The sequence below is a fragment of the Homo sapiens genome, chromosome 15 (genome assembly GCF_000001405.40).
Source record: "Homo sapiens chromosome 15, GRCh38.p14 Primary Assembly".
NCBI lineage: Eukaryota > Metazoa > Chordata > Mammalia > Primates > Hominidae > Homo > Homo sapiens.
This window is the reverse complement of record NC_000015.10, coordinates 22,231,329-22,303,417: the sequence shown is the minus strand read 5'-3', so window position 1 is coordinate 22,303,417 and position 72,089 is coordinate 22,231,329. Positions and strand designations below refer to the sequence as shown.

The 72,089-nt window shown below is 44.4% G+C and overlaps 2 long non-coding RNA genes and 1 pseudogene across 3 annotated transcripts, besides 2 other annotated features; 2 read left to right on the top strand and 1 right to left on the bottom strand.

Moving 5' to 3' along the window:
- Positions 1-20,537: 20,537 nt before the first annotated feature.
- REREP3 (arginine-glutamic acid dipeptide repeats pseudogene 3) lies at positions 20,538-44,804 on the bottom strand (annotated as a pseudogene). The gene is made up of 3 exons (NR_033735.1): positions 44,540-44,804; positions 24,144-24,600; positions 20,538-20,619 (listed from the first exon to the last, which is right to left on the bottom strand). The product of NR_033735.1 is annotated as an arginine-glutamic acid dipeptide repeats pseudogene 3 (transcript).
- Positions 44,805-45,784: 980 nt separating this feature from the next.
- On the top strand, positions 45,785-50,532 carry LOC124903445 (uncharacterized). Its single transcript, XR_007064503.1, has 4 exons — positions 45,785-46,989; positions 48,566-48,719; positions 48,836-49,805; positions 50,193-50,532. It is a non-coding gene; the product is annotated as an uncharacterized LOC124903445 (long non-coding RNA).
- Positions 48,608-48,677: a silencer, noted in NCBI's record as "silent region_6256". NCBI's record gives its function as "represses an Ori minimal core promoter by ATAC-STARR-seq in GM12878 lymphoblastoid cells {active_cell/tissue: GM12878}" and the evidence as "EXISTENCE:reporter gene assay evidence [ECO:0000049][PMID:35858748]".
- Positions 52,305-52,806: an enhancer, noted in NCBI's record as "H3K4me1 hESC enhancer chr15:22538563-22539064 (GRCh37/hg19 assembly coordinates)". NCBI's record gives its function as "activates a minimal SCP1, AML or CMV promoter by ChIP-STARR-seq in naive H9 embryonic stem cells {active_cell/tissue: H9 hESC(naive)}" and the evidence as "EXISTENCE:reporter gene assay evidence [ECO:0000049][PMID:30033119]".
- On the top strand, positions 52,807-65,789 carry LOC101928039 (uncharacterized). The gene is made up of 3 exons (XR_008485582.1): positions 52,807-52,947; positions 63,690-63,822; positions 64,824-65,789. It is a non-coding gene; the product is annotated as an uncharacterized LOC101928039 (long non-coding RNA).
- Positions 65,790-72,089: the final 6,300 nt, after the last annotated feature.

Genomic DNA, 72,089 nt, shown 5'->3' with positions numbered 1-72,089 from the left:
TATCCCATGGCTTGGGTTTGGGTTCTTGCTCCACTGGGGGATACAGTGTGCTCCAGGGTCATGAAGAAAATATGTGGGTGCAACTACACACTCAGGCTGACCTTCCAGGGCTGCACTATGCACCTGCTCCTACAGGGCAGCTAGGCATGGACCCTGGGAAGGGCTGGTAGGCAGAAGGGCTTGCAGAGTAGATGCACCCCAGTCGTGCAGGAAAGCTGGCCCAACTCTCTCCTGGCTTGGAGGTCAGTAGGGGTCCATGCCTCCCAGAGGAGAATGGAAATCCCTGGGGAATGGGCATCTATGGCTGCTCTTGCCTGCAGCAGTCCAGCACACAAAAGCTCCTGGGCTCTGTGCTGTCCAAAGTCTGTCTCTGCCTGCTCCCCAGGGAGATCCCCCTGCCAGCTCACACATCCATGGTCGCGTAAGGTCCCTTGTAGCTAGAAAATCAAATGCTCATGGCAAGAGTGAACCATCCCTCAGTTCCTTCATTCAGTCCTTTACTGGAATTGTTTGGGGCCAGGAATTAGCCCTGGCATTTGGGTAGCTAAGTCAGGGTTTCCACCTTCCTGCCTCTTCAGTCTTGGCTTCGACCTTGCCTCTCCATCCACTTTCAGCATTTTCTCCTTGAATACCTGTTCAAATTATGGTGGTTTACCTAATAATTTGGCCTCTCTTGAGAGGAGTGGCACTTCCTGGCTGTGTCTAGTCGGCCATCTTGTTCGTCTCCTCTATCTTAAAATGGAGTCAACCAATCCACTACAAATAATGTGATTTGAGGAAGTCCAAAGCTCTAATTCAGGTTTTTATTTGTTTGTTTTGTATGCTTTCCGGGTTTTTTTTTGTTGTTAAAAACTATCTCAACAATTTTATTCTCTCCAATAAATGTACATCTCATCTAAATTTTGGTATTGAGCTTTTTTATACATCCTATTTCCAACCAAAAAGACTTGTTTTTAAATAAATGCAACTTAATCATCCTATTTCTATTATTTAGATACTATCATTCCTTCTATCTGGAGGTCTCTGTAATGGCTGTATTAACAGTACTCAAAAGTAATGTGGATAATAATTGTGGATTTTGTTCTTGTTTTTAAATCTGTCTTTAATCATTTCATGTAAAGTTGTAAGCCTTTGAAGCATTTGAGAATTTCATACAAAACATTTCTGAAAGATAAATTTTCTCATATTTTCTTGGACACGCTGATTGATCATTTTAGTTAGTCTCTGAAGAAATCCATGAAAAAGTACTTGTTACTATTTTTACCCACAGCAGCATAATTTAAATTTGAGTTAAATAGGCTTATAAACAAATTTGTATAACCATGATGAAAAATCATCTTCCCAATAGTATAGCTAAACTAATAAAGTAACTGTGGTAGGGATGAGCAATTATAGTCCAAGCAATGTAAACTCAATTCATACGTGGAAAACCACAGGGGCAAGGGGAATACAGTATATAGACAGTGTCAGAACAAGAGACTGCTAGGAGTTCTGGGTTTTATCCTCCTCTACAGATACACATTGTCTACCCAGCTTCCCAAGAGACCACCATGTAAATGTCTTCTTTCAACTCGTCATGATTAAAGGTTAATAATATTTTACACAAAAATAATGTGTTCTTTTAAAAGGTAGTAAAATTTTCTGGGACAGAGATTGAGGATGTTCTTCAGCAATCTTACAAATGATTTATTGGTTTATTTACATAAAATCAAATCAGTGTATATTCTATCTTACATTAGCTGAACTACAGTAGCTTCCACAATAAGTCAAGCACAAATTTTAATCCATTTAACAATCTTTAGCAAACATTTATTTAAGGACTCTAATGTTTCAGGGATAGTAATGGTTACTAGGTATACAAAGCAAATCAATCTCAGTTCGTGCCTAAAAAGTACATAATCTTTAATAAGTTTCAAGATCATAGAGCCATATAATCTAATAAAATAAATAAATTCATCTGTTTTATTGAGCAATTATTTGGTACCGACTATGTGCAAGCTATTGTGTATATTTTGGTATGTGCTAAAAGTCTATGATTCTGTATATGTTTTTCATGTACCTATTTTTAATAAATTTGTATTTTTTCTTAATACTATGACACAATTTGCATTTTTAATCTTTAAAGCCTTTCACTATTATTCAGTTTTTGTCACTATTCTCTCACAAAGTTCTTGTGGTATGTCTTAGCTTTTTTCTGAATGCACTTTTATCATATTCATATGTATTATGAATCTTTCAAGACACAGTTCAGTAGTCACCTCCTCCACCCCACCATGATACTTATAGACATATACACCACCCAAATGAGAATAATATTTTCCTCTTGTAAATGCTCATTTTTCTCTGTGTCCCGAGGAATTTGCCTTTTGTTACAGTGCATTGTGTATATGCCTCCTCACTTCAGTACATTGTGTTTCTGTAGAATAGAGTTCATATCTGTTCATTTTTATTTTCTTGGAATTTAGGGACAGTTTCTGGTGTATAATGGATCCTATTACGTGCTTTTTATGTAAATTTTATGTATATTTAATTTGAAATTTATAATACCTTTCAAAATTCTTGACCATTCTATATTTAATAACAAAATTAAAATAAATGAATTAAAAATGTATCATTCTGATTATCCTTCCAGAAAATTGTATCTCAGTTTCTTTCAGAGAGAAAATATTTGACAATCAACAAGGAGACTTCTCTAATATGACATATCTGAACCAAAACAACAAGCATTAAATGGGTGACTAGTCATTACATAATACTATAAAAATTTATAGAAATCTCTTAGTCAGAACATTTATGAGAAATGTCATAAATTTAAAGTTAATGTGAATTGCTTTTATATTAGTGTATCGTTTGTAAGCCGTCTACCCATAATATTAATTAGCATGGATATAGTACATTGAAACAGAGCTACAATCTGTACTAATATTTATTCTTTGTATAATTCTACTTAAATTATTGGTTGGAAAAAGTTATTTCCAATACAAACATTGAAACATAACCTAGAAGGCCGTCTATGTAGTACATTCTTGCTCTGGTTTTGAAAAAAAGCGTTATCAGGTTGTTTACTAATGGAATAAAATGACAGATGAAGTAATGAACATCCTAGACGAACCCAGGCATCTCTACATGCATAGTTAAATGTTATTTTAATATCCGGCCGGATGGCAAGTAAAACTGTAGAATTTAATGTCTATCTAACCATACCAAACTTTCCAAATATTGTTGCAATGTTTCTTCTTAAAAATAAAAATATAAATTTTACTTAGAAGTCAAATTGAAAAATAAATATTGGCAAGAAATACATGAAATTTTACAAAGAACATGTTCATATATATATATTTATGATTGATCACATTTTATTAATTGGAGAGTTAAACATACTTTTATCATGTTTTCTACCCTAGAAAATATGGAAGATAAAGCTCTGTTGTCCTCTTCATTTTCCTAACTAAGCAAGTATTTTATAAAGCACTGAGGTGTAATTCTCTTTACAAAGTGATAAATCCTTTACACAAAATTGTTCCTACTGAAGATAATAATTCTCCAATTACAAAAGCATCATCCTTTTTTTTTTTTTTTTTTTTTTTTTTTTTTTTTTTTTTTGAGACGGAGTCTCGCTCTGTCGCCCAGGCTGGAGTGCAGTGGCGCGATCTCGGCTCACTGCAAGCTCCGCCTCCCGGGTTCACGCCATTCTCCTGCCTCAGCCTCCCGAGTAGCTGGGACTACAGGCGCCCGCTACCACGCCCGGCTAATTTTTTGTATTTTTAGTAGAGACGGGGTTTCACCGTGTTAGCCAGAATGGTCTCGATCTCCTGACCTCGTGATCCGCCCGCCTCGGCCTCCCAAAGTGCTGGGATTACAGGCGTGAGCCACCGCGCCTGGCCAAGCATCATCCTTTTATAGTCAGTTTTGACCTTCTAATTCCAGCCATTTACTTGAAAACAATTGGGACACAATTTCCAAGTTGGCTTGCAGTAGCCACCCGATTATGATAAAATAATATCTTTAATATAGTGTATTTTATGTAAATAAACAATTTCTTTTAGGTATAGTTTTATTACAAACATATTTTTAAAGTTTTTCAAACATGCAACTTAATATATTCATTTAGATCATAAACTTTATAATTTACACTGAAATTGGGAAAATTAATTTTACTGAAAGTCTTGTTTTCTTTTCTAGGGAATTTTGGTAACACAAAAAATACAAAATTTACCAGTTTCCTAATTGATGTAAGGTTATTTATTATTTAGGACTCTATCACAGCCTTTGAAATAATTTGATTTATGTAATCTCCTTTGCTATAGAAATTTTACCTAGCATAAAATCTCCACTTTTATTTTTAATAACATTTGCTTGATACTTAACACAAATGTCTTTCAAGCTGAGAAGGTCACATGCTATCACTGCTTGACATATGTAGAGATTCATCACTCTAAATAATTCGTGTGTGTAATATTGACTAATTATTTCATGATAAAATATAGGTGATTGATCGTAAAATCAGCTTTTACTTTGCATGGTCATACTGAACTTCTCAAAAAAATAAAAATAAACTAGCTGCAAGAACAAAACTAACAAAGAAATATTCAGAAATTCCATTTTTTGAAAGATATTTTAGTAGCAATAAAGTTCATATATTTCAGTGTGTAAGTAATATCTAGCTTGTGACATACAATTATAAGAAGATCTATAATTCGTTTTTTAGCTATTTTCTCTGTATGGACAACAAAATATATATAACATGACTGTAGTAAACATGCCATCTTTATAAATTTTTCTCTCAGTTCTATCTGTTTTCTAAATGTATTTGTTTAGTCCCTACCTCCTACTACGTATTATTTAGTTTTATTTTCTGTAGTTTACATTTTAACGAAGGTAAGATTTTGCTTATCAAATTATTTAAGAAAATCTATTTTGAGACACCCTAAACAAATATTTATGATGCATATTTTTAGCTTGCAAGAAATAAATGGATTCTCCAGACAGCTGAAGATAATTATAAGCAGAAACTAGAGTGAGAAGTAAGGATATACGAAATTAGGGAATTAGACTGAAAACAACTGCCTATATCAGCATAATGATCTGGGAATTCAGCCTTTAGATGTCCATAAGCTAGGGTAGCTAATTTACTGAAAATCCAGGTTCAATTAATCTAGGTACACTAAAAAAGAGTAAAATTTGGGACTTCTTCTTATGAGTTATAGCCAATTTAGGCTTCAAGGATTTTGACACATCAAGAAAGGGAGACCTTATATTTAAATTTATATTAAATATTATTTAAAGTAGGCAAACTATTTTCAAAAAATAAGATAAAAGCAAACAAAATAAATTAAAATGACCAATAGTTTTAGATAACCAAAAGCCACCAGTTTTGAATTAGAAACTGATTAAAATCATTATTAAAATATTTAAAGAAATAAAATATAAATATATGAGAAAGCAAAAAGGTTATTGAAAATTTAAAAATTGATTCAAAAAATGCCACATATAAATTTAAAACTGAGAAAATAAATAAATCATGTGCCCATATATTTTGTAATATAAATGAAATAGGTCAATTCTTTCAAAGATCCAAGCTACCAAAACTCACACACAAAAAATAGATAATTTGGATATATTATCTATTTGGATATACATATATATAATTGAATAATTAAGAATATTCCAAAAAGAAAGCCTGAGACCCACATAATTTCACTGGTGAATTCTACCTAATATTTAAGAAAGAAATAATATCAATTTTCCACAATTTATTCCAGCATATGGAAACAGGGAAGATTTTTCCTAATTCTCTGAGTCAATCATTATCCAATACTAAAACTCATATAAAGCCCTTGCAATACATAAAATGTACAAACCTTTTTTGCCTGTGCTTTGGGGATTGTATCCAAATACTTTTTCAAGAATAATGTCAAGAAGCTTTTCGTATGTTCTCTTCTAGTAATTTTATCTTTTTATTAATGTTTATTTTACCCATTTTAAGTTGATTTTTGTATATGGGGTGAAATTAAGGATTCATGTGGATAGCCAGTTTTTCTAACATCATTTATTGAAGAGACTGCCGTTTCCCCATTGCAGGTTATTGGCACCTTTGTCAAAGATCAATTGGCTGAAGACACGTTACCTTATTTCTTGGATCTCTGTTTTGTGCCATTGATCCATATGCCTGTTTTGTGCCAATTCCATACTCTTCTGAATTGGAAATATTCGTAGCAAATTTTGAGATCAGGTTGTGTGATGTCTCCAACTTTGCTCCTTTTGCTTGGAATTGCTTTGGATATTTGAGTCTTTTGTGGCTCCATGCAAATCCTAGAATTACTTTTTTTTCTTTCCATTTTTGTGAGAAATGTCTTGAGAATTTTAATAGAGATTGCACTGAATCTGCAGATATCTTTAGGTATTATGGGCATTTTAATAATACTAATTCTTCCAACCCATAAACACATGATATCTTTCCATTTATTTGTATCTTCTTTAATTTGTGTCATTAATATTTTCAATAGTTTTTCAATGTACAGATCTTGCCACTCCTTGTTTTTCATATTTTTGATGCAATCATGTTTTTTTCTTCTTTCTTTTTCAGATATTTCACTGTTAGTAAATAGAAACACTACTGATTATTGAATGCTTATTTTGTATCCTGCAACCTTATTAAATTCATTTATTAATTTTAACAGTTTTTTTGGTGGAGTCTTTAGAGTTTTTATATATAAGATCATATCATATGCAGAGACAATTTAACTTCTTCCTTTCTGATTTGGATGCATGTAATTTCTTGCTTATGCCTAATGCCTGTCACTAGGACCTCCTGTAGACACTTCTCAAAACAGAAGGCATACAAATAGGCAATAGGAATGTTTAAAAATGCCCAATCATCAGGGAAATGCAAATTATAACCACAATGAGATATCACCTCGCAGCTGCTCAAGCAGCTTTTATCAAAAAGGCAAAAGCTAACAAGTGTTGGTGAGGGTGTGGATAAAAGGGAACCACTGTACATTGTTGGTAGGAAGGTAAATTAGTACAGGCATTTTGGAAAATATTATGGAGTTTTCTCTAAAATCTAAAAATATAGAACTCCCATATAATTCAGTAATTCAATTTCTGGGTATATATCAAATAAAATGAAATCAGCATGTTGAAGAGGTATCTGCATTCCCATGTTCACTGCAGTGTTGTTCACAATGGCCAAGATATGGAATCAACCTAAGTGTCCATCAACAGAAGAATGAGTAAAAATAATGTGGTATATATACACAATGAAATACTATTCAGCCTTGAAAAATAAGTAAATCTATAGATGAATCTGGAGGACATTATGACAAATAAAATAAGCCAGGCACAGAAGGATAAATACAGCATGTTCCCACATATATGTGGAATCTAAAATAGTCAAACTTACAGAAAAAAAAGCAGAATGGTAGTTAAAAGGGATTGGGGGAGATGGGAAGATATTGGTTAAAGGGTATAAAGTTTCAGATAGGAAGAATAAATTCTGGAGACATATTGTACAGCATAGTGACTGTAGTTAACAATAACGTATGGTATGTTTGAAAACTGCTAAGAGAGCAGATTTTAAATGTTCTCACCACAAAAAAATAAGTATGCGAGGTGACAGATATTGATTTAATAATTTCACAATGTATACATATCGGAAAACATCACTTTGTACCCACATATGTATACAATTATTATTTGTCGATTAAAAATAAACTAAAAAGGAAAAACTAATATATCTGAAGAACACAAATGCAAAATTCCTCAACAAAATGTTAGCAAACAGAATTCAATAGTATATAAAGAGAATTATAACCATAACAAAACAGAATTTATTCAAATATTCAAAAATGACTGAACACACAAACCAATCAATGTAATTTACCATTTCAACAGGCTAAAAAAAAAAGAAAAATTATGTGATTATATCAATAGATGCAGCAAAACCTTTTGGCAAAAATTCATCAATTCATTGACCAAACAAACAAAAATATCTCATAAACTAGGAATAAATGGGAGCTTTCTCAACTTGATAAAGTACACTCATAAAACCTAAAGCTAACATCATACATAATGGTCAGAGGCTGAATGTTATATCTTTAAAATAGGGAAAGGCAATTATAACTTCTGTTGCCACACTTTTGAACATCTCACTGGAAATTCTACCTAATTCAATAAGACAAAAAAGGTACTCTTATTGGAAAGAAAAATACCTGTCTTTATTTGCCAATTATATGATAGTCTATATGTAAAATCCTCAAAAACCTACAAGGAAAAATCTTCTGGAGTGTATAAGCAGCACAGCAAATCTTCAGGGCACAAAGTTCATGTACAAAACTCAATTCTTTTTCTACATACCAACAATGAAATTTTGGTATTTGAAATTTAGAAAGCAATATTATTTTCAATAGTAGCAGAAAATAAAACATATATGTATAAATTTAACAAAATATGTGCAGATCTGTAAGCAAAGTTAAGACACAGATGGAACATGTTAAAGATCTAATTATATGGAAAACATTCTATGCCATTGACTGAAAATCCCAACATTATTGACACTCTTTTCTCCCAAATTGATCTACAGATTTCATTCAATCTCAATTAAAATTCCATCAAACTACTTTGTAGATATAGACAAACTTATTCTAAAGTTTAAATAGAAAGGCAAAAGATAGCCAAAAAAAAAGTACAATGTGGAGACACAAACTACCCAACTTCAGAACTTACAGTATAGCTATAATAATCAAGATTATATGATACAGTTAAAAGATACACATAAATCAAGGAAAGAGAACACAGACATAGAACAAAACAAATATGATTAACTGATTTTTAACAAGGACTAGCCTGGCCAACATGGTGAAACCCTGTCTCTACTAAAAATACAAAAATTAGCCAGGCATGGTGGTGGACGCCTGTAATCCCAGCTACTCCAGAGGCTGAGGCAGGAGAATCGCTTGAACCCAGGAGGCAGAGGTGCAATGAGCCGAGACTGTGCCACTTCACTCCAGTCTGGGCGACAGAGCAAGACTCCATCTCAAATAAATAAATAAATAAATAAATAAATAAATAAATAAATAAATAAATGAATAAAGAATGACCAGAATTTGTATAATTCGAGTCTTACAGGATAATAGACAATGCTTAATGTATGCTTGCTATATGCTAAGTATGGTGCTAAGAAATTTAATGAATTATTTTATTTAATTTTTGCAACAAGTCTTTGTCATAGATAGTAGTATTATTATACCCATACTACAAGTGAGAAAACTAAGAGTTAGAAAGGTTAATTAACATATCCTATGTTACCAAGAAACATGTCAAAAGAAAAAAAGTTCCCTAAAGGAAAATGCACAACAAAAATAATGATTAAAAAAAAATACACCGGGTGTGGTGGCTCACACCTGTAATCCCAAAACTTTGAGAGGCCTAGGTGGGTGGATCATGAGGTCAGGAGGTCAAGATCATACTGGCTAACACAGTGAAACCCCATCTCTACTAAAAATACAAAAAAAATTAGCCGGGTGTGGTGGAATGCACCTGTAGTCCCAGCTACTTGGGAAGCTGAGGCAGGAGAATTGCTTGAACCCGGGAGGCAGAGGTTGCAGTGAGCTGAGATCATGCCACTGCACTCCAGCCTGGGTGACAGAGCAAGACTCTGTCTCAAAAAACAACAACAACAAAACATACACAGCCAGGTACAGTGGCTCACGCCTGTAATCCCAACACTTTGGGAAGCCAAGTTGAGAGGATCACTTGAGGTCAGGAGTTCAAGACCAGCCTGGCCAATAAGGCAAAACACTCTCTCTACTAAAAATACAAAAACTAGCCAGGTGTGGTAGCCCACACCTGTAATCCCAGCTACTCAGGAGGCTGAGGCAGGAGAATCGCTTAAACCCAAGAGATGGAGGTTGCAGTGAGCCAAGATCATGCCACTGCACTCCAGCCTGCACAACACAGTGAGACTCTGTCTCAAAACAAAAACAACAACAAAAAAAAACACTACTCAAAACAGTTCAAACCACCCCTATAATACTGTCCTATTATGTGTGTTAACCACTCAAAAGAAGTCAAACACACAAAAAGATATGGCTAAAAGAATTAAAATGCTAACTAACTAATATCCTCTTTAGTCCTTGATCTTCTAGTGAAGAAGAGGATAGGTGCCAACGTGAGTCCTCTCCTGCAGAGCCACACCCTTGACAATGGAGATAAATGTGCACGTATGTCCCCTTGAAAGGTTGCACCTTTCCTGCTTTGGCTAGAGCCTCTGCCATGGTGCCACCTGGTTTCTATGTAAATCAGCTGACGGGTAGAATCATTTCTGACCAGTTTAGGGAGGTTCTGGGCAATGTTATCTTTGCCTTCCTACCTCCCTCACTACTCCCTCCCCACCACTGAACACAGTAATTTTTACTAGAAAACATCCAAGCTAACAGATTCTCAGTACAAGTAAAAATGTTGCCTCTCCAGCAGATAGAAAAATGAACAGATAAGTTAAAACTTACAAAATTAAATCTGATGAGTTTATTCCATCATTAGTGTAGAAACACAGATCACATATACCTGAATATGCAAAGAAAGTTAAATTATGATGCAATCAATGCTATCCTATAAAAACCAAATTAACAAAAATAGTCTATTAGGGAAGACATCTGGTGTATCATGGTAAGAAATGTTAATGATATTGTCTGCAACCCTGTAATCAATTTTTTCTCCCAGCAGCTATCTCATTACTCTGTATTAGATCTGTGTGCCTGCAGGATTTATAAGAGCTCCACATATGGGGAAGCTTCGCCAACTGGATCTGATTCAGATCCAGCTCAAATGACTTTGGCAGCACAAAGCATCATTAAAGAACAATCAATACAGTTAGCTTTATGTACCATCATCTTGACTGAAAGAAGATTTATCCTCTCACTACAGAATCTCTCACATCTACATATAATGTACCAAGTGCTCCACCAGTCATGAACTTATTTAAATCATCAGTAGACACAAATATTTTTATTGCTAAAAAATAAATACTAGTCATCATTAATTGTAATATAAAAAGTTTACAAAAAAAATTAATGTTATTATGGGGAAGACTTAAAATCCATTCAGCAAATCCTGTTGAGTATTACAGTAAATAAAAGTATTAATAATAGCATCCACATTGATTAAGAAAATATCAGCCTGAAAGTAAAACCCACTTTTTAGATATATGTGGAAATAAGACATATCGGTAAATAAGACATATTGGTCATTGGTAAAGGCTGAAGCTTTAAAAGTAGGTAGTCACATTGGGAATCTACTAATTTGTCCCATAAGACATCAGTCTTTCTCTGGGAATTAAAATTAGACTTTTATCTATACTACACTGGGTTCTGTCTTCCACCGTAAGACAGAGAATTCCAAGGTTTCCATAATGTGAAATCCCCACCCCTTTTTATGGTATGACCCTTGAGTAATTACATCAGCAAATATGTAAACGTGTTATGCTGTTCCAACAATTACTCCTGATTTGGTTACAATTATCAATATATCATCTCTACTGTCTTGGTCCTCTTCATCTTACCCATGAATGGCGGCCCTAGCCTCCTACTTGGAACTTTCACCATCTTTCCCGTTCCACACTGCAAACTGCTACAGTCAATCTTCTTAAGCAGTGGTCTGCAAGGTGGCTCGTCTCGAATAAAAAAGCTTACAAAAGCTCTCTACTGCCTATTACACAAAATCTTAACTTTGCTAACTTTGAAGATTCTCTATAATCTAGACCCATTTTATATCTCCACATCTGCCTCCCAAAATCCACTAACCTGTGCTCTTCAGTGACGTCCTGCGGGTCTTCTTCTCACGACTCCCAGACTCGTCAGCCTCACTGCCTGTGTTGCTTATAAGGACAGGCTGCCATGTACACCTGCAAGGCTCCTATACTCTGCCTATCCACTTCTTATTGATGTGTGAAAAACATACCCAGCTCCTCAAAACCTACCCACCTTCACAGAACTTCCCCAAGTGCCACATGGCATCTGGAGCACTTTCTTTTCTTCACCCCAAGATATTAATATTCTACACTGCAACTGAACAACTCACCGTATATTGACAGTATCCCGCATTGTGTGTGTCTAAGTGTGAGAGAGCTTGCTATCCTCTTGTATTATTTGCTAATTCAGTATGAACTGGGGTGCCACAGTCACTTCTTCACACTGACGTCAATGCTTAACTGAAACCACACTTCTTTCATATTAACCCAGTAGTCACTCAGAAGAATAAATACTCGACTTTCAGAAACCATTACCATTAAATCCTCCATTAAGTCCTACCATTACAGGAAAAAAAAGGAAGACAAGTGTGAACTTTCCTAAAAAGGGAGATGCACTACACGATAATAACCCCTATGATCACCCACACGGGTCCCTGTGCTTTAAGGGATAAAGCACTACAGATACTTCATCCTGCTGCCTCTTACACATCCCTCAGGACCACCACTAGTAACAGAGGAGTAACCAAGGGATAGCCGTTAAGAAGTATAGCTACAGCCCGACCCAAGCCTCGTGAAGGGCTTATTCTGCATCTAGCACTGGAGAAAAGCCTCGCTATTTCTGAGCAATACCCTACAAAATGTCACCCAAGAGGACAACACCCAAAATAGTTTAGATTGGTGGGTCATGAGTCCCAATGAGCCTGGGGAAACTCACATTCCACACTTGAACTCAAACTTACCCCCTTTTTTCCCCATTTCAGTTGCCAACAGCCATATAAATTGGCCTTTATATTTGGCCATTATATTGGCCACAAGATGAGTTTTCTGCATTGAAAACAATTTCACATATAGTTAACAATTTTAGTAAATAACATTTTCAGAAATATAGTTTATGGAAATACATATAATTAAACAAAACTTTTTCAATAGTTTCTTAGAGTCCCTTGACCCAAGTAAATTAGAAGAAAATGAATTACCCAACCTCACAATAGTAGTTAAACACTAAAACTTAAAATCCCAAGTGCCCTACCCTGACTGGCAGCCACGAGTGAAGACAAATTGCTGGGAAGCTCAGAAAATGGGGCCAATAAAATGCTGGGATTATTTATTCCCAAGGCCTCATTTTGATTTCCACTTATGTTAATACCACCCTGTCCATTTAGAGGTTGACATCAATATCATGCAAAAAGGATGTGGTCGTTCAAAAAACTTTCAACACCATTACTCTATAATTGTGGTGGGAGGGGAGTATAGATATACAACCTCCTCTGACTGAGTCCACCAAACTCAGGGCTAAAGAATTCCATCTTGCTTGATGCAGTGGCTCATGCCTGTAATCCTGACACTTTGGGAGGTCAAGGCAGGTGGATCACGAGGTCAGGAGTTCAAGACCAGCCTGGCCAACATAGTGAAACCCCGTCTCTACTAAGAATACAAAAACATAGCTGGGGGTGGTGGCAGGTGCCCGTAATTCCAGCTACTTGGGAGGCTGAGGCAGGAGAATCACTTGAACCCAGAGGCGGAGGTTGGAAAGAGCTGAGATCACGCCATTGAACTCCAGCCTGGGTGACAAGAGGGAAACTCTGTCTCCAAAAAAGAATTCCATCCTGCCTCTTGCCTCGTTAAAGAATTAAACAAAATTAGAAATCACAAATTTATATATGAAAAGGCCACTTGGTCCTTGGATATAATAGCTGAAAATACTTGATAATGAACTTTAATGTAAAGTTTTTACTTCATTATCCAACACTACACAACAAGTCACAAAGGCGTAACTGGGTGATACTGACCTTTTTGTATGGTACAAGCCAAGAAAGTAAAGAGAAGAAGGAGCTATAGAAAGAAATACTCAATTTTGCAAGCCTACCTTGAAGGACTGTCAAAAACAAAAACAGAAACAACTGATGTGTCACACAGAAACAAATCATCATAGCGTAAGGCATTTTTCATAACAGTTGGCCTTTTCTGGGAGGTTCACACGTATACTAGGCCCTCATTTATCTTTGCTGAAAGTCAGTCATATGGAAAACCCAAAACAATATAATGATGCCTAAAAAATGTTATGACTTAGGCTACATTCATTCAAATTCGTGAAGAAAAGAAGAAACTGAATTTTCTTCAAGTATTTTAAAATAAATAAAGTTTTATTATTTCTATACATTACGCACTGCAGGCTAACCAAAAGTAAGTGAGTAGACTTCTTTGGCTTGTTTAAGAGAATGTTAATTTGTGTTGATGTATGCACTGTATCAAACAACTACTACTAAAGTTTTTTAAAAATACTTATCCAGTGAATTGATTCCACTTAAATGTTACTTCATTCAGTATTCAATAAATACTTACTGTGGACAATACAGCCAGCCAATGTGATAAGCACACAATATATACATCAGTGAATAAAAAGCATAAACCTAAGGTACCAACTAAACATCAACATCACAATCAGTGTCACTCTATGGGGCACTGGACACTTTGTAAGTTTGACCTTTTAATCTAAAAACAATCTACTTGGCAAGGTTGGTACTTTATATCCCAACTTCACAGGTAACTAAAGAAAGTTAAGAGGGTTAAGTGTATTTCCCAAGGTCAGGAAAGATGGCAACTGATGGACGGAGTACGTGAACTCAGACAACCTGATGTCGAAGTCCGAGCTCTGAACCTGGGCAATCTACCATCCCTCATCTCAATCCCAGAATAACAGATCCTAAATTCTGAATTAGCCATGTTCAAATTATGTGGACCTTCCTGCCCACCCCCCGCAACCAAAAAAGGGCTCCAATGCAAGATTTACCTCCTTTTAAACGAATGCCCATTCCATGAATGTCCATACACTACACCTTCTGTGCTAAGTGGTAACAGCCAAGCTGGGATTAAAGAAATGCGGTAGATAATGCGTAAGTCTGATAATTAAGTCACTGTGTGTACACTTGAATGTGTGCACAAAAGGTATGGGTAATTAAGTCGCTATCTGATATCTCCCAGCATCATCTATGGTTCTAATAAGAAAAGAAGACATAATTACTCATCCTCAGTAAGTTTTTATTACAAAGGAGGAGAAATAGCTTCTTGTTACTTTTAATCCATTTTTAAGAAAATAAATTTGGTGGAGGGCGGGCAATCTCAATGGCAAGTGGAACCTAAGATGAAGTTAATTTCTCTGCAGCCCTTCTGCTGCTGTACTGTCGGGGAAGGCATGAGTAAAGGGTAGTGCGTGGCAAACAACTTATGAGTACAGACCAGGGATCAGAGAGAAATTCCAAGTGTTTTTCCTCCAGCTGCTCACATTTGACAATAAAACAACAAGAGGGATATGGTATTAAACGATAAATAACTTGGCCCCCACATTCACAGCAATAATGGAAATGTGCATTCTCCAAGGTAACTAGTAGTATGCATCCTTAGCTATTCCACATTCAGAACTAGTACTTAGAAAGTAGGCTGTTGGGGACACAAATGATACAGCAGCATTATCATCTATGCAGAGCCGTAACAATATGTCGAGCCCAGCTAACCATCACCTGAAACACTTTAACATCCCTAACTATCACCCCCAACTCTAAGGAATCTCTGTATCTGGCTTAACTTTAAGGACAATTTTCCAAGTTTTAATAAACAGTTAAGGAACCAAAATGAATCAATGTTATTAACCCAAAATAGTACTTATAGCTACATATACTACCTAGAAACTCATTTGGTATAAGTAACAGCTGAAACACCTATGTAACTTTAGGAAACCAAAAGCATGTTTTCCTCTACTGTATGAATGACGGCAATGCAAGAATCCACACTGAATTTCCATGGAGAATATTACAGGAGTGAGTTTGCTTACTTATCTGTGAATAAAGAAAGGTAGTAACTGCTACAAGGAACTACTTACTATACAAGGAACTCCTCAGTGTTATACTGAATGAAAATTACTGTCTCCATGACCTTGTTAGCATTCTCAGACTCCATGATTATTTCCAGATGGCAAATTATTTGTATTATACTTCTTAATGCCTGGGTTTCCATAAAAATATGATTTGTTTTTCATAAACACACAAAAGAAATCATTTCTTTTAGATCTAAAAGCGAATGCCCTTCTTGTCAATCCTATTCAGAATGTTCTCCAAAGAAGACTGACATCCAATAATGCCACAAGTTGTCTGTCACTTAGAATCTAACTAAGATCACTGAGGGAATGAACAATATTTTATACTTCTTCAGTCTCTCTTTAAGTGCTGAGTTCCATAAAGAACACAAAGAAGGTATTCAGTAAATGCCTGTGGAAGGCCCTGATTATAGCCCAAAACATTCCTATTTGCACTCTGTGATATAATGCTCCTCAATGATATTGACTCATTCAGAACAAAACCCTCAAAGTAACTAAGTCACATGGTGACCTCTAAAAGCTATGGGAGGGCAGCAGAAGGGTTGGAGATGTTAACCTAGGCTCTTTCCATTGCAATTCATGAAGATCCACTCAAGCTAGCCCAGATGAGAGCTCTCTACTCAGAGTGAACAGGATAATCTAAGAATCCTGTGGGAAGAACATCAGTGCAGTGGGACCCAGGAGAGTCAAGGAAGAGACGGCTGTGCACTCACTTCCCTTGGCAGTCTGCTGCCCTTCCCACAGCTTCCCTGTCCTCTGCTTTTCCGAGTTTCCTTCCCTAGCAAGTGAGCTTGCCTATGTCAGCCCTAACCTTGCTCTTGTCATTCAGGTAATTCTTTTTTTATTTTTAATTTCTACAGACATATTAGGGATAATTCTTGAATTATCCATTCACCTTTCCCCTCTACTAACTGCCTCAGTCTCTCAGTTTCTCAACTCTAAATTCTAAAAATGAAATTTGGCTCAATTAATCTTTTCATGCCAGGCCACAAGGATCACAGACTGTCATTCCGAATTACTAGACCTTCAAAAAGCTAAATAAAGACTTTGCCAGCTATTTTACTAATTAGTTCAGAAATCTACGGTGCGAAGCGACCTTTTTAATCAACAATACTTCTTTCTCCTGCTTCTAAGTATGCACTGTCCATAATTCTACCCTGCCTCTTCTGCTCGCCTGAGCTCCTGCTTTTGACTACTTGTTCCATAAATACTTTGGTCAGCGCATTCAAACAAAATCAGACATCTCCGTTTGTAAATAAGCCCAATCAAATGAATACTTCCTAAGAGAATGAAAGCTTCCTAACAGAATACATAATTCCTACTTTTAAAACCTCAGCTCAGTTAGGAACTTAACTGCTTGATACTATCATAGCCTCCACCTACCCTGTGGAAGCATGGGCTCGAAATACACCTACTAGTGTAGGATGGTGGTGTCCTTATGTGTTTTGATGGTTGAATATTAATAAAGCAGAAGCCATGGATCCTATCCCCATAGGCAAGATAACCACACAACCTATCATCCACACTCAGACATTTTTGAGAGTGAAAGGGGAGGCTGTTTAATAGTCTGGCAGGACAACAGACAGGGATCAGGACATAGAGGCAGCTGTGTTCTATACCACAGACTCGATTCTAAGGGAATGCAGCAGCAGAATTGAGAAGACGACCCAGGTCCCCACATAAAATACAAAGACCCTTCTCCTTATCTCACATAGAGCTATTTCATGAAATGTGACCTAAGGCCCTCGGTTCAATAAACTGCCATTATTCTAGTCTCAGTGACTGGCGGTACATGTCTCCTCCTCCCCACGCCTCACCTCATTAGCTTTTGTTGTCTTTAACATCGTAATCATACCTACTAATGTGTATCATAAAGGGCATTCACCCAGTTATTTTTACAGTGCCCAAACATACTTTATACACAAAATTTCACCGTGGCAAAGGGATTCTCATTTATAGTATAAACAATGAAACACGTCTCTCAGTTATAACCCCAAACCAACTTTTTATTTTGTGATTATTAAAAAGATAAAATACCTAATTACTCAACATTTCAAAGCTATTGGGTTTTTGTTTCTTTCATTGCTCCACTAGTCATGTTATTTGCTGTGAGCAAAATCAAATTCAATTTCTTCTTCTTTTTAAAATCTCACAGAGAAACAAAGCTTATTTCCTCCTGCTCATGTTTTTCCCTTATAGCTTCAGTAAACTGAAGGAGAAAAAAATCTTGATCATTCTCATCTATTTGATTATCTTTTAATAAGTACAGAGAAGTAAGAAAATAAGACAGTGGAAATAACTATATTTATTCCCAGAGCAAATATTTCATCATCTGTTGTTCTTACACAACTATGAGGATGTGCCGAATACAGAACCTCAAACAAAAACATGAGAAACAGCAGTGTGTGATTTAGAAAAAGGCATCTAAACATACTGCACCCTACTTCCCACATATTTTTGTAGATAGCTTTAATGTGTTGTATTAGACCAATACTGACAACAGAAGCTTCAGCTTTTATTGCTGTTAACACCCTGAGCAATTACCGTAACTCAGCAGGAACTTCTGCCCAGAACAGCAACTATCACATTGTAATCAGCATTTCATAAGAGATGCCTGTTCAAACATGAAGGCACCTGCTAATGTGCAAAAACTGTACAAACGGGGGCTCAAGATCTAATAGGTAAAATAAAAATATTTACAATTTTATTTCACAGCTATATATTTTTCATGGTGCACTGATGTTTGGTTTAGTAAAAATCACACACAAAGACAATGGGCAGGAAAAGGGCAGTAGCAGCAGCCACTACCAAAACAAAACTCTTCAGGAATAAGGCTGTACCCGTATTTCAGGTGTCAGTGCTGTATCTGTTAAAAAAAAAAACACACACTTTGGAAGGAAAGATACAATAAGTAGCAAAGACCTCTAAAAATGGTTTTTAAAAATTCATATAGACATAAAAATTGGATAGAAAGCATTTGATTTACAAGATTAAACTGCGAGGCCACCTTGCAATGCAACCAGAAAAGGTAAAAGCCGCCTATCAAGAATAGACCCATCTTAGAAGTAAATAGCACATTTGACTTCATCTTAAAACAGTAAGCATGCAATAACTTAAGCAATAACTTTTTAACAAAGAAAAATAATGTGACTTTTTTTTTTTTTACTGAATATACTAATTTGGTACTTGGGCCATTAAAAATGATAAAAAACAAAGGAGATGCAGAGAAAGATCTTTTCAAACTACATTTCTTTAGACTGAAATATCACATACAACATATGTCAGAAAACAAACATTGTCGAATTACAAAGCGTGTTGGAAATAACAGCATTCACAGATAGTGATACACATCTCTACAAAGCTAAGGAATTAGGAATTCTCTACCCTTAAGAGTACAGACAGTGGTTCACAATCTTCAAAGTACTAGGGTCCCTTGTAAGATCAAAATGTTTCAAAAGATTCCCAAATGATACTACTTCAGTAGTATTTCAAATACCAATTGTTTGAGGAAAATAACAAACAAACGGTGGTTCCTGCCAGGCATGGCAGCTCACATTTGTAATCCCAGCGCTTTGGGAGGCCAAAGCAGGCAAATCACTTGAGGTCAGAAGTTGGAGACGAGCCTGGCCAACATGGTGAAACCCTGTTCTCTGCTAGAAATACAAACCCTGTTCTCTGCTAAAAAATACAAATATAAAAATAACAGCCGGTTGTACTGGCACGCACCTGTAATCCCAGCTACTCGGGAGGCTGAGGCAGGAGAATCATTTGTTTCCGGGAGGCAGAGGCTGCGGTGAGCCAAGACTGCACCACTGCACTCCAGCCTGGGTGACAGAGCAAGACTCTGTCTCAAACAACAACAACAACAAATAGTGGTTCTTAACTGTGTATTGCTTTTAAATAAGTGAAATTTTTAAAAATCATAAAAGCATACTGAAAACAGGCTGAAAAATCGTTGTCCAGACGTGTGAGATCAATTCATTTATATAAAGCTTAGCATGTTTATTTGCAGACCTCTGCCAAATCTCTGCAGACATCCAGCGATCCAAAGCCTAAAGTGTGAGAACCACTGGCCCTAAAAAAGCGATTTCATAATGAGGAACATCAACACTTATATATTCAGGAAGAATTTTTAATGAGAAAGTACAGCAGCTATGTCCTCGCTTCTGCAACACATGCACTAAAACTGGAAAGAAAGTATAACAGCTTTACCACGCCCAAGCCAGACTTCTTTCAACCGCTACCCCGGGAAACCCCCACAACAATTTCAACATATGCTCTACACCTGCCGAAATATTGAAGGAAGTGACAGATTTCCACTGGAAACTATTCTCTGACCCGTTTATATTATTTCCCCTACTCATCAATTTACTGAATTTACTTTACTTTAGGCTCTTAACAATGGCTGAGAAGAAACAACCTACTTCAGAAATTCAAGGGACTACCCGAAATTGTCAAAACAGTTACTAAAGGGATAAAAACTTCAGAAATATTGTTTACAATATAAGCATTATGAGAGTAAGTGTTACAAAGCTGAAAAGATGGAACTAGTAACCCTCATTTCAGTGCTACTGCCACGAGGCAGTTAGCACTCAAAAGGTGAACTGGTAACCACGTCAACAGCGATGGAGTAACAATAAGAGATAGCCAATGGAACTGGAAAAAGAGAGAATACAGAGCAGAGCGAACAGCACATTAAAAATGCTTACCAGTTTGAAGTCTTGAATGCTACAGATGAAATACAGTGTGTTTGGCCTCCAACTCTCGATATACACACAGTCTTTAAAAGAAAAAGAAATTTTAACACAATGGAATTTACCTTTAAGGAACAAAGACAGGGCCCATAAAGCCACTGCATAAATGACAAAGCATATATCTTTTATTGTAAATTTTTTTCCAAAAGATGATATTAAATTGCAAACATCTTTAGGCTAAAGGAAAACAGCCCTTTGGTTCTTTCTGATTATTTTTCTAATAATTTAAAGAATCTGATGAAGCCTAAATTATTTTCTTCAGAGTCCCTGAAGAAGGGGAGGATTCCAAGGGATTATCTATATTCAGATGAAGACATTTAGATAAAAGAAACCGCTTGCTCAAGATCACACATCAAGATGAAATCTTGAGTATCTTATTCAGATAGATGCTCACATGTCTTCAAAAAAGAGAAACGTGCTACTATATTTGTAATAAATATTTTGTGAGGAAATAAATTAAATACGCAAAGATGACTAGCTTGAACATGCTACTACAATGACCTTTTCAGCTAATCAAAAAGAGAAAGAAAACTAATCTCTTATAGACAATTTGCCATTAAATTGTACTCTAAACACATTTTATTTTCTAATTGTAAACAAAACCAATGCCACTAATCAGAGATGGAATAAAGTAAACCAAACTGCATTTTCTTCAGGGAAGAAGGGTGCTTTCTTAAATTACATTTGACATGGCAGTGGTTGGAAAATAATTTTTGATTCTCTCAATGACTGGAGTGTAAAGCATTGCTTTTTTTTTTTTTTTTTGGCTGGTCTCCAACTCCTGGGCTCAAGCAATCCTCCCACCTCAGCCACCCAAAGTGTCAGGATTACAGGCATGAGCCACCATGCTTGGCCAAGGTTGCTTTTTAAAATGCCATGTTAAGACACTTAAATAAAAAGCAATGATTTTAAGGAAAGCAGTGGCTATAGAGAGAGTTAACCTCCTCCTACCCCCATATCACAACCTGAGATCATCATAAAGCTTAGGTCAGGAAAGTCTATGTATTATTTATTGAAAAGTAAAGGCACAGTCAATCAAATCTAGTAAGAGTGACCATAATGCCTCATTCATTCATTCATTTTGCATAGACAGGGCCTCACTATGTTGCCCAGGCTAGTCTCAAACTCTTGGGCTGAAGCTATCCCCCTGCCTCGGCCTCCCAAAGTGCTGATCTACCTAATGCTAAATGACGAGTTAATGGGTGCAGCATACCAACATGGCACATGGATACATATGTAACAAACCTGCACATTGTGCACATGTACCCTAAAACTTAAAGTATAATAATAAAAAAAAAGAGTTAACATATTTTGTTCCTTTCCCATGATTTAGATGTGCATACGCCCTAAACAAGCAATCTGTGGTAACTCTGATTCTTCAGTCACTAAGAAATTCTTACTGCCCAATAGCTGAGTCTAAATCAAAGATAAATACAGACAGTACTGTAACCTACACACATCATTTAATCCTCACAGCAGATTTTTAACTGCTCTAAAACCTCCACTCTGATCAATTTATATCACACGAATACCTTCTCAGTTAATCTTCAACCAAGAAATTGTAGTTGTGAATGCAAATTTGTCTGTATTAAGTTCTAGCACTGACTTTTTTGTGTGTGGGGGGGAGAGGGGTGGAGATAGGGTTTTGCTCTGCTGCACAGGCTGGAGTGCTATAATGTGAATGGGGCTTACTGCAGCCTTGCCCTCCTGAGCTCAAGAGATTCTTCTACCTCAGCCTCCTGAGTAGCCGGGACTACAGTCTCATCACACTCCCAGCTAATTTTTTACTGTTTTGTAGAGATACGGTCTCACTATGTTGCCCAGGCAGGTCTCCACATTGCTCAAGCAATCCTCCCGCCACCTCAGCCTCTCAAAGTGCTGGGATTACAGTCATGAGCCACTGCGCTCAGCCCCACTGACATCTTTTGAAATTTAAAAAACTCCTGTGTGGGAGAATGAAAATCTGGAACTTGATGTGAAGTTCAGAACAGTAACAGCATTCCTCAGTAAAATGATTGTTCCAGATTATGGACATAACACAGTAAAGCATTTTAATCTCTTTCTCAGAAAAACATAAAAATGGGCAGCTTTAATCTGCTAATTACATCTCATATGAAATTCATGTCACTCTTCAACAGTAAAAGTAACTCAAACAAAATGATTTCACCTAGGTTTTACTGGCTTCTGTAAGAAAATATCTTGTTTTTTTTTTTTTTTTTTCTTTTGAGACAGGGTCTTGCTCTGTCGCCCAGGCTAGAATGCAGTGGTGCAATCATGGCTCACTACAGCCTCGACCTCCCAGACTCAAGTGATGCTCCTGCCTCAGCCTCCTGAGTAGCTAGGACTACAGGTGTATGCCACCAGGCCCAGCTAATTTGTAAAAATTTTTTGTAGAGATGAGGTCTCACCATGTTACCCAGGCTGGTCTTGAACTCCTGGGCTCAAGCAATCCTTCTGTCTCCGCCTCCCAAAGTGCTGGGATTACACTGTGCCCAGCCTAAAAAAGGTGTCTTAATACACACAATACATCAAATGAAAAGGAAAGGCTTTGCTAGTGTTCAACAGGTTTTGACTCACTTGTTTCCCTGATCTCATCTAAAAGTTGAGTCTGTCTTTTTTTGAGCAATGCTGTAAGCCACAATATACTGGCATGACCATAATACATTTTCCGGAAAACCAAGCAGGTTAGATGACTTCTTCTATTATCGTTGATTAGAGAGCCTGAAGCTCAAATTTTTGGAAAAGGAAGTTAGCAGGAGCAATAAATCTCTGATCTTCAGGCCTTTTTTTTTTTCTTTTTTGAGACAGAGACTCGCTCTGTCGCCCAGGCTGGAGCGCAGTGGCGCGATTTCGGCTCACTGCAACCTCCAACTCCTGGGTTCAAGCAATTCTCCTGTCTCAGCCTCCCAAGTAGCTGGGATTAGAGGTGCACACCACCGAGCCCAGCTAATTTTTGTATTTTTAGTAGAGACAGGGTTTCATCATGTTGGTCAGGCTGGTCTCGAACTCCTGACCTCAGGTCATCCACCCACCTCAGCCTCCCAAAGTGCTAGAATTGCAGGTGTGAGCTACCATGCCTGGCCTAAAGGCCATTTTTAAAAAGTACCTCTCTAGAGTCTGGTCGATCCTGTCCCAAGGTAAAATTTCCTGTTTCCAAGAATCTTAAGGTTTACTTGTCTCCACCAAGCAGTCAATTCTGCAGGGTCACCACAGTCTCATTTATGATTGAAGATTAAAAACCAAGCATGAATTCAAAAGACAAAAAAATACTAAGCAGATGGTCAAGTTAGAGAACAAGCAGCATAGGAAAATAAGAAAAGAACTCATGAATGCATAAACCAGGACACAAGACCAAATTAAGGCAGACACAAGCAAGAAGTGGGTAAACCTAACTGACCAAAAGTGGGTCACATGTTTACCAAATTAAGTTTCCTACTCTTCTAGATTCCAAGCCTTCCTTAAAGTGTACAAAGTGTATTTATTTCACCTTAATGCTAAGATCATTCCCCCATTGTAAACACTGGCAAGACCCAAATGTAAGGCTCCTTACCTCCTGGTCTGTAGACAACATCATCTTCAGTGATGTAGGATGTTATCTCGCCGGTATCTGTCCTTTCATAACGAGACGTTTTCTTCGGTGGTTTCTTCTTGTTCTTCTTCGTGGACTCCTCTGTGGTGGCACTATTGTTGTCATTGTCCTCGTCTTCACTGTGATCACTCTCAGCATAATTTTTGGCTCCTCCTTCCAAGGTACAGCTCCGGCGTGGCCTTGAATTCTCACTCTCTCTTGCTTTGTCTCTTTTCTCTCTCTCTCAGTCCCAGTCTCAGTCCCGGTCCTTCTCTTTGTCTTTGTCTGCTGTCATGATTCGCCACATGCCTTCTTCTGTCCTCTCACGGCTAGGCCTCCGTGAAAGGTAGACAGTAAGCCTGGGCTTCAGTCTTCTGAATTTCTCACTCAATTCCAGGGAAAATCCAACCACTCCAACAACCCCAATGTTTCAAAAATGCTAGGAGAGAAAAAAGAATGGTTTTAATGCTTTTTCATATTTGTTTCCTAAAATAATGTTTTGTTAAATGAATCTCTTACTTGTTCACGCTTTACACCTAAAAACTTCACACAAGCCACAGGAGAAAAATTAAGTGTTAAAATTTTAAATATACAGTTTTTGGTCTCAGCAAATGGTCTGGGGTTTTCTACGACACCAATAATAAAAACTGTCTGAATGCCTAAGAGTAAACTACACTTCCTCTACCTTACATGTTTTCTCCTTTTTAAAGAAAAAGCAAAGCAATACCCTGGTTGACAACATATATTGGATATTATTATACAAAAGGAGCTTCATAACCCATAATATTAATTTAAAGAGGAAAGAATCTATAGTAAAAATTATTTCCAGGCCAGGCACTGTGGTTCATGCCTTGTAATCCCAGCATTTTGAGAGGCCAAGCCAGAAGGACCACTTGAAGCCAGGAGTTCAAGACCAACCTTGGCAACAAAGCGAGATCCCATCTCCAACATAAAATAAAATATTTCTACCTGAAAAAATAGTAATAGTTTGCAGCACTGTCAAAAATGTCTCAGGATAGGCCAGGCACGGTGGCTCACGCCTGTAATCCCAGCGCTTTGGGAGGCCGAGGCAGGTGGATCATGAGGTCAGGAGATCGAGATCATCCTGGCTAACATGGAGAAATCCTGTCTCTACTAAAAAATACAACAAAAATTAGCTGGGTGTGGTGGTGTGCGCCTGTAGTCCCAGCTACTCAGGAGGCTGAGGCAGGAGAATGGCGTGAACCCAGGAGATGGAGCTTGTAGTGAGCTGAGATCGCACCATTGCACTTCAGCCTGGGCGACAGAGCGAGAGACTCTTGTCTCAAAAAAAAAAAAAGAAAAAAAGAAAAAAAAGGCTCAGGATATTGCATAGAGCACTATATTCTAAAGATATTTTCTGGCTACTTCTACAAACTCCCAGAACTTCCTTCAAGAATAAAAATAATATTTAACTCAAACGAAAGTGAGAGATTCAGAGCAAGATTTTTCCACCTTCAGTTACATTTTACACATCTTTTCATCCTACCATTTTCAGTTATGTTCCAAGGAAAATGATCTCTCTAAAGATGTATTACTGGCCAGGCATGGTGGCTCACACCTGTAATCACAGCACTTTGGGAGGCCAAGGCGGGGGGATCACGTGAGGTCAGAAGTTCGAGACCAGCCTGGCCAACGTGGTGAAACCCTGTCTCCACTAAACACAAAAAGTAGCTGGGCACGGTGGCACACGCCTATAGTCCTGGCTACTTGGGGAGGCTGAGGCAGGAGAATCGCTTGAACCTAGGAGGCAGAGGTTGCAGTGAGCCGAGATCACACCACTGCACTCCAGTCTGGGCGAAAGACTCCGTCTCAAAAAAGAAAAGAAAATGTATTATCTCTGCCTTAACAAAACCTAACAGCTTCCAGAAACAACCTTCCATCTTTCGGGAATATTAAGTGGTTTTTACAGTCTTCCAAATTTCTACTATAAATGGTATCCCTAATAAAGTCCTCCCCAAAAAGAAACCCAACAAGAAAAGTCTGAGGTTTTTAAGCATCTGCAATGGGAAAAGTGAATCCCAAACTCCAACCCAACACAGTTCTTACAAATATTTTATAGCAGGAAAGAATTTTGTCTTTCTAAGTCAGTTTTGGAATAGACCTAACAATAAATTTATAAATAAATAATTCATCTTTTGTTTTTCTTATGATCTTCCCCAATACCCTATCTCACTTATTCCACAAATCTTTACTAAATACTATGTGCCAGATGTTAGAACTAAAACCACAATGGAGGAGAAAACTCATGGTCCTTGTTCTCAACGCTCAAATGCAACAAAAGGAGGCAACTGATCAATCTAAGAAGCTTCTGTTTCTCATGCAACTAGGGCGAGAAAGGAAACAGTGCATATAAACAAACAAAAGATTGGTCCTCTTTATTTAACAACCACAAACAAATCGGTTTGCAGTTATATGCTTCAGATGCAGAGAAAATTCTCTTTGGTCAGCCAGGCATGGTGGCTCATACCTGTAATCCCAGCACTTTGGGAGGCCGAGGTGGGCGGATCAAGAGGTCAGGAGATCGAGACCATCCTGGCTAACACGGTGAAACCCCATCTTTACCAAAAATACAAAATATTATCTGGGCGTGGTGGTGGGCGCCTGTAGTCCCAGCTACTCGGGAGGCTGAGTTAGGAGAACCACTTGAACCCAGGCGGCAGAGGTTGCAGTGAGCTGAGATCACGCCACTGCACTCCAGCCTGGGCAACGAGACTCCATCTCAAAAAAAAAAAGAAAGAAAAAAGAAAATTCTCTTTGGTCATGCTAAAACCGTAACAATTACCATATATTCTCTGCAGCGCTGTTAGGTCAAACCTCATGCCAGAAAAGACCTCCTCATAAGCATCTCAAATATCCTTAGACATTCAGCAAAATAGAAAGTATTTAGTCTTTGGGAGATAGGTGATGAAGGAGCAATCATGCATCATAAGCTACATTAGAAAAAGGAACGCATGTAGCACAAAACTAGATTACTTCCTTCTATGTAAGAAACATGCTTTCAAATAGGATTTCCATTTTCTAAACATATTTCAAGAAAAGGAAAAATTATCACTGCCTACAAAAGTTTTGCCCAGATCAACCGTCTGCTAAACAGATATTCATAAACTCCAAAGTCCTGGTAGGCTACTAGTGCTAGCAACTGAAAATACAGAGACGTACTACTTCCTCGACCAGTCTTAAGTTTAGAGCATGAACGAGCCAATCATGAAAGAAAGAAAATTATCAGGCCAGGGGCGGTGGCTCATGCCTGTCATCCCAGCACTTTGGGAGGCTGAAGCGGGCGGATCACCTAAGGTCAGGAGTTCGAAGCCATCCTGGCCACCATGGTGAAATCCTGTCTCTACTAAAAATACAAAAATTAGCTGGGTGCGGTGGTGGGCGCCTGTAATCCCAGCTACTCGGGAGGCTGAGGCAGGAGAATCGTCTGAACCCAGGAAGCGGAGGTTGCAATGAGCCGAGATTGTGCCATTGCACTCCAGCCTGGGAGACAGAGCGAGACTCTGTCTCAAAATAAAAAACAAACAAAAAATGATCAGCTAACACCATTGTTAAAATGTTCCTCTTTGACCCTGAAAACTCATCAGTGTCTACTGGGAGTCCAAAAAGAATAAAAAGCTTGGGCTGAAAACCTCTCCACTGCAACTGCAGTTTCGGACAGAAACACTTCTGATAACTTTAAGATGGAGCACCCAACACAAGAATGGATGGATGGATGGATGGATGGATGTGTGGATGAAACGATGGAAGCAGGGATGGATGACGGATGAGTGGGTGCATGAATGGAAGGATGGATAAATGGATGGACGGGTGGAGTGGGTGGATAGGTAGAATGGATGGGTAGATGGATAGAATTGGTGGGTGGGTGGATAGTGTGGGTGGGGGGATGAATAGTGTGGGTGGGGGGTGGGTGAATAGGGTGGGTGGGTGGGTGGGTGGATGGATAGTGTGGGTGGGTGTGTGGATGGGTGGATAGATAGGGTGGGTGGGTGGATAGATAGGGTGGGTGGGTGGATAGATAGGGTGGGCAGGTGGGTGGATAGATTGGGTGGGTGGGTGGGTGGATGGATGAATAGGATAGGTGAGTGGGTGGGTGGGTGGATAGACAGGGTGGGTGGGTGGATGAATAGGATAGGTGGGTGGGTGGATGGGTAGGTGGGTGGATAGGATGGGTGTGGGAGTGGTGGATGGTGGATAGACAGGTGGGTGGATAGGATAGTGGATGATGGGTGGGTGGATAGGATGGGGGATGGTGGGTGGGTGGATAGGATGGGTATGGGGGTGTGTGGATAGGATGGGTGTGGGGGTGGTGCATGGATGGATACATGGATGATTCAGAGATCAAATTAAATTGTCCTCAGCAACAACATTAAAAAACAAAAAATAGAAGAACAAGAAACTGTTCCCTTCTCTGAGGAGGCAGCCGTAGCAGAACTAACTGATTAAAAACCACCTCCTGAATTTTATGAGCATCAGAAAAGTCCAACTCCAAATTGGGCCATTCTGAGACAATTAAGTCAAAATATGTGAATTCATTTACACAAATATGGGAAGAAAAGGAGCTCCTGGTGAAATGAGAGGAGAGGTTTGCAGGGCCCTGAGGAAGAGGCAGGGGATGCCACCCAAGGGTCAGGGACCTGGAGACGCTGCAGGCCCTGTGGAGGGAGGGGCAGCTGGAGTCAACCAGAGAGGACACCAAGGGGGCAGTGGGCACAAGGAGTGAGAGAAGAGGGAGGTGAGGCAAGAGTCCCCCCACTCTTAGGGGTTGGGGGAAAAAAGGTAAATATGTGAGTATATATAAAAGACAATATTTTCCTCGTAATTTTTTTAAAGGTACATTCATACTGAAGCAAACAACAATACTATATATATTGTGATGTCTATAGCATAGATGTAATATGTACACTTGCCACAGCAAGGACCGGGAAGGCACCTGGTTGCAAGACAGTGACCAGCTTCTTACACTGCACAAGGCGGGGTACAGTATTAACTCTAAGCAGACTGTGGAAAGTTCAGTATCTACAGTGTCATCTCCAGACCAGCCACTAAAATCATGCAACAAAGGAAGCCAACAGATAAAAAATGGAATTCCATGAATCTGCTTAAATGAAGTTTTAGAAATGGCAAAACTAATCAATGGTGGAAAAGAAACAGAACAGAGGGAGAAAGAGTTTTTAAGGCCTGGGGGTTGGGGGTGGGAGAAGGTGGGAACTGACTGGAAAATGGTGGGAGGGAATTCTCTGGGCAATGGTCATACCGCACAAAACCCCTTCAAGGCTTATTGCTTCTGTCAAAACTGAAGTGGTGGCCGGGCATAGTGGCTCACGCCTGTAATCCCAGCACTTTGCGAGGCTGAGGAGGGCAGATCACAAGGTCAGGAGTTTGAGACCAGCCTGACCAACACGGTGAAACCTTGTCTCTAATAAAAATACAAAGATTAGCAGGGCATGGTGGTGCGTGCCTCTAATCCCAGCTACTCAGGAGGCTGACGCAGGAGAATTGCTTGAACCTGGGAGGCAGAGGTTGCAGTGAGCCAAGATCGCTGCATTGCACTCTAGCCTGACAGAGCGAGACTCCATCTCAAAAAAAAAAAAAAACTAAACCAAAAAAAACTGAACTGGTGAAAACACTCAGATGACACACTTAAAATATGTGCATTTCACTAAATGTAGGTTTTACCCTTAAATGAAAAGAAAAAAAGGAACCCCAACAAAATATTAGACTGCGGTACTGAGGACTATCAGTTACACACTCTGTGCTGAATGAATAAAAACGAGCCGCTGGGGCGAAGGCAGGGAGAGGAGCTTTGTCACCAAGAACATGGATCCCGCCCAGGGCCGGCCGCGCACTTGGGGCAGCCCCGGGCATCAGCAGAGCTGGAAGAAGCCGGGGATGAGGTCACACTCCCTACTTCTACCAGCCGCAGAGTCTGGGGCTCTCTTCCTCGTCTCATTTCATATTCCTCAGGTTCTTCCTCTCACTTTAAATGATGAAGTCAACACATAAACAATTTTAACTTCACATAATAAAAATAGCCACTCACTGATGTCATCTTTGTCAAATTATTTATACTTAACCTCTCTGTGTCTGTTTTCTTATTGCTAAAATGGGGACAAAAATAGAACCTAACTCATGGAGCTGTTATGAGGATTAAATGAAATACATGCGACACCCTCAGAGCAGCCTCCTGCACCTGGGGAACACCGACACACCCCCACCGCATCCCCCTGCAGCCTGCTGCCCCTCACCACACACACCTGGGGAACACTCACATGCCTCCACCACATGGCTCCCCTGAGTCTGCTGCCCCTCACCGCACACACCTGAAGAACACTGACACGCCCCCACCGCATCCCCCTGAGCCTGCTGCCCCTCACCGCATCACACCTGGGGAACACCGACATGCCCCCACCGCATCCCCCTGAGCCTGCTGCCCCTCACCGCACACACCTGCAGAACACTGACACGCCCCCACCGCATCCCCCTGAGCCTGCTGCCCCTCACCGCATCACACCTGGGTAACACCGACATGCCCCCACCGCATCCCCCTGAGCCTGCTGCCCCTCACCGCATCACACCTGGGGAACAATGACACGCCTCCATCGCATCCCCCTGAGCCTGCTGCCCCTCACCCCATCACACCTAGGTAACACCGACACGCCCCCACCGCATCCCCCTGAGACTGCTGCCCCTCACCACATCACACCTGGGTAACACCGACATGCCTCCACCGCATCCCCGAGCCTGCTGCCCCTCATCGCATCACACCTGGGGAACAATGACACGCCTCCACCGCATTGCTCCCAAGTCTGCTGCCGATCACTGCAGGTGCCTAAAACACTGACACGCCCCCAGGCATCACTCCTCTCTGTAGCCTGCTGCTCCTCACCTCATATCTTTATTAGCAATTGTAAAAGGAAAAATAACATTGATAAATTAACTTCCTCAATACAATATTAATGGTATGCTGGTTTAAAAGCCTTCCACCTATTTAAAAAACAACCCACACATATAAGTGCTTTGAGAAATGACACACTGCACGACGTGTGGCACAATGCAATGTGGAAAGTTCAGAATCTACACTGTCATCCCTAGACCAGCCACTAAAATCACGCAGCCAACAGGAATTCCATGATTCTGCTTAAATGAAGTTTTAGAATAGGCGAAACTGATCAGTGGTGGAAAAGAAACAGAATCGAGGAAAAGAATAGAAAAAAGGCCCGGGAGTCGGGGTGCAGTGAAGGCAGGAACCGACTGGAAAATAGCCTGAGTTCTCACATATGAAAGATACTCTACCAGGAACCTGGAGTCAGGAGAATCTCCCAGAGGTGGCGTGCAAGTTCTGTGAGTATCTATTTGTGTCCGGGTGGAGTTTACACACCACACAGTCCTTCCCATACAACCTAAATACTCCGTGCTTTCAAAGTATCTCATTAATTTTACTAATTTTTTTTTTTTTTTTGAGACGGAGTCTTGCTGTTGCCCAGGTTGGAGTGCAGTGGCGCCATCTTGGCTCACTGCAACCTCTGCCTCCCGGGTTCAAACGATTCTCCTGCCTCAGCCTCCTGAGTAGCTGGGATTACAGGCGCCCGCCACCACGCGCGGCTAATTTTTGTATTTTTAGTAGAGATGGGGTTTCACCATATTGGTCAGGCTGGACTCAAATTCCTGACTTTGTGATCTGCCTGCCTCGGCCTCCCAAAGTGCTGGGATTACAGGTGTGAGCCATAGCGCCTGGCCAATTTTACTAATTTTACTAATAACTAGGTTGTTAGTATTATTCTCAGGCTTCTAAATTTTATTAAAATGCCCAAAACAGAGTAGGGGTGAGGGTTGTTCCTCTTCCCCATACACTAAATCTCTTCCTATTTCAAACAGTTTAATCTTTTTTCAAGTCTAGACTATAATCCTTCTAGCACTAGTTCCTATATATACATGTTTTAATCAGAGTCAGTAAGAAACCTAAGGATAGGCTGGGCGTGGTGCCTCACACCTGGAATCCCAGCACTGTGGGAGGCCGAGGCGAGCAGATCACCTGAGGTCAGGAGTTCAAGACCACCCTGACCAACATGGTGAAACCCTGTCTCTACTAAAAATACAAAAATTAGCCGGGTGTGGTGGCAGGTGCCTGTAATCCCAGCTACTCAGGAGGCTGAGGCAGGAGAGTCGCTTGAACCCGGGAGACAGAGGTTGCAGTGAGCTGAGATTGCACCATTGCACTCTAGCCTGGGTGACAATGCGAGACTCCGTCTCAAAAAAAAAAAAAAAAACCTAAGGATATAATTTCTTTCTGGTAATTCTATTGATGCTTTTATGCAAATGTCCCAAATAATTAAACAAATGATTCCATAATGCTCCCTTCTTAAGAGTTAATCTAATGTCACTGTTGAAAGTATAAAAGAAATACAAATGAAACCTTAATTAGAATGAGTAACACTTTTTCAATTTATTGACACTATGTAGCAAACTAAAACAGACATTACGTAGCAAACTAAAACATCGAGGCTTACCATGATTTAAAGTTTTAAAAGCATTAAATAAATATAATCCAGACAAACTTACATGCAGAACTAAAAATGTTACTCCATGGAAATCAACTCATCCACACACATGCCTCCACAGGAGACGAGGCCACCAAAGCATCATGATGCCACGCAGCTTCTTCCTAGCTCTCAGCTAACGCATTCACAACCTTGTATGCATGCAACCCAGGTAACCTAAAGCCCAACTCTCATGTCAGAGAGTTTTTCCCAATGAAAGCTTTTGTAGGCCAGTTTTTTCTTCTTCTTTTTCTTTTTTTTAAAAATAGAGATGGGGTTTTGCCCTGTTGCCAGGCTGGTCTTGAACTCCTGGCCTCAAGTGATCCACCTGCCTTGGCCTCCCAAAGTGCTGGGGTTACAGGTGTGAGCCAGTGCACACCTTGCCTTGCATGCCAGCTTTTGAAAAATATAAAGTTAAAAATAAGAAAGTAGGGCCAGGCACGGTGGCTCACGCCTGTAATCCCAGCGCTTTGGGAGGCTGAGGCAGGCGGATCACAAGGTCAGGAGATCGAGACCATCCTGGCTAATACAGTGAAACCTTGTCTCTACTAAAAATACAAAAAATTAGCCTGCCGTGGTGGCAGGCACATGTAGTCCCAGCTACTCGGGAGGCTGAGGCAGGAGAATGGCGTGAACCTGGGAGGCGGAGCTTGCAGTGAGCCGAGATCGCGCCACTGCACTCCAGCCTGGGCGACAGAGCGAGACAGTGTCTCAAAAAAATAAATAAATAAAAATAAGAAAGTAGAATACAAATGTTAAAATTCAAGTTAAACTTCACCAGAATCTACAGCTACATAATATATGAGAGGTAGTCATTGGATAAAAGCAAAAATTAAAAAGATAAAAAGTATGAGTTGGTAACAGGAGTTACTACTGTGGCCATTGAAAAGAAAAACCAAAAGGGAAAAAAGCACTTGTATTATGGCGGCTTTTCATCCACCCAACACCTCCTGCCCCTAGGTTTAACAGATGCTCTACAGGTGAGCCCCTAGTAGGTGGTAGGAACTGCTAGGCTCTAGTGATTTAAAAAGTCAGTCTCTGCCAAAGTCAAAGTCTTGGGCAGAAATAGAACACAGCACATAAGGTCTAGGATAAGGATGCAACAACAAAATGACTGGTATCTACGAACCAATAATGGGGATGGGGGTATCACAGGTAACCAGTGTCCAGTCTGAGAAAACAGCCTCTCCAAGGACACAGGAGAGAGAAAACACAGTGAGTAGGAGGAACTGCGCCCACAGACAGAGGTGTGTACGGACAGGCAGGGGGCAGATCACAAAGGCCATGGCACATCATGCTAAGACCCGTAAGCCAGAAATGAGGCTCCTGCATGCATTTGACCAGGACCATTCCAGTGACACAAGGGAACTGATGTTAGAGACTAAGAGGGGGCCAGTGAGACCAGAGGGGGTTATGGAAGCAGACCCAGGCCAGGGAGACCAAAAAGGGTTACAGTGGGCAGACCCAGGCCAGGAGACTAGAATGTTAATGAGGCTAGACCTAGGTCATGATCAGAGTTGGGCACATTAGTGTTATTTCTAAAAAGAGTTAAGGTACCAATGCTTCTAAACTATTTAATCAGAAAATAAAATGGAGCAGCTACGAAGTTGTTTCTTGTAGACTTTACACAATGACATCAACTGACTTGCATTCTAACACGGATTTCTGATCAGAAGCAAAGTGGAGTTAGGCTAGGCTGGGGCCATGCTGGTTTCCTGAAGACTATTCTAATCTATGTCCTGCTTCCCTGGCATACTGCCTCAAATCTAAGCCTACGTCCAGAGAAGTGTGCCATGTATGTGACCACCATGGCAAGTGTGGTAGGGAGAGAAACGGGGGAGAAAGGGGAAGTGGGAGGGGAAAGGAAGGAGAGGAAGAAAGGAAAGTACAGGGGGAAAGAAAGGGAAACCCTGAGGGAACACTGAACCGGGGCTGTAACGGTGTCACTGGAGACAAATCTAAAGATATTTAGGACTTGGTCATAAACCAGCTGGAGGGGATAAAAAAGGGCATCTCTATGACAGGCCTCGGCCTCTGGCTGGAGGGGATTAGAAGGGAAGGACAGAGCAGGTCAGGGTTAGTGTCTTGGTCTGTTTTGTGTTCCTGTAACAGAATACCACAGAGCAGGTAATTTATAAAGAAAAGAAATGTATTTCTTACAGTTCTGGAGGCTGCAAAGTCCAACAGTAAGAGCCTGCATCTGCTGAGGGCCTTCCTGCTGGGACATCCCATGGTGGAAGGCAGAAGGGGAAAGGGCGAGAGAGCCAGAGAGCAAGCCAGCAAGAGGAGCCCCACACCGGCCTTCACAAAAACCACTCTCAGGTGACAAGGATATTACCTCATTGTAATGGCAGTGGCAGAGCCCTCGTGACCTACCCACATCCCAACACTGCTGCACTGGGGATTAAGTTTCTAAGATGCAAACTTTGGGGGAAACATGGGAACCATGGCACGTTGGAAGACAGAAACCCGCCTTTGCCACACTGAGCTACTGGGAACCTTCAGGGGCAGCTGGAGGTCTGGTTGAGCCTTTAGGTTTTTTGGACTCATCAGTGAGACTGGCAAAACCACAGCTAAAAAGGTCACGAATTATAAAGCAAAAAGAAAGAAGAAAAAGGAGAGAAGTCTGAGGAATAATATCATCAAAAGTGCAGGAAAGCAGAGGAGAAACTGAAAACAAATGTCCAGAGAAGAGGAAAACCAGCAGTGCCAGAACTGGCGGAGGCAGCGAGATCCCAGCCGGCCCGGCACACCCAGGCTGCAGAAGCCACCATCCGGAGCAGGCGCCTCGCAGCCATATTTATTCCAAACAAACCCCCCCCAAAAAAACCCTTCCTGGGGATTCCTCTGTGTAGGAAACCCACAAGAACAAATGAGAGGTAAGAAACAAAACCAAGAGTATCCAACGAACCTGGCCAACATGAGGTCATCTGGATGGAGACATCCATGAAGCAGAACGCAGGGTCCAGAAGTGAACCCAAATAGATGTGGGAGTAAACGAGAGACAGCTCAGATCTGGGAGGGAGAGCAGAGGCTATTTAACAGATGGCACTGGGACAAATGGGCTGTCATCTGGAAAATATAAAACTAACTTTGTACCTTATACCAAATCAATTCCAGATGGATCCGTCTGATATAAAAAGAGAATGACACAAGTTCCATACCAGGCGACACTGCAGGGGGCTGTCTTTAGAATGTACGGGGCATCATGTGTATTATGTATGCACAATACATGCATATGTACAATACGTATGATGAGAAACGCATTATACATTATGAATTATGACACGAAACCCAGAAGCCACACCAAAAAGGACTGATAAATATAGCATTAAAAAAAAAAAGAAAAGAAAATAATTGCATGGCAAAGTCAAAAGACAAGATTAAAAACCCAGAAAACAAATACATGCAATTCCTACTAAAGATGATTCCTTGAAACTTATGGAGTTTCTAAAAACTAAGAACCCAGCCAGGCGCAGTGGCTCACGCCTGGAATCCCAGCACTTTGGGAGGCCGAGGTGGGTGGATCCCTTGAAGTCAGGAGCTTGAGACCAGCCTGGTCAACATGGCAAAACCCCATCTCTACTAAAAATACAAAAAAAAAAAAAAAAAAATTAGCCAGGCTTGGTGGCACGTGCCTGTAATCCCAGCTACTTGGGTGGCTGAGGCAGGAGAATTGCTTGAACCCGGGAGGCAAAGGTTGCAGTGAACCGAGATCACACCAGTGCACTCCAGCCTGGGTGACAGAGTGAGACTCCGTCTCAAATAAAGTAAAAATTAAAAAAAGAAAAGACCAACAACTCAACAGAGATGAGCAAAGGAGACAAACAGCTCACCAAATATCAATGAAATAGTTTACTTGAAACAATATTCAACCTCATTCCTAAGATAAAACTACACCACACCAGGGTAAGTCTCCACCTAACTGAATGGCTGCAACCAGCAAGTGGCTAACTCACTGGGCTCGTTAAAGGTTAGGGAAACAGGCCTTGTACATGGCTGTGGGAATTCTAAAAGCAGATCTCGGCAACAGGTAAAATAATTACAAAAGCACAGACCGTTTGACCCAACTCCACTTCCAGATTTCTACTTCACAGGTAGACTTACCTGAATGTGAAAGGTCCCATCTGTTGTCTGTAACATGTAGGTGATATGTATATAATATGTAAATGACACTGCACTGGTTTGTAATAATACGATGGAACAAAATGTTATCAACAGGGCCTGATTAAATAACACATTTGTGCCACTGAACAAGCTCTTTATGGACTGACAGAGAAGCCTCATCTGGAAAGACTGCCAAGAGAAGACCAGGAGGCACCTGTGTGTGCAGTGGGACATCAGGTACCTACTTGTAAATACATATGGTTTATCTGGAAGGTTCTAAGAGGAAGTGTGCTGTCTGCAAAGAGGGGAACTGGATGGCTGGGAAGAGGGTAAGAAACATGTTTTTTACATGTGAAATAAAAGTTATCAATACCCAGGGAAAGGAGAACCTTGCCTGACCCTTAAAACGTCCTGGGTGCCCTTCCCTGCCATCTGTGGGAGAAGGGACTTTCCATGCAGCAGCCTCTGGCACTTTTCCATTTCCTACCTCTGGTTACATTACCGATTTAAAATCTTTCTTCACTGAAGAGACCTGCTGAATACTTTTCTGTAAAAATTGTTTTTGTCAAAGAGGTTCAAGGCAAAAGGCAGGTCACAGGAGGCTGAGGAATAACTGAAAGTGAGGAACTAGAGACAGCAGGAGTGACTTCACGAAGCGTGGCCATGTTACAGCATGAAGAACAGCGTGTATGTAAGATCTTACGTGTATCTAAGCATGTGTATGGTTTCTTGAAAGAACGTATGAACATATATGTGCACAAACACGTCTGGAAAGACACACAGCAACCTATTCGCAGGGACCAGCACCACCCAGCGGGATGGAAGGCCTTTTCTGCTAGCTGCTCAGGGAGGCCTCGGTGGTGAAGCGACCAAGAGAAGAGGGGCTGGTAGAGATGAGTGGTGTTAAAGCCGGGGTTTTGTTGGCTGGTAGAGGTGAGTGGTGTTAAAGGCGGGGTTTTGTTGAAAATACAAATCAGAGAACCATTATGGTTTATGGGTCAGGTGAGGCTAGAGGTCAAAGACTGGACTGAAGGAGGGAGACAGAAATCACAAAGTTCAAACGCTGACCTACCAGTGACCCTGAGGAAACAGAGGGCTGTGATCAAACCAGCGGTGAGGGACCAGCCTTACACAGAAAGGAAACACAAGAGAAACTAAGGAGGTGTCCAGGCCCAGATAAGACATTTCAAGGGCGAGTGATTTTTCTGTGAGCCTGCAAAGCACCCACCCCACTGGCAAGCTGGGTAGTGAATGGCGGGTGGGGTCCACAGTGCCCCTCTCAGGGTGAGCGGCCAGGTCCAGGGCTTTGTGGCCCACATGTGAAATCCTGTCCTGCTTAATCATGCTCTGATCAGACATGACACACGGCTGCTAGAAGAGCAATTCTGTCTTGCTTCTGTCTTCTCACTTTAAGTAGCTTCAGGTCTTTTAACCCAGAACAAAACAGAAACTGCTAAGAATTAACGTATTTTGTTCATTCTGGATGATCTCTTTTTACCTTTGACAGGAAATGTTTCTACAATGTGTCAGGTCTCTCTACAATAAAAACATCTACAGAGACTGGAGAAAAAAATTACCTTGCTAAAACTAATTTCTAAACTGAGTATGTTAAGACTGAAGTCCAAAACCAAAAGCCCTTCAATAATGTACCCTAATTAAGTAACTTGCAGCTACACTTCTTACTTAAACTAACAAGATAACTACTGTTCCAACTGGCAGTTTTTCAAAAAAAAAAAAAAAAAAAAAAAAAAGAAGGATCTTTTTCTAAAATCTAATCCCTCTAAGGTGGGGGGCGGGGGAGAACACTAAAGTAGAAATTTTTCCTAGCATAACAAAAATTTCTTCGTCATCAATTCAACAAAAAAAGATGCCCCAGTGCAAGTACCTCTTACTATTCTATTCTACTAGTTGGACTCTGAAGTTTTAAGACTCATGTAGATTTGTTGGAAAAGCATGTTAAACCAAAAGGTAGATGAAGTTTACAGGACTAAAGAGAAAATGGGTAAACTAAAGCCTAAGTAAACGGTAAGCTTCACCTGCAGTGACAAGACTAACGCAGATGCTTATCTGCAATTATCTTCGCACTTGAACAAATGATACCATCATATTACTCATCATACCCAAATATGACACAGAATTTCCAGTTTCTACAACTGTGCTCCAGAACACAGTAGAAAACAGCAAAACTCAAATGTGTGTTCAACTAAATGAGGCAAGTGTGAACTAGCTCATATCAAAGTAAATGGCCTTCATTTAATGTGAGGGCAAAGGACAGTAATTAAAGTACCACATAATCCAAGCCATTACACAGTAGATGGCAGTGCTACTGCAGCTCCATCATGGCATCAACAAAAATACTACCACCAAGAAAGCAATCAGAACTGCATCCCAGCACGGTCACGCACTGCATAAGGATGCTTCCACCACTGACAGACCACACGGACCAGGGATCCTCTAAGATTCTAATAATGCATTTTTACTGTACCTATTCTGTGTTCAGATACACAAATACCACTGGGTTACAACTGCCTACAGTATTCAGTACAGTAACACACTGCACAGGTTTATAGCCGAGGAGCAACAGGCTCTACAATGTGGCCCAGGGGTGTAGCGGGTTCTGCCACCCATGTTTGTGCAAGTACACACTGTGGTGCTGACACAACAAGATCAGCTGAGGACGCTTTTCTCAGAACGTATCTGTGTCCTTAAGCAGCACATGACTCAATTCCCGTATCATGTACTGTACTGTACTATGAAACAGCACAGTGTTTTAGACCTGTAACAGCTGGCCAAAAAATAAAAATAAAAATAAAGATCCACTATGAGTTAGAATATTATTTCCTGTATCTCCTGTAATGCAATAAAAAAAAAAGCAACGTATACAAAGACAGCCAGAAGACTTAGTTCACAGACAAGTTCATAGACCAGGCGGTTCCCAGCTGCCCAGGAGAACGAGTGTTAAAGATGGAGACAAAACAGTGCTTTTAGGTCACAGCTATTCCTTTAACCATCAGTGACAACAGCTGCTCCAGAGAGAGTCTGTTCTTATGGAATGCTAGATGACTCTTGGCTGCAATCGGCCCAGAGTTTAGGGCTAAGGGAGAAACCACTTTGCCTGATAACCAGACGATGAACTATCCCATGTTTCACCTCTGAACTGCAATGATTTTCAACAGCTTACAAAAAGCAACAAAGCAAAAGCTGTTGCTGATCTTTAGACAGACATTTTCAGCAGGTTTATTCACAGCATTTGTGTCTATCTGAAGTTTCTACAGTGCTTACCCTCAGGTACTCACAATGCAAGCCACAGAGAGTTCCAGAACTGTTCCACAGAACATATCCCTAAAGGAAGACCACCACCCCCACCACACCCCTGCACCAAAAACTTTAAAAACATCATTTTTTTAGTACCCCCTTAAAAAAATCAGCCCCATGAAGCAGTTCATTATCCATACCCTGAGGATGCTGAAACACAAACAGCAGGGCCCTCACAGCTGAAGCTCAGGCCCCTGCCCACCAGGCCCTGCTCCCCCATACCTGTCGCTGACCAAATGCACCAGCCCAGAGGCTCTGTACTGACAGCACAGAGTTCCCTGCCACCTCCACCTGCAGCTCCCCAGGCTGGCTGAGGCCACACCTACACAGCTCTGCACACCGCACCTAGCAATCTACCAGGTGGAACAGGAGCCCTCAGGACAGCCCTGCACCGACACGTACGCCAGCGGTCCACAGAGGATGCTCTAAGTGTTAGGCACAGTGCACGGGGATGAAGATAAAGAGCCTATTAACCATGAAGACAAAAGTCTACAAGCAAGCATGTGAAGCAACCCCAAGGTCCACCCGCTGAAGAACGCGTGAGCACAGCTTGGCCTCTTCACACGGGAACGCCACTCGGTTGCGAAAGAGGAGGAAGTGCTGACACACCCACAGCATGGAGGGGCCCTGACATCACCAGAGTGAAGGAAGCCAGTCACAAAGGGCCACACGGTGTGTGGTCCCCTTACATGCTACGTCCAAAAAAGACACCCATAGAGACAAAAAGGGGTGGTCAAGCGTTGGGGGGAGGGGGAATGGGGAGCGACTGCTAATAGGCACTGGGTTTCTTTTTCGGGTGATGGAAACATTCAGTGGCAGTGGTCGTGCTTGCACAGCTATGTGACTATACTAAAAACCACTGACTTCACTTTAAAAGGGTGAAGTATATATAGTATATGAATTCTCTTTCAATAAAGCTGTTATTTTTAAAATAAGAATAAGCATGTGCACATACCATAGCATATTTATTATCACTGACAAAAAGAAAAAACTGCAAAGGATTTAACTATTTCCAAAACTATGGTCTTTTATTTACGTAAAATAGGCATTGGAAAGTCTAAGCCAACTATCCCCCACAGTTGGCACCCTGGAACAGGCGACTGCAGGAGCAGCAAGCAGCAGCATTACCCGCCACTAGGCAGAGTACAACTAATTCAGCCTATCATCAGTGTGGCTACTGGAAGTATTTTTCTTTCTGAAAGTAAAACACAGGTATGTCTACTTTATACTCCCCCTACTTTTACACCTCTAGAAGTCCTCAGAATAATAAGAATTTTTAAATAAAAACACAGGGTTTGGATAAGGAATTGCAAATAATGACTATTTCGGAAAATACAGTTAAAATAAATTTAAAAAAAATTTTTTGAGACAGGGTCTCATTCTGTTACCCAGGCTGGAGTACAGTGGCATGATCATACCTCACCTACAGCTTCTACCTCCTGGGATCAGGTAATCATCCCACCTCAGCCTCCCCAGTAGCAGGGACTACAAATGTGTGCCACCACTCCTGGCTAATTTTTGTATTTTTTGTAGAGACAGGGTTTTGCTGTGTTGCCCAGGCTGGTGTTGAACTCCTGGGCTCAAGCGATCTGCCCATCTTGGCCTCCCAAACTTCTGGGACTACAGGCGTAAGCCACCTTGCCAGGCCAAGAAATAAAAATTCAAATTGGATAAAGAATTTAAAAAGCAATTAACATTTGTATCTCTAAAAGAAAAACACAAAATCTCTAAGCTCAAAGAGTTCAAAACAAAATACAACAGGCTTACAAAAGAATGCAGACAGCTTTAATGGGGCTGCTTTTTCAGGAATATTTAGAAACTAAGAAAGCAAAATACTTAAATGCTAGATTTCATCTGAGTTGCCTGCTCCAAGCAATAAAGGGTTCATCAACGTCAGCCTTAGCTTTGAAGCAGCACAGAAACGAAAGTTAAATGAATGGGGCTGAAATTAGCTTAGCAGTGACACTAGGGATGTAGGGAAAACTAGAATCCACGGTTGTTTTGAAATACGGAAATGACAGCCCAAGGTTACTCCTTATAATAATCCTCTCATTAAGGGTCACAGAATCTTCCAGTTTTCCAAAGATGAAACAAAAAAATTGTCAGCTCCAAGTAACTATTCAAAAACCAATTTAGAACACATAAAAGCTCATAGCCAAGATGTAAATAATTCAATCTATAAAACATGTCTTGCTTTAAGTTAGCATACCTCTATAAAAATAAATGTTAAAAGCCGGAGAGGCCATAAGGGAGAAAGCAGCATTTACTGCACCTCTGCTGGAAGCTCACGTATGTTACCTATGTAATCCTCAACACAAGCCTGTGAGGTAGGTTACATCCCCTCCACTGCAATAGGGACAACACTGAGAGGTAGAAGGATCCTGGCCAAGGTTGCACGGCTGGTAAATTCAGTGCCCATGGCCTTGGGGCTGGGGGGGAGGGGGGGCGGTGCAGGGGTGAGCTGAGACGAATAGATTAGCTCCTTCATCTCGTCAAAGGGATTTCTGCTTGACAGAAAGGCTCTCCTATAAAAGACATTTTTGTTCCAGGTTTAGCTCACTGCCCAACCAAAATAATAATCACCACTGTCTGCATAAAGTGATGCACCCGTGCTCACACATTAAGAATCCCCTTAAAGAGATGACTTTACTGTAGCAACAGCCATAGAAATTATTAGTGGGTGGAATCTACACAAAGGAGTAACAAACAGCACATGAAACTGACCATAAATGACTGAGATTCCATGAATAGGCGACAATTTGCTGGCATGTCAAGGCTTACATGGATTACTAGAAACAACTACATTTCCTAGGACCCTCTGCGCAGCACACAGCCTGAAATGTAGGGTGGGAGCTGAACTTAAAAAGAAAACTATAGTCTTGGAGATAAATGTCACACACAAAAAAACCAATGTATGTACCACAACCACTTCTTAGAGGAAGACATTAAAAAAGAAAAGCCACAACCTAGGATTGAAAGACAGCTTTAAAAACACACACAAAAAACCTAGCAAACCAGACGGTGTTCTCAGCCACTCATAAAAGCAAAGTCTTATCAAAGTTTTAACTTCAAAGAGCTTAAAGACACTGCAAAGAGGCACTCAGCAAGACTGGTCCCGACTGCAACCTATTCCCTTCCAAAAAAATAATCAGTTTGTAATCTAAATACACATCACACCAGGTCAAAGTAATCTCTTCCGGTAGCAAAATTTTGGCACTGGATTGCAGGGGCCTGTTCAAAATAGCTGGAGCCCCAAACACTTTGCGTTTTCAGTTCTGAAACACTTAGACAAAAGTTCACATCGCTAAGTGGATGGCCAGGATGCCCTTCCGGTTCAATTTGGAGACGGGAGATCTTTAACCTAACCTAACATTCTTTAAGGCACCAGTGCCCTCCTACTCAAACGTCAGCCTGGGTTTTGTTTCTAAGGGTCGCCAATAAATAGGTTTCATGGGCATTTAAGGCTCTAGGAGTCTTTTTCTGTCTGTTACAGGTAGCCCGGCTCTTAAAAACGATCACACACAACGCTCACAGGCATGTGCACATTCATAAATACACACGTGTGCACACATACATACCCACATGCGACACACGCGTACATCATACAGCATGCACGTGTCCATAAATGAGCTCACACGGACAGCCACGTCCCGCGCGCAGGCCCCCAGCAACACAGGCCCCAAGCAGGGCCTCCACCTGTATGGAGTGAGCAGCTCAGAAGGCGAAGGCCGGTGCCTTGCAATGTTCACCTCACCCGCGGCTTCTGGCATGGCCACGGCTCCTTCCTTTTCTAGTAATAAATACCAGATTTGGGGAAACCAAGGCGCCGCAATGTGTGTTATCTGTCACCCAAGGGTCCCATTAAGGGGACAAAGGCCTTATCGCGTTTGCAGCCGGCTAAGTGAAAGGAGGGCACTTGGGACTGTGAGCTCTGACCGCGGACGTCTCCCGCACCGCTCCCGCGGATCCTCGGACCCAGGGCCCCTGCAGCCGCTCCTGCCCAAGGGGCGCGAGGCGGAGATCTGGAGGCTTTGGGGCACGCAGAGGAGACTGAGGGTGTGGGCTCAGGGCCGCGGTGCGGTCTTGGGGCTTGAAGTGCAGACTTAGGGTGAGGAGTGCGGGCTTAGGATGGGGGCTTGGGACACGGGGTGGGGACTTCGGATGTACGGTGGAGGCTTGGAGAGGTGGGGCACACATTTGGGATGCGACACAGAGGCTTAGGATGGGGCTTGGGACACGGGCTGGGGGCTCGTGGTGCAGGCTGGAGGCGTGGGTGGGGGGGTCGCGGCGCAGGCTTGGAGGCCTGGGTGGGGGCTCGCGGTGCAGGCTGGAGGCTTCGCATACAGAGTTGGGGATGCAGGGTTGGGGTACAGAGCAGAACTCGGGGCGGGCACGCACCTTGTGGCAGGCCAGGCAGGTGGCCCCCGCCGCCGTTCAGGCTGCTCTGGATCTGCGTGAGCTCCTGGCACAGCACCTGCTTCTGGTGGAAGCTGAAGGCGCGGTGGTTGGAGGACATGGTGAACGGCAGCAGGAACTCATCGCCCGTGCGGCCCTCGTTGAGCTGCAGCCCGTAGTTGTGGATGATGGAGTCACGTGCGTGAGCTTGCGGTAGAGCACGCCCGCCGCCTCGCTCTGCTCCGAGCCCAGCAGCGCCAGCGACACCAGCAGCTTGCTGCGCACCACCTCGTCCGTCAGGTTGGTGAGGCTGCCCAGGTCGGCCGGGTTGTTGGCCTTGATCTCCGAGTCGCGCAGCGAGTGGTAGTCCTTGCGGGCCAGGTCCTCCAGGCACGAGCCGAAGAAGCGGACCTCGAGCGGCATGCACAGGTCCAGCAGGCCGCATAGGAACTCCACGCGCTGAGGCGACGGCAGCTCCGAGAACCAGCGGTACACGCCGTCCCTCTGCAGCGGGCAGCGCTTCTCCACCACGCTGCCGCCCGCGCCGCGCCGCGCCCCGGGGCCCGCGCGGGGGAGGCCGGGGGGCGCCGGGGGCCGCGGCCGGGGCGCGCCGGGACCGGGGGCGCGCGGGCCGGGGTCGGGTCCGGGCGAAGGCGCGCGGGCGCCGCGGGCCGGGCGGGCGCCGGGGCGGGGACCGGAGCCGGGCAAGGCTCCCGTCAGGGGCCGGCGGGCGGGCGCGCGCGGGGCGCCGTAGGGGGACCCGCGGCGGCCGGGGGCGACGAGCTGCCTTGGGCCCGCCGCTCACGGGGAGGCGCCTTCCCGAGCCCATGCCCGTGCCCAGCAGCGGCCGGTGAGCGGCAGCGGCGGCGGCTGCTCCTCGTCGTTGTCGTCGTCGTCGCCCGGAAGGCGGCCGCCCCCATCTCCCCCCGCGCCGCAGGGTCTGTCACTGCGGGCCCCAGGCCGGCCGTTACCCAGGGCCGCGGGCGCGGCGTCGCAGCCTAGGGAGCGATGGGGGCCGCGGCCGCGGAACGGGCGCTGGAGGGGGAGGGACGCAAGGCGGCAGTCGCGGAGGGATCCTGCCGGGACTTGCCGGCCTTGCTGCTCCCGCGCGGCGGACGGGCGGCGGACGGGCGGCGGCGGCGACGGCGACGACGGCAGAGCAGGCACCGGCCGAGGAGCAGAGGGATCGTCGCGCTCGCGGCTGACGGGCGGCCGGGACCAGCAGAAGTGGGCGGGGTGGCCGCCTCTCCGGGCAGCCCGGGCCGGCCGGGCCCACCCTCCCCCCTCCCTAGCTGATTGGCTCAGGCGGCCCGTTCTCCGCCCGTGATTGTGCCGGGTCCCCAATCCCATTCGCCCATGCCGCGGCCACGCCGCCCTGGGGGGCTATGGATCATATTGGAGCCACCGCCTCTAGTCTCTCGGCGGCCGTCAGGACGCGATTGGTCCGCGGAGAGCAGAGAGGCGGAAAACCCGGGCTGGATTTCTGGTGGCTTTTGTTCCCGCAAATTTACGTGGAGCATTGTTTTTGGGCGAAAACGGGGCCTTCGGCCTTCCTGCTTTATTCCTGAGCGGTGTAAGAGGGAGGTAGTGGGTATCTTCGAGAAACGGCCGCCGCGGGGTCCGGAGCCCCGGGTTCCAATCCCGGGTCGGCCACTGCTAAGCTGTGTGACCTTGGGTGAGTCACTTGGCCTCTCTGAGCCCCAGGCGCCTCCCCGGGAAAATGAGGGTAATAGTAACCGCTCCCGGGGGTTTGTGCGAAGGTGTTCAGCTCACAGAGGGCCGGCACCGGCACTTTTGAGGCGGCTGACTTGCCCTGGGGGTGTGATGGGAGGTGCAAGCTTTCTCCAAAAGCCTCCTCCAAATGGAGCCTTTAAATCCGCCTTCTTTCCGCGGCTACTCCACCAGCTCGCCAAACCGAGAAAATGCAAACACAGGGGCGGGGGCAAGGGAGCTGACCTGGCTGGAAGTAAACAGAAACGCCACCCCTCCCCTGGCACTTGCATTGGCACCGGAGGATTGCAGGTGGGGGAAGGGCCTCTGCACCCAACCACCTTTAAATCCCACCACTTACACACAGGCAAAGAAGCAGAGCCGTGGCGGCTGGACGCTCATTCCTCCCCTGCCCTTCCCCTAGAGCGCTGCTTTGAATGTCTGTTGATCTAGAACGGGGTCTGTTCATTCATGGGTTCCAGGTCCCAAGCGCCCGGGGGCAGCTGAGAGCAAAGCTGGCGCCCTCCCTACCCCGTGGAGCTCACACTCTGGTTCTGGGCAGTGCACAGTAGAGATTGGTTGAATCAGTGAATGAACTTTTTCAGGATATGATCCAAGGTGCTGAAAACTTCCTAACAAAACTCTTCAGCCGAATCTGGCACGCCTATGGTTCCAGCTACTGGGTAGACTGAGGCAGGAGGATCGCTTGAGGCCAAGAGTTCAAGGCCAACCTGGGCAACATGGTGAGACCCCCCCCTCCCCCCCAGTCTCTCCAAAACAAACAAACCCCACATTCTCCAGTCTTAGGTCTTCAAGGATGAACAGACATTGCAGAAAGGCACGGTTGGGAACAGAAAAAAATGATCTCCACTCCCCCAGCCCCCTCCACACCTTGGGCACATTTCCCTGGAGCCGCCCGAGTGTTCTTTGTCAGTGTAGGAAGAAGCAAAAATCTAAATGGAGTCAGGATGGCCTCCCACATGGGCACAAGGACAAGGCTGGGGACAGTTGGGTCTCCTCATCTTATTTCCCAGGTCTAGGCTGATTTCTATTAATAATTAAATTAATCGTTGTTCTCCTGGACCTCACTTCTTAATGTGATTCCAGGAAACTGGCCACATTCCAAAATTCATAATCTAAGGTAGTGAAATAACGTGAGCATCAAGACAGTTTGGCTGGGCTCAGAGGCTCACATCTGTAATCCCAGTACTTTGGGAGGCCGAGGGTAGATCCCTTGAGCCCAGGAGTTCGAGACCAGCCTGGGCAACATGGCGAAATCCCATCTCTACAAAAAATACAAAAATTAGCCAGATGTGGTGGCATGTGCCTGTAGTCCCAGTTACTTGGGAGACTGCGGTGGAAGGATTGCCTGAGCCCAGGAAAGGGAGGTTGCGGTGAATGGGGATCCCACCACTGCACTCCAGCCTGGGTGACAGCGTAAGACTCTGTCTCAAAAACAAAAGATTCATTTCTTATTGATAAAGCAAGCTCCTTGGAGAAAGATCTTGGAACCTCATTGGGAGTGGAGGTGGGGCTTCTTCAATCCAGCCGAGCTGGCTGTGAAACCCCCAGGGTTTGGTACCAAGTGAGCTCCAGTCCCAGCTGTGGCTGACTGTGTGAACTTGGCTATGCATTCAAGGGCCTCTGAGCCTCAGTTTCCTCATCTGTAGAAGAGAGCCAGGAACCCGTCATCCTGGCTAGCAGTGGAAGTCAAAGGTGCTCATGGAAAGAATGTCCTTGCTGGCTGGAACAAGGGAGGCCTGAGCTGTGGAAGTCCTTGGATCAAGGTCCTCCCCACTTCCCGCTGCCTTTTTGGTCCTTCTTGCGTGCTCTTTGTGATTTAATGGCTTAGTAGGTTGAATCATGTCCCCCCAAAGTTTATCTCTACCCCAAATCTCAGAATGTGACCTTATTTGGAAAAAGAGTCTTTGCAGATAATTAAGGTAAGAGTCAAGATAAAATCACACTGAATTATGGTGAGCCCTACATGCAATGAGACAGTCCTTACAAGATACAGAAAAGAACACATAGAGACTTCGGGGGAAAGGAGACTATGTGCAAGGATGGCAGAGATTGGAGCCGAGGGGTGCCTGGGCCTACCAGAGGCTGCAAGAGACAGGGAGGACCCTCCCCTAGAGCCTCCAGGGGGAACAGCCCTGCCCACACCTTGACTTTGGACTCCTGGCCTCCAGAACTGTGAGAGGGTAAGTTGCTATTGTTTTCACCCCCCCACACCTCACCCTCCCCTCCCGCACTCACACGTGTTGTGGTTATTTGTAGGGCAGCCAGGGAAACCGAAACAATGTCATTTCCCCCCAGAAGTCGGCGTGGCTCAGCTCAGTCCAGTTCACAACAAATATGAAATCCCTGCCCTACAGGACCAGGCCTCAGGAAGGGCTTGGGGGCCTCAGAGGCAAATGAGACCAGGTCCATCAACCATACAGAACTGACAACCTGGACTCCCCACTCTGAAGTAGGCAGACTGCCTGAGGGAGGGGGCCTCCCTCATGGGGAGAGGGCAGGCGCTGACCTCCCGGGCCCTCCAGCATTCTCTGGGTCCTGGCCCCGAGATTCTGGTTTTCCACACAGGGCACCTACTGTCTCACCCTTCCCTGACTCTGCCCGTGCACAAGGTGACCCCGGCTGCAAGCGTGCCAGGAGCTTTTCTCCACCTCTGCCTCAACATCTGCCGCCTCTCCTCCTCTGGAGAGGGAGGCAGCTGAAGGACACCAGCCCCACGCCTTGCTGGAGCAGCTGAGATCGCTGGGAGGAGGTTGGGAGAGGACTCAGGGGCTCAGGCTAGATCAGGAGGGTGTGCCCTGCCTCCTTGTGAGGGGGCCCAGCACCACGGGGAGCCCACAGTGTAGGGTGCTGTTCAGCCAAATTGGTTACCACTGGGTGTGAGGTCTGTGGTTGTGCAGGGTTGAAGGGCTGGGTGTCATTTGCCTCTGAGGCCCCCGAGCCCTTCCTGAGGCCTGGTCCTATAGGTCAAGGATGGGCTATTTGTTGTGAACTGGATTGCGCTGAGAGCCACACTCATGTTTAGGGGGAAATGCCATTGTACTGGTTTCCTGTGACTGCCCTACAAATAACCACAAAGAGGCAAGGGGAGAAGTGGGGCTGTCCCTTCCATAGGGCTGCAGTCAAGCACAAATGACTCTAATGGTATTAATTTTGAGAGAGAGAGAGAGATTTGGAGTTCACCACAAATTCTCCAAACAAACAATTTTACAAGGAGGACATGACCCGCCTGGCATTACTGCTTAGGTCTGAATGAGTGATACTGACTGCAGCAGGTGACCAGGCCAAGCCCAGAAATGGGCCACGGGGACCCCAAGCACATGCTCTTCCCCCAGACTGCCGCCATCTTGCTTTTCCTTCAGACCTAGGACCCTACGAGAGGAGGGATCTGGAGGCCAGGACAGGAGCAGGACAACACAAACAGAGGCCTCAGAAGAAGACTCAGAGTGGGACAGGGGTTCCTTAAGTGACGGGGGCTGGAAGTGCACAGAGAAGCCTGGTGCAGCAGGGAATTTTCTCTCCCTGGGGTGCTGCCAAGGTATGTGTGGTCTCCAGCTGCGACATGTGCTTCCTTCCCTTGGCCTGAGTCCTGCTTTCCTGTGATTGAGAAGGTTTGGGACCTGACACCCTGAGCATGGAGGCCATAAATCCAGTGGATCCCTAAACTTCCTGACGGGGTCCTGGCTCCAGGCCTCGGTTCCTGACAGCCTCGTGTAATTGACAAAACCCCATGGGGCTGTTTCTGATACTGCTATCAAAATTCCCATCATGCAGATACTGAATGGTCAAGGGCTTCGGCCCGTGCCACACAGTTAGTTCATGTTGGAATTGGATTCTGCCCTAAGTCAATTGCCCATATAGACTCTGCCCCTCCCAGGAGGAAACCACAAATGTGACATATTGTTTATTTGCTATTTTTGCAAAGGTGTCTGTTGCTTGCCAGCTTTTCCAGCCATGACTGCAGACAAAGTCCACCTAGAGTCATAAATGGGCAATCAGCCCCGAACAACGTCCAGCCCCGGTTTCTGCACGGCGAGGCGTTTTTGTCCGTGGCAGACCTGCTTACCCGGGTGTCTTTGGTGTGGGGCTAGATGCAGCATTTCCCCAGTGGGAATGGCCTGGGGTCTTATTTAAAGTGGAGGGTCCTAGGCCTGGCCCCACGTATGGAGTCAGGATCCCTAGGGGTAGGACCTTGGAATCCGCATTTTTTTTGAGACAGGGTCTCACTCTGTCACCCAGGCAGTGGCACGATCTCAGCTCTCTGAAACCTCCACCTCCTGGTTCAAGCGATTCTCCTGCCTCGGCCTCCTGAGTAGCTGGTATTACAGGCACGCACCACCATGCCTGGCTAATTTTCTATGTTTTTAGTAGAGATGGGGTTTCATCATGTTGGCCAGGCTGGTCTCCAACTCCTGACCTCAAGCCATACACTGGCCTCGGCCTCCCTAAGTGCTGGGATTACAGGTACGAGCCACCGTGCCTGGCCAGGAATCTGCATTTTTGCTAGTAACCCTGGTCATCTCAGTGCACACCAAAGTTTGAAACCACTGTTGGGGTGTGGAGTTCTTGCTTCCAGACTTCCAGGGCCTATGGATTGAACAACAGCAGCCACAGTAGTAATTAGAATTTTCAGTCTGAACCACAAGCCTGCCATGCAACAAGGGTTTCCTCCCGTTTTACAGATGAGGGACCTGAGGCTTCATAAGGCTGTTATTGACCTGAGGTCGCACAGCTGATGGCTCCTGGGTTCTTAGCGTTAAGTTTTGCAGCCTTATTTCTGTTGTATATTTGTTTCTCATCTTTCTGTGTTTATTGCACTGCAATTGTGATATCCTCTAAAAGCCAAGGATGAACTCACTGCTGACCTTGGTTTTATTCGTTTGTTTATTTTCACCTTTTCTTGTGAAATGTGCAAACATACTCAAAAGTCAAGAGAATCATATGGTGATTTCTCATAGTCCCCTTTGGCCAGCTTCAGCAAAGATGACATTTTGCCACTCTTATTCCATCCATTTCTGTCACGCCACCCCTGACATACACACATGTTCTTTCTGGAGTATTTTCAAGCAAATACAGGATTTTTAAAAACATGTAAATGACTGTGTTGTTTTGTCTGATTATGATGCATTACATGTTCCTTATGAACAGCTTATACCTCAGTAAAAAACAATATAAAAAGCCACAAATCATCTCAATTCCCAGTATGTGCCACACACATATACACACCACATAGCACATACAACACACACACATTTCACACACACCACGTGCCACATACACACCACACACACATATACACACCACATAGCACACACAACACACACACATTTCTCACATGCCACATGCCACACACATGTGCTATGTGGGGTGTATATGTGTGTGGCATGTGCTGTGTATGTGTGGTGTATGTGTTTGTGTGGTATGTGTGTGGCATGTGCTTTGTATGTGTGTGATGTATGTGTTTATGTATCTGTGTGGTATGTGTGTTATGTGTGGTGTGTATATGTATATGTGTGATGTGTGTGGCATGTGCTGTGTGTGTGATGTGTGTTTATGTATGTTTGTGGTATGTGTGGTGTGTGGTGTGCATACATGTGGCATGTGCTGTGTATACGTGCAGGGTGTGGTGTATGTGTGTGGTGTGTGGCATGTGGTGTGTGTGGAGTGTGTGTGTGTTCTATGTGCTATGTGGTGTGTATATGTATGCCTGTGGTATGTGTGGTGTGTGAGGTGTGTGCATGTGTGTGGCATGTGCTGTGTATGTGTGTGTAGTGCGTGTGCTTGTGTTTGCAACACAGACACCCCCACCTGAGTTTGGTGCAAGCAGCACCTTGTAAGAGAGCAATTCTGACAGTCACTGCCACAGTGGCCGCCTTGCCTGGAGCTGGCCAAGTGGAGGCGGAGGCAGGGGCTTAACACCGGGGCTTCCATCATGAGCGAAGCTGGTGCTGGCTGTTATCATTTGCAGGTGAAACAACTGGGGCAGAGCGGTCACTTGCAAAGGACAGCCCGCCAGCCAGGGACAGAGCTAGGGCTCAGGCTAGCAGCCTCACGGTGCCTCTCACCAAGCCTGGCCAGGCTAAGGGTTTTGGCACCAAAAACAGGAAGGGCAGAAGTGCCAGGGGACAAAGCACTTTCATGCCTCATTTAGCCCTGGTGACATGCTTTAAAATCAATAGATCATTATCCTTACCTGGCCGACGGGGAAATCAGGCCCTGGGGGAGGCCAGCAGATACCAGCAGGGCTAGGACTTGAACCAAGTTCTCCCGATCCCAAATCCCACTGCCCCGTCCCCTCCAGAGCGGCTGTGGGTCAAGGCTGGGTCTGGATGGTGACTCTGGCGAGGAGGGTCAAGTGGACCAGGTTCCTGAAGCCTCACAGCTGTGGCTGGTGTCCCGGATGCTGACGCCTGTTGAGACCTGCTGGTGGCTGGGGTTTCATGTCCTCATTTCCCTTGGCCCGCACAACAATCTTGCCAGTAGAACATTCTTCCCCTTTTACAGATGAAGAAACTGAGGTTTAGAGAAGCCACTTGCCCAGTGTAGACAGCGAGAAGGACAGGTCCAGGTCTGCTTGATGATGAAGCCTGTGTCTTCTTTGCTGTGTGATCCTCATCACGTTAGGGGATTCCTGAGGAAGCAGAGGATTTTGCCCTTGCATTTGAGCCACAGCAGCTCTAGTAAGTACATGTGTGTGCATATGTAGGTCCTGTGTTCCTATTGATGCTAATATGTACAAATTGCATATTAATATATATTAACATGTATTACTATATAATAATACATATCTGAAAGCTGGCTTCAGCTTAAGACTTTGTTTGAGAGTGGTTTGGGGGTTAACACTTTTTTAACCTGCTGGTCCACATGTCGTACGTATGATTCCTTGCACATATTTGAGTCTTGGCATGCCTGCTTCTTTTCTCTTACCCAGGGATGGCTCTTCACTAGGAGGCTGGCACAGAACCATCAGAACGACCACTGGTGTAAGACACAGTAAAGCCCCCCCATGTGTTCCTGTGGAAGCTGGCCATGCCAATACACATAAACCAGAGGCTTAATTAAATTCTCAGCTCCTTGAGAGCAGGAGTCAGGGCTGAGGCTGATTAAGTTTGTCACTTTGGATTTCCAGCTCCAGATGGGTACCATGTATGCAGTTGGTGCTTATTAACTGTTTGCTGGTGGTCTTTCTGCCTTTTTTTTTTTTGAGATGGAGTCTCACTTTGTCACCCAGGCTGGAGTGCAGTGGTGCGATCTCAGCTCACTGCAACCTCTGCCTCCCGGGTTGAAGTGATTCTTCTGCCTCAGCCTCCCCAGTAGCTGGGATTACAGGTGCCCACCACCAGCTAATATTTGTATTTTTGGTATAGAAGGGGTTTCACCATGTTGATCAGGCTGGCCTTAGACTCCTGACCTCAAGTGATCCACCCGCCTTGGCCTCCCAAAGTGCTGGGATTATAGGTGTGAGCCGCTGCGCCCGGCCGAAACCATTGAGTTTTACAAACTTCAGTGCCAATTTCTTACAGCCCTTGGGGTGTGGCCTGGGTTGGACTCTAATGAAGAGAATTGAATCTCCCAGTAGTCAGCTGGCATCTTAGCATACACTGAAGTAGGGATTGACATTTTTCTATGAGGACAGGCTTCAAAGTCTTGCGAGCTTCCTTGCTTTCTCCAGGGAACTGGGAAAGAAAAATTTACGGGATTTATGCTGTCTTCTGGGTAGGAGTGTAAGTTCCTGTTGCTGCTGTAACAATAATTACCACACAATTAGTTGCTTAAAACAACACAAATTTATTCTCTTACAGTTCTGGAGGCCAGAAGTTCAAAATGAGTTCCATGAGTTTAAAACCAAGGTGTCATCAGGGCTGGTTCTTTTTTTTTTTTTTTCTTAAGACCGAGTCTCACTCTGTCGCCCAGGCTGCAGTGCAGTGGCATGACCTCCGCTCACTGCAAGCTCAGCCTCCCGGGTTCAAGTGATTCTCCTGCCTCAGCCTCCAGAGTAGCTGGGACTACAGGCACCCAACACCACACCCGGCTAATTTTTTGTATTTTTAGTAGAGACTGGGTTTCACCATGTTAGCCAGGATGGTCTCTATCTCCTGACCTTGCGATCCTCCCGCCTTGGCCTCCCAAAGTGCTGGGATTACAGGTGTGAGCCACTGCGCCTGGCTAGGGCTGTTTCTTTCTGGAGGCTCAGAGGGGAATCTATTTCCTTGTCTTTTCCAGTTTCTAGAAGCTGCCTACAGTCCTTGGCTCATGGCTCCTTCTCTATCTCCAAAGCGCATCACTCTGTCCTCTGCTTCCACAGTCACATCCCCTTCTTTTACCTTTGAACTTCTTGTCTCCCTCTTTTCTTTTCTTTTTTTTTTTTTTTTTTTTTTTTTTGAGACAGGGTTTCACTCTGTCACCCAGGCTGGAGTGCAGTGGTGTGTTCACAGCTCACTACAGCCTTGACCTCTTGGGGCTCAAGCAATCCTCCTGCCTCAGCCTCCAAGTAGCTGGGACCACAGATGTGTACCACCATGCCTAGCTAACTTTTTAATTTTTTGTAGAGACGAGGTCTCCCTATGTTGCCCAGGCTGGTCTTGAACTTACTCAGTATCATGAGAACAGCATGGGGGAAACTGCCCCCATGATTCAATTACTTCCCACCAGGTCCCTCCCACAACATGTGGGCATTATGAGCTTACAATTCAAGATGAGATTTGAGTGGGGACACATAGCCAAACCGTATCATTTCACCCCTGGCCTCTCCCAAATCTCATGTCCTCACACTTCAAAACAGAATCATGCACTTCCAACAGTCTGCCAAAGTCTTAACTATTCCAGCATGAACCCAAAAGTCCAAGTCCAAAGTCTCATCTGAGACAAGGCAAGTCCCTTTCACTTATGAGCCTGTGAAATCAAAAGCAAGTTAGTTACTTCCTAGATACAATGGGAGTACAGGCATTGGGTAAATGCACCCATTCCAAATGAGAGAAATTGGCCAAAACAAATGGGCTACAGGCCTCATGCAAGTCTGAAATGCAATAGGGCAGTCATTAAACCTTAAAGTTCCAAAATGATCTCCTTTTACTCCACGTCTCACATGCAGGTCACGCTGATGCAAGAGGTGGGCTCCCACACCCCTCCCAGCTGCTTTCGTGGGCTGGCATTGAGTGTCTGTGGCTTTTCCAGGCGCACAATGCAAGCTGTTGGTAGATCTACCATTCTGGGGCCTGGAGGATGGTGGCTGTCTTCTCACAGCTCCACTAGGCACTGCCCCAATGGGGACTCTGTGTGGGGGCTCCAATCCCACATTTCCCTTCTGCACTGCCCTAGCAGAGGTTCTCCATAGCAGAGAGCTCCACCCCTGCAGCAAATTTCTGCCTGAACATCCAGGTGTTTTCATACATCCTCTGAAATCTAGTTGGAGGTTCCCAAACCTCAATTCTTTCTTTTTTTTTTTTGGAGACAGAGTCTTGCTCTGTTGGCCAGGCTGAAGTGCAGTGGCATGTTCTCAGCTCACTGCAACCTCTGCCTCCCGGGTTCAAGCAATTCTCCTGCCTCAGCCTCCCGAGTAGCTGGGATTATAGGGGTGTGCCACCACACCTGGCTAATTTTTGTATGTTTAGTAGAGATGGGGTTTCACCATGTTGGCCAGGCTGGTCTTGAACTCCTGACCTCAGGTAATCCACCCACCTCGGCCTCCCAAAGTGCTGGGATTACAGGCGTGAGCCACCGTGCCTGGCCCAGACCTTAATTCTTGACTTCTGTGCACCTGCAGGCCCAACACCACATGTAAGCCGCCAAGGTTTGCGGCTTGCACCTTCTGAAGCAATGGCCTGAGCTGTATGTTGGCCCCTTTTAGCCACAGCTGAGATGCAGGGCACCATGCCCCAAGACTGCACAGAGCAGCAAGACCCAGGGCCTGCCCCTCGAAATCACTTTTTCCTCCTAGGCCTCCGGGCTTGTGATGGGAGGGGCTGCTGTGAAGTTCTCTGACATGCCCTGGAGACACTTTCCCCGTTGTCTTGTCAATTAACATTTGGCTTCTTGTTACTTATGCAAATTTCTGCAGCTGGCTTGAATTTCTTCTCAGAAAATAGGCTTTTCTGGCCAGGCACAGTGGCTCATGCCTGTAATCCCAGCACTTTGGGAGGCCGAGGCGAGTGGATCGCCTGAGGTCAGGAGTTCGAGACCAGCCTGACCAATCTGGTGAAACCCTGTCTCTACTAAAAATACAAAAATTGGCCAGGCGTGGTGGCAGGTACCTGTAATCCTGGCTACTCAGGGGGCTGAGGCAGGAGAATCGCTTGAACCTGGGAAATGGAGGTTGCAGTGAACCGAGATCATGCCACTGCATTCCAGCCTGGGCAACAGAGCAAGACTCTGTCTCAAACAAACAAACAAAAAAACCCCAGAAAATAGGTTTTTCTTTTCTATCACACTGTCAGGCTGCAAATTTTCCAAACTTTTGTGCTCTACTTCCCTTTTAAACACACATTCCAATTCCAAACCATGCCTTTGTGAATACATAAAACTGAATGCTTTTAAGGGTATCCAAGTCACCTCTTGAATGCTCTGCTGCTTATAAATTTTTTCCACTAGATACCCTAAACCATCTCTCTCAAGTTCAAAGTTCCACAGATCTCTAGGACAGAGGCAAGATGCTGCCAGCCTCTTTGCTAAAGCATAGCAAGAGTCACCTTTGCTCCAGTTCCCAACAAGTTCCTCATCTCAATCTGAGACCACTTCAGCCTGGACTTCATATCACTGTCAGCATTTTGGTCAAAGCCATTCACCAAGTCTTTAGGAAGTTCCAAACTTTCCCACATCCTCCTGTTTTCTGAGCTCTCCAAGTCTCTAGGAAGTTCCAAGCTTTCCCACATTTTCCTGTCTTCTTCTGAGCCCTCTGTTCCAACCTCTGCCAGTTATTCAGTTCCAAAGTCACTTCTGAACTTTCAACTATCCTTATAGCAGCACCCTACTACCAATACCAATTTACTGTATTAGTCTGTTCTCAGGCCATTGTGAAGAAATACCTGAGAGTGGGTTATTTATTTATTTATTTATTTATTTATTTATTTATTTATTTTATTTATTTTTTGAGATGGAGTCTCACTCTGTCACCCAGGCTGGAGTGCAGTGGCACAATCTCGGCTCACTACAAGCTCCACCTCCCAGGGTCACGCCATTCTCCGGCCTCAGCCTCCAGAGTAGCTGGGACTAGAGGCGCCCACCACCACACCCAGCTAATTTTTTATATTTTTAGTAGAGATAGGGTTTCACCATGTTAGCCAGGATGGTCTTGATCTCCTGACCTCGTGATCCACCCACCTTAGCCTCCCAAAGTGCTGGGATTACAGGTGTGAGCCACCACACCTGGCCATTTATTTTTATTTATTTTTGAGATGGAGTCTTGCTCTGTTGCCAGGCTGAAGTGCAATGGCACGATCTCGGCTCACTGCAACCTCTGCCTCCTGGGTTCACACCATTCTCCTGCCTCAGCCTCCTGAGTAGCTGGGACTAGAGGTGCCCACCACCACGCCCGGCTAATTTTTTTGTATTTTTAGTAGAGACAGGGTTTCACCATGTTAGCCAGGATGATCTTGATCTCCTGACCTCGTGATCCACCCGCCTTGGCCTCCCAAAGTGCTGGGATTACAGGCGTGAGCCACCATACCCGGCCTGGGAGTGGGTAATTTATAAAAAGAGGTTTAATTGACTCACAGTTCCACAGAGCTGGGGAGGCCTCAGGAAACTTAAAATCATGGCAGAAAGCACCTCTTTACAGGGTGGCAGAAGAGAGAAAGAGTGCCAGCAGGGGAAACACCAGACGCTTATCAAGCCATCAGATTTTGAGATAATTCACTCACTATCACAAGAACAGCATGGGGGAAACTGCCCCCATGATTCAATTCCCTCCCATGGCGGGTGGGGATTATGGGATTACAATTCAAGAGGAGATTTGGGTGGGGATACAAAGCCAAACCATATCAGCCACCATGCCCAGCTAATTTTTTTTTTTTTTTTTTGAGAGAGAGTCTCACTCTGTCTCCCAGGCTGGAGTGCAGTGGCGCAGTCTGGGCTTACTGCAAGCTCCACCTCCCGGGTTCACTCCATTCTTCTGCTTCAGCCTTCCAAGTAGCTGGGACTAAAGGTGCCCGCCACCACACCTGGCTAATTTTTTTGTATTTTTAGAAGAGACGGGGTTTCACCATGTTAGCCAGGATGGTCTCGATCTCCTGACCTTGTGATCCACCTGCCTCCGCCTCCCAAAGTGCTGGGATTACAGGCGTAAGCCACCGCACCTGGCTTTTTTTTTTTTTTTTTTGAGACAGAGTCTTGCTTTATCACCCGGATTGGAATGCAGTGGCATGATCTCTGCTCACTGCAACCTCTGTCTCCTGTGTTGAAGCAATTGTCCTGCCTCAGCCTCCCCAGTAGATGGTATTGCAGGTGTGGGCCACCATACCTGGCTAATTTTTATATTTTTAGTAGAGACGAGATTTCCCCCATGTTGGCCAGGCTGGTCTTGAACTTCTGACCTCAGGTGATCTGCCCACCTCACCCTCCCAAAGTGCTGGGATTACAGGCATGAGCCACTGTGCCCTGCCCTAATTTTTTTTTTTTTTTTTTGTAGAGATAAGGTCTCACTATGTTGCCCAGATTGATCTTGAATTCCTGGCCTTAAGTAATCCTCCCACCTTAGCCTCCCAAAGTGTTGGCATTAAAGGCATAAGCCACCATACCCTGCCAACATACGTAACTTAATCATATCTGCAAAGTCCCTTTTACCATGTGAGGTCACATCCACACGTTCTGGGGATTAGGACGTGGGCATCTTTTTGGGTGCCATGATTCAGTGCCACAGTGGGTACACAGCAAGCCAATGATGGGGGTAATTAAGTTAACATTAAATGTCCCATGAGTTCTATGTTATAGAGCAGTGATCATGTCCCTGGGGTGTGAGGTGATCCACTGAGGACCAGGAAGAAGAGATGAGATTATTGCTTAAGATTAAGCAAGAAATCAGGTTTTATGAATATTCACTCTGAGCTGACGCTGGCTCTCTGTACCCATGATGGTCTGGTCAGAAAAACAGAAAATGCACTGGTTAGTTTAGCAGAGAGAATTTAATATTGGTCATTGGTGGAACAAGGAATGGAGGACTAAAGAGGCAGAAGGGGGACCTGAGGTCACAGGCGGGGACACCCCTCAGTCTTGGTGGCACTGCGGTGGTGGCTCCTCAGCTGTCACCCAAGGGAAACTTGCAGGATGAATGGGAGTTTCACAGTGAAGTCCCATCGCCAGTCTGTTAGCTCTTTTTTTTTTTTTTTTTTTTTAATGAGACAGGGTCTGGGTCTGTCAATCCAGGCTGGAGTGCGGTGGTGCAATCTCAGCTCACCACGATCTCTGCATCCTGGGCTCAAACAATCCTCCTGCCTCAGCCTCCCAAGTAGCTGTGAAAAAAGGCATGCGCCACCACACCTGGCTAATTTTTATATTTGTTGTAAACATGGGGCCTCACTATGTGGCCCAGGCTGGTCTTGAACTCTTGGGCTCAAGCAATCCGCCCACCTTGGCCTCTTAAGTTGCTGGGATTACAGGTCTGAGCCACCACACCTGTGTGTTAGATCTTAAAATATGGCAACATATGTTGGTGAAGTATTGGCTTAGTAGAGTGGATCTGTAGCTTCTGGTACCTATCTTGTCTGGTTCTAACTAAATTCGATGTATGCCTTAAAAAGATTCATACAAAGGAACTGTGGAATGAAGGAAACACTAATAAGCCAAGCAGAGTAAAGAGTGAGAACGTATCAGAGCAGCTATCTTATTCCTGGCCTGAGCTCTTTATCAGACATATCCCAAGGTAAAAACAAAGGCAGCTAGCCAGTCAGTCCCACAGAGGACAGTCACACAAACCCTAGTTATCCAGAAGTCTATTCGAAGTACAGATTAGAAAATCCATCCCTGTTGACAATAATCCTCACCCCAAATGCATATTTTGCCTTGAGATGTAATGGAAACCATCATAATTAGCAAGACATTAAAAAGAATGTTGTTTGTTTAATCTTTTACTCGGCATTTAGAAATTTCCATTTTGGCTGGGCGCAGTGGCTCACGCCTGTAATCCCAGCACTTTGGGATGCCGAGGAGGGTGGATCACCTGAGGTCAGGAGTTCAAGACCAGCCTGGCCAACATGGTTAAACCCCATCTCTACTAAAAATACAAAAATTGGCCAGGCATGGTGATGTGTGCCTATAATCCCAGCTACTTGGGAGGCTAAGGCAGGAGAATCCTGAATCTGGGAGGTGCAGGTTGCAGTGAGCTGAGATCACACCGCTGTACTCCAGCCTGGGCAACACAGAAAGACTCCATCTCAAAAAAAAAATCCATTTTGACAGGAGTTTTATGATTATACATAAAATATGAGAGCAGCAATGCATATATATAATTCATAAGTTTTAAGATACACATATATGGTGGCCACCTGCGGGAAAGGTTTTGCCCATTAGGATCTATGATCTAAACACTTTGGAGACTCCTGCCCTGAAGAATTCATGTCTATGAGCTATCCAAAAACCCAGACCAGGCCGGGCGTGGTGATTTATGCCTGTAATCCCAGCACTTTGGGAGGCCAAGGCAGGCAGATCACTTGAGGTCAGGAGTTCAGGACCAGCCTGGCCAACATGGCAAAACCGCATCTCTACTAAAAATACAAAAATTAGCCAGGTTTGCGGTATGCGCCTGTAATCCCAGCTACTCGGGAGACTGAGGCAGGAGAATCACTTGAACCCGGGAGGCAGTGGTTGCAGTGAGCCGAGATTGTGCCATTGCACTCCAACCTGCACAAGAAGAGCAAAACTCCATCTCAAAAAATAAAAAAAAACTCAGATTAAACAATGATTATAGATGTTTTATGAAATCAATCAAGAAAGTTCATAAAGAGGATGACCACAATTTTTTTTCTGTCTGCAAGATCCGTATTTGTTGTGCTGTGCCACATTAATAATTACATAACAATTATATAATGTATATATCCAGGCCTTGATAATTGCCATTGTCTACAAGATGCTCTAGAAGTCCAAAGGGAAAACGAGCCTGAGAAAGTCCAATAGGGCTTCACAGAAAAGGTGGCATTTAATCTAGGCCTTGCTTGGAGCTGGAGAGTTCCACGTGGCTAGGGAGGCCTCACAGTCGTGGTGGAAGGTGACAGGCAGGTCTTAATTAATGAAGCTTTAAATGTTTTTTCACTGGGGCCAGGCATGGCAGCTCACACCTACAATCTCAGCACTTCAGGATTACTTTTTTTTTTTTTTTTTAAAGCAGAGGGTCTGTAACTTTCACCAGATTCTTAAGGAGTCTGTGACCTGGGAGACTTTTAAGAGTGGGAGAGCTGTGAGGCCATGCTCAGGCTGGATGCCAGTTGTGGGACCCCTCGCTTCACCTCTCTGAGCCTCAGCTTCCTCATCTGTGCAATGGGGCAGCCTCGCGGACGTGCAGGATTGCTGTTCTGGACAGGCAGAGCCTGGGATCCAGAGGAGCCCAGCGCCCGCCAACTGCAGCGCCCAGCACCAGCAACCCCAGCACTGGGGGCTGACTCCATTCTTCTCCCCAGGGCTACACCAGCTCTAGCTTCCTGGCCGCCAGTTTCCCCAGCAACTTCATTTTGTTTATTTGCAATGGCTTCTTGGGGTCTCCTGGAGAAAAGATTCTCAGCGGAGTTCCAGAAAATGAATGCACTCTGCCTGTGCTCGGAGAGCTCCCAGCTGTTCTCTTGGCTGGCCGGCTCAGAAGAAATGATGTTAGGAATGTTTATCTCAGAGGAAGCGGAAAAGCTCCTTTCAGCAAAATAAGAATGAACCACAAAACGAGGTGCAGGGGGCCTTGTCAAGACATCGTAGCGTGGTGCCATGGGAACATCCACTTCCTTTGTCCTGCCTCAGCTGACAGTGCCTCAGAGATGCCCTGAGTTACGTCAGCCAGGCTGGCATCCAAGGGGCTCCTTACTGGCTCACAAGACACGTTGCTTTTTCAGGACCAGAGAGACTTGGAGGTCCTCCCCTGCAGCCCCAAGCCTTTGTTTAGGCTGTGCTGTGAGGCTGGCTCTCTGTGGTCAGCATCTCAGTGTCCCTGCCTGGCCAGCAAAGGGGTGACATTTTCCTTGGGTGCCCTCTTGCAACATTGCGTTAAATTCTCAAAAAGGTGCAAACCCTTAGGGTGAAGTTTGTGTCTAGAATATAATGGTTAAGGGCCTCGGTTCTGGAGTCAGAATGACCAGGGTTTGGGTCCCGGCTCCATTGCTTTATAGCTGCCTGAGCCTCCATTTCCCAGTGTGTGGAATAGCTGGTAACCAGCATTCTTACTCCCATGGGTGTTGGAGACTTGAATGAGATCGTCATTACAAAGCATTCAGCACAGGTTAAGTGCTGATAGGCGGAAAGGAGATAATCAGTGGTAGAGATTATTATTTTAGTTGTCTGCTTATAAAATCAGAAAATGGGAAATAGAAAAATACAAAGAAGAAAGTGCATGTAGCCCCACGGCGCGGCGATCCGCGCCACTGGCCTTTTGTTAGCTGTCCTTCCTGTTTCTTTTTCCTGTGGGTGTGTATGCATGTGTATATTTCATAGGATCTGGTCATAGTTGAATGAGGATAGTTTATGTATGTATAGACATGTTAGTTTTTTCTTAATACCAGGCATAATATATCTTAACCCACTTTTTTAAAACTTAAAAATATATGGAGAACACATTCTCCAAATCATTACATTTTACCATATTGCATATTTTTTTACTTTGTAATGTTTCAAAGTAAGGATGTGTTTTAGAATCAATGTCAAAAGAAATGTGCCAGCTATTTCTTTTTTTTCCCCCCTAAAATGGGGGTTATGATGACACTGGTAATACAAATAACAAATGATGGCTTCTCAGATTCAAAGAAACACAGCAGACTAAAAGATCCTTCTTAAATTCCACAAAGGATTCCTCAGTGCCACTGTTGTCACTAACTCAATTGACCTCTATTTTTGGACATTTTGGCTCCTTCGGTTTTTTTTCACTATTACCCACCATGCCACACAATAGAGTCTGCAGGAAACGCAATTCAATGGGCCAACGGGCCCTGAGGGATGGAGGTGAGGTGGAAGGTGGAGGGACCTGAGAATTTCTGTTAAGGTCATGGCCAGCCTGTGCTGACCTTGTAGGGAGAAAGATGGGGGATAAGTATCCCAGCCTCCCTCCCCACCCTCCCTCACATCTCATGCCAGGGCTCCCCCAGTGGGAAGCAGAGAGGGTGAGGAAGGGGGAGGGTATGGTTCTCAGGCCAGCCCCTGGGCAGAGAAAGAGTGACCCTGGTTGGGCAGCCCTATGGCCCTGTGGAGCTGAGATGCCAGCTTTAGATGGGGGGACTTACAACACGGGCTTTCCCTTCCCCAGTGGAACAGAAGGCGCCGGCGAGAGGCCCTCCTTGTCAGCACCAGGGACAGATTGCTCAAGAATCTGTGTGCTCCAAGGCACAAGAGGGGTGCTGTCTCCTTTCCTGGAGTTCCGTCTCATGCCTACGTTTCAGGTAGGATGCTATTTTTAAGTGACTGGCACCATGGATCAGTACACTTGGAGGGAGGAGAGGGGATGCCACACATAGCAGGGGTGGGTGCTGTGAGCAGGGGTGGGGAGAGGAAAGGGGGCTGCGTTCGAGCCACTCTGACAATGAGGCTGAGGGCTGGCTGGCTGTCACACCCACGGCCGACATTAATCACATCCTGCCTGGCACTCCCCAGCAGCTCTGACACATGTGGCCGCACCCCACTTCTGGAAAGCTCCCTGCTCAGGCTCTGCAGAGCACTTCTCGCAACACTTCCCTTGCTGGATCCATGCCCCCAGCATGGATTCCTTCAGCCTGGCTCTGGCCAGGGGTGGGCTCTGAGCCACCATGGGACTGAGGCAGAACACACTGTACAATGCAAGGCTGAACACGCTGGGCCCCTTCGGGATGCTGGCGGTTATGTGGGCGGTGGGACGGGTGGGGTGACATGGAACACACCTCAGTCGCTCCTCCAGCTAGGGTTTTGGGGTTGCAAGCAACGGAACCTGGCTCTTGCTAACCATGTTGGGGCTGGACGCAAGGGTTTACGGGCAGGACCTGAGCTAGCTACAGAGTGGAGAGGTAAGATGAGAGCCAGCCCACAGGAAGGCCGGAGTGGAACAGTGTTGGGAGCCTGAAAGATGGGGACTAACAAGCAGCCTCTGGCTGGGAGGTTCTGCCGGGATCAGTTTCCTCCATGCTACAGAGGGGACTTGCTCAGGGCCACGTGGCTAATTGGAGGCATGGACAATCTCCGAACTCAGACCTCTGACGGATGCGGTCCTCTGACCAGTCTAAAGCTGGGTCCTCCCAGCTCAGTGACGCTGTCCTCACAGGAATGCCTAATGGGGCTTCCTCCCTGCCCATCCCAACCCCTGGGGCCACACATTGCTTATTTTGGATTACACCGGGCAGCCTGTGCCCCGGGCAGAGGGAGGGAGAGCTTGGGCAGGACTGGGGAGTGTGACTCATTTCTGTCTACCCAGCCAAGCACCAAAGGCGATGCTGGCAAGCGGGAGACGGTCCACAGCCACTCACCGGCAGCCAGAAGCCAGGCTCAGGACAGCGAGGCCTCAGCTTACACAGAGGCCACCAAAGAATGGCCCGGCAGGACAGGACGCCAAACCTCATTTATCTGAGCAGTGCAAGGCCGCCTGGTCAGTGTCCACTCCACACCCAGGCCCTCCTCTCTTTGCTGTGGCCACAGCAGATGTGCCAGCTGCCCCATTGCTGCACAACGCCAAGCCTCCATCCAACTCGTCCTGAACACCCTTCCCCCGTGTCCTTCCTATCTCCGTGAACATGGCAGTCAGAAATCCAATGCCTGGTGTCACGACTTCCCAGCTGTAGATCTTGGGCGAGTTGCATCCCTTCTCTCTGCCTCAGTTTCCTCCTTTGTAGCATGGGGATAAGACCTTCTTTACAGGGTTTAACAGCCAGGAATCAGGTGTGCAAAAGCGGAGGCATGGTTCATCACAGGGGCCTGCTGTGGCGGCTGTCCTCCTCCTAATAGCCACATTCCCCGGACCCAGCCTGGAGGAGTGTGCCATCCCCCGGTTTGCTCTCCCTCTTCCCGTCTCGGTGATCCAGGCCATAAAAAATGGCTCCTCCCAGATGCCATAAGATAGAAGCTGCATTGCCCTCGTGGCAGGAAGGGGACATTTGGGCTACTTCAAACCAAACCAAACAAAAAACTCACTGTCATCAATTCTTGCCTTCTAAAGGGAGGGGCACATTTCATCTTGGGGATGCTGGCCTGGGGATTCCACTTAGCCAAGAGCAGAGGAAACATCATTTCCAAGCACCAGCTAGTGCTCTGTGCTGCTAAAAGTCCCAGAGTATCCTGTCCTGGCTCAGTTGAGCCCCTTACTGAGCTCAGGACTCTTTTGGCTGCCAATGACAGAAATTCAACCTGAATCACTTACAACAAAAATAATGTATATTATATATTATAAAATATATATCAATATATAGATATATTTTTGAGATGGAGTTTCACTCTTGTTGCCCAGGCTGGCGTGCAATGGCGCAATCTCAGCTCACTGCAACCTATGCCTCCCAGGTTCAAGCGATTCTCCTGCCTCAGCCTCCCAAGCAGCTGGGATTACAGGCGCCCACCACCACACCTGGCTAATTTTTTGTATTTGTAGTAGAGACAGGGTTTCACCATGTTAGCCAGGCTGGTCTTGAACTCCTGACCTCAGGTGATCCACCTGCCTTGGCCTCCCAAAGTGCTGGGATTACAGGTGTGACCCACCGTGCCCGGCCGAGCAAAAATAATATCAATAGCTCACTTAACTGGAAAAAAGCCCCTGCAGGTGAGTCTAGCTTCAGGCACAACTGGATCCAGGGACTCAAATGATATCTCCCCTTCCCTCGGCTCTGCTTTCCTCCGTGTGGTGATGTCACTTTTTAGATATCTTCATCCACTTGAGCAAGGATGATAGTAGCTCCAGGCTCTGTGGCAGGTTGTGTATTCTAAATTTGGCCACACCAACATACGTCCCATCCACGTGTCGTTTGTAACCCTCTCAACCAATGGAAAATGTTGGAAGTGACATTCTATGACTTTTGAGGCTGGGTCCTGAAAGGCAATCCAGTTCTGCCGGCATCCCTCTCTTTGGGGACACTTAGCCCTTGGAGGCCAGCACCATACTGTGCCTATTCCTGACCTCCAGAGTCCATAAGCTTAATCAATACTTGTTTTACGCCACTAAGTTTTGGGGTAATTTGCGATGTGCCCTGCTATAGCTTTCGTGATCCCCATAGGTCAGAATTGAGGAAATAGACCTTCATCCTTCCAACACCATTGGCCAGTTCTTAGTAAAGATTCAGAGCAATCCAGCCTGCATGCCGGTCACATCCCTAAATCAGTGACTGTAGCCAGAGGGATGGGGAACTCTGGCTGGCTAGGCTGGACCATGAGCATCCTCTGGCTTGATGAAGGGTGGGGACAAGGAGCTCTGACCTTGTCAGGACCACAGGGAGTTGGCTGGAGTTGAGGAGAGGTGGAAGCCACTATCAGATGGACAGGGAGAGATGGCAGCCAAAGTCCATTGTCGTATAAAGGCAGGAGCTGACTGTTACTGCCCTGACTCTCGAGAAAACATTTGATTTGTTAAGGGGAAGGTGATGGAGGTTTTGGAAGGGGAACTTAGGAAAATAAGAATACAAAAATTAGCTGAGTGTGGTGGCATGTGCCTGTTGTCCCAGCTACTCAGGAGGCTGAGACAGGAGGATCACTTGAGGCCAGGAGATCAAGGCTGCAATGAGCCTTGATTGCACCACTAAAACTCAAGCCTGGTCAACAAAGCAAGACCCTCTCTAAAAATAAACATGGCCAAGTGCAGTGGCTCATGCCCATAATCCCAGGACTCTGGGAGGCCAAAGTGGGCAGATCACTTGAGGCCAGAAGTTGGAGACCAGACTGGCCAACATGGTGAAACCCCGTTTCTACTGAAAATACAAAAACTTAGCTGGGTGTGGTGATGCATACCTGTAAAACCAGCTGCTTGGGAGGCTGAGACAGGAGAATTGCTTGAACCCAAGAGGCAGAGGTTGCAGTGAGCCAAGATCATGCCACTGCACTCCAGCTTGGGCAACAGAGTGAGACTCTGTTTCAAAAAATAAGATAAATAAAAGAAAACAGAAAAAGAAAAACAAGAGTAATACTGCTTTTCCTACCATACATGGATAGGATTTGAAGAAAGCAGGAGAATGACAAGCTAGCTGAGCAACTCATGCCAGAGTCAGCCATGTTTTGTGAGGAACTAACATTTACCCAGGGCCCGTGCTGTGCCCAGCCCCGCATTAGGTGTTTTCTGTTCATTCTCATTTAATGAGTCTGCAGCTCTTGGAGGGCCAGGACCGTGCCTGTAGGGCAGCATTGACTGTGTTCATCAGAACACGTTCTGGCTGCTAGAAAAAAAGGCCAAAATGACAGTGGCTTAAACAAGATAGAAGCTTGTTTCTTTCTCATGAAACAGCCCCAGATTGAGCCTAGCAAATTTGGGTGCCCTTTGGTGTCTATCTGGCTGGTCTGCCAAGCCTAATATGTGGTTTCCATCTTAACATCTGAGATGGGGCTGCCTCAGCTCCGGCCAGCAGGTCCACATTCCAGCCAGGCAAGGAGGCAAGAGGAAATGAGAGCAAGGCCCAGAGCTTTATTCGTGTCTTCCACTTACATCTCACTGGCCAGAACTGTGTCACGTGGCTGTGTTGATCCAGAACCCAAGAGAGGGTTCTTGGATCTTTCACAGGAAAGAATTCAAAATGAGTCTTAGAGTGCAGTGAGAAGAAATGGCTTATTGAACACTACTCAGTGACAGCCCAGAAAGCCCAGAAAGTTACAGCCCAGAAAGAAAGTTATACCCTCAGAAAGCAAGAGGAGGAGTGCCTCATCATCATTTTAAATTCCTCTTACTAAGACGCCTTATCTATGGAAAAGCTAAGCTGTGTCTACTCCATGCGGATGGGCTCACAGCATGACGTTTCTTACTTTGCTGATTTAAAGAAAACTATGCTTGGCACTTAGTGCATAAATACATCCCAGCACGACTATCATGATCCTGAAAGCATACACTGTTATGGGTGTTGGGACATCTGGACATTCCGTTGTCAGAGGAGTGTGTTCTTGCAGGTATCATCAGGCCATTTCCTCAACTGTAAACATCTTACGACCATGGAGTGTGACCAACCAGGAATGTGTCTTGCTAATTTTAAGATAGTGCTGAGGTTTTTGTTTGTTTGTTTGTTTTTGTTTTTGAGACAGAGTTTCGCTCTTGTTGCCCAGGCTGGAGTGCAATGGCGTGATCTCAGCTCACTGCAACCTCTGCCTCCCAGGTTCAAGTGATTCTCCTGCCTCAGCCTCCAGAGTAGCTGGCATTACAGACGCCTGCCACCACGGCCAGCTAAATTTTTTTTTTTTTGTATTTTTAGTAGAGACAGGGTTTCACTGTGTTGGTCAGGCTGATCTTGAACTCCTGACCTCAGGTGATCCACCTGCTGTGGCCTCCCAAAGTGCTGGGATTACACGTGTGAGCCACTGCACTCTGCCAGAGCTGAGTTTTTAGGTGGTGTCACCCTGGCTCTCCTATATTCTTCTTTCTCTAACAGCCACATCTAGCTGCAAGAGAGGCTGGTAATGCAGCTTTTAGCGCTTGATCCTGTGCCCCATGGAAACTCAAGGGCTCTAATGCTAAAGGAAGAATGAGAAGATGGATATTGGATGATAACTGGTAGACTCAGCCTAAGACACTCGAAACTGAAGAGCTGGCAGTGCCCTAATGATAGCCCCTATGGGACAGTGGTTTACAGCCTGGGCCCTACAGGCCGGGCGCGGTGGCTCAAGCCTGTAATCCCAGCACTTTGGGAGGCCCAGACAGGTGGATCACAAGGTCAGCTGGTTAACACGGTGAAACCCCGTCTCTACTAAAAGTACAAAAAATTAGCCAGGTGTGGTGGCGGGCATCTGTAGTCCCAGCTACTCGGAAGGCTGAGGCAGGGGAATGATGTGAACCTGGGAGGCGGAGCTTGCAGTGAGCCGAGATCGAACCACTGGACTCCAGCCTGGGTGACAGAATGAGACGCCATCTCAAAAAAAAAAAAAGAGCCTGGGTCCTAGAGTCACATGGCCAGGGAGTTTCATCTTGGCCCTACCCTTGAAATCTGTGTGACCTAAGCCTCAATTTCCTTATCCATAAAATAGGAGTGATGATAATACCACATTTCATTGATTCTTTATTTTTATTTTATTTTTTAGAGAGAGGTTCTGTGCCTAGGCTGGAGTGTAGTGGTGTGATCGGAGCTCATTGCAGCCTCAAACTTCTGGGTTCAAGTGATCCTTCTGCCTCAGCCTCTTGAGTAACTGGGGCTACAGGCATGCTACCATGTCTGGCTAATTTTTAATCTTTTTGTTGAGAAGGGGTCTTGTTCTGGTGCCCAGGCTGGCCTTGAACTCCTGGGCTTAAGCTATCCTCCCACCCCAGCCTCCCATAGCATTGGATTACAGGTATGAGCCACTGTACCTGGCTTCATATTTTATTGATTCTAAGATTTGAATTTTAACATCTCTAAAATTAGGATGTATTTACAAGTAATGATGTGTTTAGTTGACAGATTTTTTTTTTAATTCTTAAAACCATAGTAACATAGTGTTGTGTCTTACAACTAATGGTGACTAGGATTTCATAAAATACAAGTGCTATTTTGATGATAACATCATTAATAGCATATGCATACTCTTAATACAATTCTTAATATAATAGAATATAGAGTGTTGAAATTCATATATATTCATTTGAATAGTTCCAGAACTATGGTAAGAACTCAGTAAATGTCAGCCATTATTCCCATCACCAAGTGCCCCCAGCATGTAGGAAGTGGCTCATTTACCTGGAGCTAAAGGAATACCCAGGGCGGGGTCAGTCTCTAAACCACCCACCTGTAGGTGAGGCAAAGAGCCCAGCAGGTTCTTCCTCCACCCTACACACCACTCAGATTCTAAAAATCAACTCTGCAGTTGCTGGCTAGATGGAGGGAGAGTGGGGCAGGTGGAGATTGCTCTCCCACCTGTAGGTTAGGGTTAGGTTAGGGTTAGGGCTTAGGGTTAGGGTTAGGGTTTAGAGTTAGGGTTAGGGTTAGGCTTTAGGGTTAGTGTTAGGGTTTAGGTTTATTGTTAAGATTAGGTTTTAGGGTTCCGGTTAGGGTTTAGGTTTAGGAGTTAGATTTAGGGTTAGTGTTAGGGTTAGGGTTTAGGTTTTGGCTTACATTTATGGTTTAGTGGCAGGGGTAGGGTTTTGGGTTGGGTTAGTGTTTAGGGTTAGGGTTAGGGTTAGAGTTAGGTTTTAGGGGTAGGTTTAGTGTTTCGGGCTAGGGTTAGGGTTCGTGTTAGGGTCTGAGTTGGGGTTAGGGTTATGATTAGATTTATGGGTTATGGCTTTGGGTTATGGTTAGGTTTCTGGGTTAGGGTGGGATTAGTGTTTAGGTTAAGGGTTAGGTTATGTTTTGGGTTGGCTTTAGCTTTTTGGGTTAGCATTTGAGTTTAGTGTTAGGGTTAAGGTTAGGGTGTTAAGGTCATGAATTAGGGTTAGAGTTAAGGTTAGTCTTTAGCGTTACAATTAGGGTTAGTGTTAGGGTTAGGATTAGGGTTACTGTTAAGATTACTTTTCCTGTGATCCCGGGATTTGTTTTTTGTGGCTGCATAGCAAATGCTCATCTGCTAAGTCACTTAAAAGAATAAGCATTTATTCTCCCACAGTGCTGCGGGACACAAGTGTGGCATTAAAAGGACCATGCTCACTCCTAAGGCTCTGTGCCAGGACCTTTGTAGCCTCTCCCAGCTTCTGTGGGCTTTGGGCATTCCTGGGCTTTCCTTGTTTCATAGACGCATCTCTTCCTCCATCTTCATGCGCCTTCCCCTCTGTGTGTCTCTGTGTCCTCTTCTTTTCAAGACACTGTCATTGTATTTAAGCCCCATCCTATTCCAGTGGAACATAATTTTTAACTAGCTACACCTGCAAAGACCCTATTTCCAAATGAGGCAACATTCTGAGGTTTTGGGTGGACATGCATTTTTGGGGGTTATCTTTCAGCCCCGAACAACTTGGTACTGCAGTGCTCCCTGCCTGATTTTGGTTGACTCTGTTCTCCACTTTCTCTTTTTTGCTTTTTTTTACTCCCTGGCTCATCTGTCGGTTCTGCAAGGCATCTCCAACACCAGCCATTGTGAACAGTCTGTTCAGTGCAGACAGAAAAGGTGGCACCCATCCAGAATGTCCTGTGGGCTGCTGTTAGAATATTATCAGTTAGAGAAGAGATGAGGGAAAGATAAACCCAGGAGTAATAATTAGTAGAAAGGAATGTCACATGGCATGAACTCACTCCAGCACATAAAAATATGTTACCAAATTTCCTTGGAGTTCTATTTATTCTTTTTTTTTTCTTTTCAGTGAAAACAAAAACAAAAATATTCTAGTTAAGCACTGAACTTGTCAAAGCACAAAGACAGCATAAGAAAGTTTGAGTTTAGGGCATCAGCTCTTCTCTTTGTTAAGGTGAAAAGGAAATAAACAAGGCAAAGATGTTGTCATTGAATGTCACAGAAGAGATTGTTCTACCAAGGGCCAGAACCAGAAGGAAGCCTCTTAAGAGTCTTCAGGGTTTGTTAATTGTGATTGGCCTGTGGGCACACTTGGGTCACAGTAGTGCAACGATGCTCTGGGGATTGTTTAAAAGGCACCATGCACTTGGTT